Consider the following 52,589-nt stretch of genomic DNA (forward strand, 5'->3'; position numbering starts at 1 on the left):
CTTACGCTATGTCCTACACTTTCCCCATTCAACTTACTGAAAAAGCATAACTGATGCGACGCCAGTTCCGGGTTTTTTTTCGTAATTTGAATACGGAAGGCGGTCTGGCGGAAGCTAGATATTTTACTTTATAACTTGTAAAATATGGATATTTTTTTTGACACAAACACATCGCTTTGCTTCAGAAGGCCTTTATTAATCCCCCGGAGCCGTGTGGAATATGTGATGGATGAATGCACTTTCATACTCATACTCGTTGATCCCGCTCACTGCCATTATAAAGCTCGGATGCGTCAGGATATTTATTAATATTTCTCAGATTGTGTTCATCAGAATGAAGAAAGTCATATACACCTTGGATGGCCTGAGGGTGAACAAATCTTGAGGTAATTTTTATTTGAAAGTGAACTAATCCTTTAACCTTAGACGATTAACAATTGCTACTCTGAAAAAGTCAAACATATATAATCAGTGTTGGGGAAAGTTACTGTTAAAAGTAATACATTACAATATTGCGTTACTCCCTAAAAAGGTAACTAATTGTTATTAGGGGTTATGCGCAATTTAACTTCTGTATTCTATAAAACAGATCGGATCGCTTCCGGTTTAGATCTTTTGTATGTGCTTCATGAAAATTTAGCTGTTTTATTCAAGGAGTGAGCAAAGATGAGCATAACTGATGACTCTCGCATATGCAGATTGATCTAAAAACTTTTTTCATTTTTCTTCTTCACACTAACGTTTAGACATTTAATAGAATAAAACACCTATAACAATGTGAACTAGGTAGATTCGCTGGTTACCATAAAAGCCAATAGATATGCCGTCAGTTCAAACTGCTGTTATCTGACAAGCGGATGCAATGAGACCAGGGGCACGTTCAAGCTCAAACCGGTGCGCAACGTTTTGCTACGGTTTCCGGGTTGAACGACATGTTTCCTGGAAACGGTGTGCAACGGGTTTGAGACAAGTTTTCTCTTGTTTGGTGGGTGCGTCAAAAATGTCAGCCCAATCAGCAACAGCATGTATATAAACCACGCGGTATTAAAGAGACAGCTCGCACAATGGGTATGAATGTAACATAAAAGTACTATACATATTTATATATTTTGCTAATGTATTTTGGAGTGACACTTTCATAAACTTTTCTGTTCTCCTCTGATTATATTATGGTAAATATTACAATATCATAGCACAACAATAGTGATAATCAATAATGATAAGCCTAATACTCACAATAACAATAATAAGGTCATAGATCATTACATAGTCTCAGAGGTAAGAAGTGGATTATCCTTCATCTGAAATGTTTTCAGATGAATGTCTTTTCATCCTGAAATGCGAGGCAAATGTTGGATCACAATAATTAGAAACTACAGTTTTCACAAATCCCTTCACTCGATTGGGATGTTCTCTTTTATTCTGGACGGCAAGGGCAGTGACTGTAACATCAAGCGTATTTTGCAGTATTAAGCACGTATTTATACCGATTTCATCAGGCTCCGAAAATTCTTCAAAAAGAACACAAAGAATGGCCTTCTCAGCTGCCGTAGTTGCAACTCATGCGTCATCAGAACAGGGTGTTCAACGCACCACCGTTTCCGTTTAAAAAACGTTTTGCAACGTTTTGTCAGGGCTGAACGCAGCCCAGTTTTCCGGTTTGGTCATGTGACGTTCGACATATACACTATTGCGTCATGTTACTTTTGCAATACTTTTTCTCATCTGGTCTGAGCTCAGTCAAAGCTTTTCAAATATAAATCATTATTGGTTTATCAAAGTGTATCTGGGTAAAGTAAAGACTCGGCTTGGAAGATAGATTGTTTTTAGACTCTCTGATTAATAACATTTTGTTATTTATATCAAAAAAGCTATAGTGTAGTTTTAAGAAACTACCATAAAAACAACTTTTAAATAAAATACATTAACAAAAACAACAAACTATTCTTACCTGATTCTGTTTGGTTACTCACAGCACTGGCACTTGTATTAAGTGATATTAATTAATATATTAATATTTAATTTTGAGCTGATTTCGTTGTACATTGTAATTTACCTTTTCTCTTAACGAATGCTTTAAGATATTATTCAGGTAAAATTATAAGACATTAGCCACCTTGATTTATTCCAACCTCATGATTTTTTCCCCCCACTTTTTATCACAAAGCAAGTTTAAAAAAAAAAAAAAAAAAGTTAAAAATAAATATAAATCTTAGACATAAAGATGCAGCCAGTTTGACAAAAGAAATCACTTTATCACAGCAATCTGTGCGGTATAGATTCTGCTAAGGCATACAGCTTTCTGAATGGTTCTCATTTATGATGTTGCTGTGTATTGTGTGTTACTTTGGTTGTCCTGGAAACATTCACAATAGAATACTGTGCCCCTTCAAAAGGTTATAACCAGGTTTAACCTTGTGACATAAAATTCAATAACATTTTTTGACAAGACTATCTGCTAGACAATAACTTTGTCTTAAAGATGCTGGTCAAAGAAGATAGCATGTAATTTAAGTGCGGGCTATTGCATGTATTGGTGGACAGTGAAATGGCTGTAAATCTGTATCATTGTACCATGCGGTTCATGGGTTCCCCCTGAATCAATAAAGTGCTATCTTATCTAATCTTATCCTATGATAACCTTATGTTCTGCAAGGGTTAAATTCAGCTTTGAACAGGAAAAAAAAAGTCTGACATGTTTTCTGCATGCTATTTCCATTATAAAATTTTAATGGTGGTAAATTGAGAATTTAGTGGTGGTGATCCAATATTGATGCTCAGATTGCTCCTGTTCATTTGGTGGGTATTAATCTATCAAATAAATTTGACTTGACAGATACATTTTAGTATACGTGTGCCTTTCTGTCCATAGAAAAGCAATGATAAACAAATTAGGCTAACATGGATATGGACATACAATTCAATCTCTTTCTCTCAGAACTAATTGCATTTCATTCTTTGCTTAGACATATATTCTGCCATCTTTTGGTAGATTCTATACAGGCGACACGTCAAAAGATAATAGAACCCATTATAATCAGTGTTATTGTCTACACTGGATGCGGCGCGCCGTGACAGATTCCCGACAGTAAACGGATTCCCCATTCTATTTCTGACGTAGTCCAAGTGCTTTGCAACGGTCGTTCTGTCACGTTCAGTGTAGACAGCTTTTAGAAAAGAAAAAAAAAGTCACGTCTGGTGTAGACACGGTGTAAAAAAGATAGTTCTTTAAAGGTTCTTTACACGCAGTAACAGTTCTATTTAGAACTGTATGGTCCTGAACCCTTTATATGCTGAAATGGTTCTTTGTGTTTAGGGTTCTTTTTTCCCGCCTTTTTGTTTTTCAAATCTGTAACTGTCAAAGCCACCTCATTACGGATTTTCTGGAGCTCAGCCATCCAATTACACAGACTGTCAACACACTCTCAACAGGTAAATGATTTCTTTTTTAAAATGTCTATAAATTTTAGCTTAAATTGTAACTGGTTTCCTACCAATTATGTCTTTTTCTTTTTCTTTTTAGTTTAACAGAACATGTAAGTGTGACCAGCTCTGTTCAGTTAAGGATACTCCTCTCCTCTTCTCCACTAAGTAACAGAGATATTGAATTTATGATCCATATTGTTAGATTTTTTTATTATTATTACTTGGGTTTATGCATAAACATACCCAGTAACAAAAAAACAAAAAAGCATTAAAGGTATCCCATGACTTTTTATCACTTTTCCTTTGTAAAGGGCCTTCATAAACACAACTATCTTTACATAAACAAAATGGAAGAGACAGAGGGGTACTGTTTAGAACTATTTTTCTTTAGAGTGTACCTACTCATTAATTGATCTTTGACTTACTACATCTAAATGGCATTTGACAAGCCCTCTGAATTTTAGTGTTGGTTCTGTTGCTGCATTATTGTATATATTAAAGTTACATAAATACTATTTTTGTTGCATGAACTACCAACCTCATAATAGTCCAAAGAGCTCAACATATCCAATCTGTATGGTTTTCAGTGTGCAGAGCAACACAAGTGTGTGTGTGATGTTTTGCTGTACATTGAATACAAACAGTGTTGTCAACCAAATCGAGTGCACTCTATTCCTGCAGTTCAAAGAGATTTACATATCATATAGATATTTTCTACTGACTTCCTCATCATAAAGGGCTTTCTGAAGATGTCCTTTAATCTTGTATATCTCTATTACATCTTTTATTGCCAATGTGCACATACACATTCTTACTATCAAAGTATGATCAAAATAGCAAATAATGTCCCTAAACATATAGGCCTACATAGATTTAAATACAGTCACCCACATACAGTAAACTACACACCATGTATAAAAAACAACAGAACTGTCATTTAAGATCTCAAAAAGAGCATGTCTGCTTGAATGCAGCTGAAGTGAATTCAAGTAAAGAAGGTTCTGAATTAGTTTGACCCAAAGGTGTGAGTAGGTTGACTGAATACCGCATAGCTCATCCTGTTCGGAGCCTAGAGGCATATCAAAGAGAAAAAAGGTGGCTAGTATATCCGTTAGATTTATTGAAAGCATTTTTGAGCAAAAGAAAGCACTTAAAATCATCACGGCAAATTAAGGTTTTTCATAGCAGTCAAAAATGATGGATTTTCCATTAGAAAAAATTGGGGCATGTTCTGAAGGTAACAGAAGAATCTTGGAATCCACTTTAAACACACACACACACACACATGCTTGTATATGTGGTTTACGGGGACTCTCCATAGACGTCATGGTTTTTATACTGTACAAACTGTATATTATAAAATGGATAGTTCCGGCTCTTGATTCTGATTGGTTGAGCTGCGTTCGAAGCCGTTGTAAAATTCCCGTAAACATACAGCTGACCGCATTACATAAGTATCACTGTGCCACTGAGTGTGTATGTTGCAGCGTCTGTCTTAGAAATCACTCTTAGCAACGTAAACATATGTTTGTTCTTTAATGATATTGTTCATTGAAGCTTACTGCATTATGTAGAAGAGTATTGTGAGAGAGATATTGAGTGACTGAGTGTGTTACCTGCATTCAGATATAGCATTTTCCTTTAGGTCAGTCCTATGTTCATAATAAATAATCCGTTTGAATGTCTGCTGCGATCTTGTCCTTTTAACATTTAAAGGGTTTTCTCGTGCCCTGCTGACACTGACAGCGCTAGTCAAAGCATTTGGCATTTGCGTCTTGTTCCGTGTTCACAACAAGTTTCAATATAAAAGTCTTTGCGACTGAGTGATTCGCTCATAAAGACAATGTTTGTCGCCATCTAATGGCGTAATAAATATAACTTCTGTTGCTGTTCATGGTCAGGGACTATTTTTTTTCCAGCGGAAGGAAGGCTTTTAATGATTTTATATAATGAAAGTTGCACTGATACATTTTTTTTTTTTTTTTTTACTTTAATATTTGTATTGTGTGGTAACCGTTTTATAAAAGCAATAAGCCCAGCTAAGCCGTGGTTTACAGTGAATTTATAACAGCTAAGAGGGTTTTAGGCAACGCACCTTAGCTGTTATAAATTCACTGTAAACCATGGCTTCTTGGGGCTTATTGCTTTATTCTATCCCCCTACACTAACCCTACCCCTAAACCTACCCATCACAGAAAACTGTCTGCATTTTTTGAATTTCAAAAAGTTTGATATGTTTTTTTTTTAAGCTATTTGGTTTACGAGGACACAGGAAGTGTCCTCATAAACCATGTTTATGTTGTAATACCCATGTCATTATACACATTTGTGTCCTCATAAACCATGTAGCCTATACAAGAACACACACACACACACATATACTATCACCGTTTCAGCCCACATCGGTTCAAACAACAGCACTCTTTTTCCTCAACATTAATTTACACAGTTTAGAGATAACTTCTAAACGACATAGAACACACATAACCCTGTTGAAAAAAACAGCATATGCTGCTTATGCTTTTGAAGCATGGAAGCTGGTTTGAGCTGGTTTATGCTGGTCCTTAGCTGGTAATGATCTGGTTTAAGCTGGTCAAGTGCTGGTGGTCCTGAGCTGGAGCTAGTTGCTTGGGACCAGCTTAAACCAGCTCAAACCAGCTTCCATGCTTCAAAACATACCTAACCAGCATATATGCTGTTTTTTTCAACAGGGAAGGGAATATTATATAAACGTTCAAGACACATAACTAAGAAAACTTAGTTACAGACGTTTAAACAAAATGTTACAACACTCTCATACTGACTTAAGCCTGCATTTAAAATATTGAGTTGATATTGGGTACACGGATGCGCACACAACTATACATTATCAGTTGCCTCCTTCCCTTCTTGTCCACTGAATCCACTTTAAAACGAGTCAGGCATAAATAATCAAAGGCAAAATCTGTTTGCCGATAAAACCCCTTACAGAAACAACCACTGAGAAGGATGAAAGCCCGGCAGCTAGCAGCCCGGTCATCTCATTGGATGTTTGGTTGCGTCCTCACAGCAAAGATCCACCATCCGAGCAACTCAGTCAAGGCACAGGCAGTAATGGCTGTAAAAGACACCTGTTATGGCTGATCGATTTTACAAAAATTGTTGATTGTTTACAGCGATTGTTTTACCAGGGATTTCTGTTCATCATGAAGTTAAAGACCAGTCTGGATGCGGTGCGCGTGCATTGAGGACGCTGGAAAGGTGCGTCTTTCTACATTTCTTCACTTGACAACACTGAATGCTTAAATGAAGTATTTCTTAAAGTAACATTTATATAAAGTACATTTTTTACATTGCTAGTATTATCGTCTCAGTATTATGATCATTATGATCGTTTTGATTTCATGTTGCTTCTTTTTTACGCGTCGTGCATAATTTAAGGGGAGTGTGTGGATTGATCTTTTTTAAGTTTAATCATTAATAATGACATTCTGAGACATCTCAAATAAAAGAATGAACGGGCTATAAGAATGTATTCACTGCCCCTGTGTTTCCACATAATAGGCTATGCGTTTCCATGGATTTACATTTGAAGTGAGTTCAGCAAAATTGGGACATCAGGTAGAACGGGACAAATAAGTGTTATGACACCTTTATTATGATAATAAATCATTATATTATTATGGGCTAATATGAACAATGCCATACAAGGTTAGAGTTGCTGTAACCTACTGTATGTTACTGTTACCCTTCTGATTGCAGCTGGTTTTACATGTTTTTTCTAACTGGACCAAGCTGGTCATTCTGGTCAACAGCTAGTCCCAGATAGAAGATCTAGATGACCTGGTTTATCTTGACAAAGCTGGTTAGAGCTAGAAGAGAACCTTGGACTGGTAATCAAACAGCTGGTATGTTCTACAAATCATTTGCTGAAATGAGATGGCATTGATTGTTTTTAGTAGGGAAAGGGAAAATACACACACAATGGATATAAAAAGTCTACACACCCCTGTTAAAACAGCTTTGTGATGTAAAGTATATCAGAACTTTTGCACCTTTAATGTAAAAAATTACAACCTCTGCAACACCACTGAAAACCAAAGTGACACATTTAAGAGAAAAGAGATAAAAATAAAAACTTAAAATTAAAACTAAAAGTGTGCAGTGCATACTCTTTTATAACTGGGTAAGTGGCTATGTTCAGAGTGGTGTCTGAAAGTTAAAAAATGCTGCCTTCAGAGGATGCATTCCAAGGTATCAAGGCATGTCCGAATCCAATGCCAGCTTTCTGTCTCCTGAGATACCTTCATCTGATTGATTTTTGAAGGCAGCATAGATGTATCCTTCACTGCCTTTGATATCCCACAATCCTGGGCTTTCCATTCTGTGACAGTTGAGCTAAATAATAAAGATGGCATCTGAAAGTTGTGGTTGGTGTTGGTCAGTTTGTGTGTAAATGTATGTCTCTGACCAACATTTTCCACTTCTGATGTCATTTCTAGTGATAAATTACTATAGTACCTATAGTATCACCAAAGCTCGCTCTATTTTGCTGTAGTTCATTAACCATTATGCTGCCTCAGAAATATGTCCGAAATCAGTTTTGTGAGGTACCTTCGTGCACAAACGCTGCCTACAAAGTCATTGCCTGATAAGGCGGCAAGGCAACAAGTCAGCTGCACGTTTTCGGTTGCAGCCCAGGATTAATCAGTCCGACTAATATAGTCTGATAAGACCAAGATTGAACTTTTCGGACAAAATTGTAAAAGGTGTGTTTAGCACAAAACAACATCAGCAAAAGAACACCATGCCCACAGTGAAGCATGGTGGTGGTTTTAATGAAGGTGGAGGGAATCATGAATAGCTCCAAGTACCAGTCAATTTTGAAACAGAACCTTTTGGCATCTGCTGAAAATGAAGAGAACTTTCAACAAAAGAATGTCTTCAGCAAAGAAATATGAATGGCCTAGCCATGGAGAGCCCAGACCTGAATCCTATAGAAAATCTGTGAGGGGACCTGAAGAGGGCTGTGCAAAGGAGATGTCCTTGCAATTTAACAGATCTGGAACATTTTTGCAAAGAAGAATGGCAATGTATTTCCAAATCAAGATGTGCCAAGCTGAAAGACTCCTATCCAAACCAATGCTATCTCACGACCAATTTGTATGTATTTTACGAGGTGGCTAATTCGTAAGAATTCATACGACCTCACTCGTACGACCTCACTTATACGAATTCATACGATTTGTCTAAACCCCAGTGACGGGTAGTTTTAGGGGCGGGGTTAGGGGCTCTTCATTTGTACGAATTCATACAAATTAGCCATCTAGTAAAATACGTACGAATTGCCGTGTGATCGGAAGTTTTTTTTTTCTCTCTGAAATGTGTCACTAGTTTTCAGCACTGAAAAAAACAATAAGTAGAATTTACAAAATTTTTATTTTGCACAAATATTTTTTAAGTAAATTTCATACAATGGAAATTAAGTAAATCTACTTAACTAAGCTGAGTAAAATTAACAAAGTGAACAAGTACATATAACTTGGCTTGTTAAATTATATAGTGTATGTTTTACTTAAAAATCTGATGTAATTAATATAATTAAGTAAAACCATTTGCTCTTTTAAATACATATTACTTGTTTTATGCAGTGCTGGTAAATATTTTAAATTAAATGTTACTCTTATAATGTGACAAAATAATACTGAGACAATGTGCAGTTAAGAGACATTTATTAAGAAGGAATAACAATCCAAGAAATAACAAGCATTTTCAGAAACCTATAATGCTTAAGATCACTTTAAATGTTTAAGCAGCATGAGCAACGATAAACATCCACGTTCAATGACACATTAAACATATTAAAACTCTAAAATTAGGAGTTCTATGCATCGATCAGACAGCTTCTTAATCTCGGTATCAAAACATTTTGAAACACTTTCTAATTTAAGAAAAAGGCAACCCAACTTATTGTTGATTATTTTGACAAAATCTTGTTCTTCCTCAACAACAGGTTCACATAAATTACTTTCATCAACAATCAATTCAGTATCTTCAGGTGTTCATATCAAAATGCTGAATCAATATAAAAATCAACTGTACCCCTGTGTGGACTTAAAGGGATAGTTCACCCAAAAATGAAAATTCTGTCATTAATTACTCACCCTCATGCCATTCCACTCCCGTAAGACCTTTGTTCATCTTCAGAACAGAGTATACTTTTTGTGCACAAAAACAAAACAAAAATAACGACTTTATTCGACAATATCTTCTGTTCTGTGTCATTCTGCTATGTTCTTTACGTCCAGTGCTTCCAGGTTCTACGTCAGAACCAATTAACTTTACGTTTTACATATAAACGTTAGCCGTATATATGTAAAACGTAAAGTTTAAAAATATATGGCTAACGTTTTACGAAGCTAACTCTTCATTAAGAACACTCTAAACTTCAAATGTACAGAATTAAGTGATGACAATACAATCATTGAATTAAATTACGTTTGCTGAATAAATTAAGTAAAAAAATCCATAACATAATGCCGTTTTCACTGTTGCTTACCTGTCGAAAGCAGATAGAATGGAGTTTGGAGAAGCCCTCCATGATTGCGGGTTTTCTTCTTTCCGCGCATGCACACATTCCTTGCTGCAAGACGTACGTTTTACACGATTTTTTAAATTTGCTTCAAGTACTTTATTAATTCGTGTAAATATGCAAGAGAATCACAAGTCAAATTTACTTGTCTGTTGGATGTCTAATATTTGCAAGTAAAAATTAAGTATGTATTTATATTTTACTTAATATTCTAGAGTTTTCATTTTTACAAGATTATTCTTAGCAAAAGATGCATGATTTTTCCTGTTTTATTTACTTAGCCATAAAATCATTTTTTTACAGTAAGTGCATTGCATAATTTTTATATTAAAGGTGAAGTTATGTTATGGTTTATATTTGTTTCATTTTTTTACAATTATGTTTTAACAGGGGTGTGTAGACATTTCATATCCAGTGTGTGTGTGTGTGTGTGTGTAGCAATGTTTCAAGTGTGAAAATATAGCAAAAGTAACACAGAAACTATGAAACTAGACTTATGACAATGTCCCTGAAACAACCAGGCCTCCACTTTAAGCTTTAATTTCGTGATGAGTGATTTTTTGCTAAGAAAAGAACAGGAGAAATGCCAGGCAAGTGTTTTAGAGCTGGCAAAAGCTGCGAGAAGAGTGCCAGTTTAGGTACTATAGTAATTTATGAGACGCAATGTGCAGAAGTGAAATGCATTGTTGTCCTTATCCACACAGGAACCGCAGCCAAAGCACAAGAAACTCATTTAAGTCTTCTCCAAGGCCAATATTAACAAAATATAGACTTCTGGTAATCCATACTCTGGACTCATGAGACCAAATCAATCATTTTGAATCTAACAGCATCCAAAATATATTGCAATGCAAGGGGAAGGAATACAGTGAGAAGTGCCTGGTGCCCCCAGGAAAGGTCGGTGGTAGTGACATATCCACCTTATTTTTCAGGTAAAAGCGGGCTCAGCCATTTGTAAATTAAATGTGTCTGGCTTCTGGTGTCATTCACTTCCAGTTATTTTTAGCTGTACTATTTTAATGTATTGTCTTAATTATAAACACACTAAATCTGCTAAATCCCAGTGTCAGCCCATTCAGAAATACTGCTTCATTGGCAGAAACCACTAAATGCCGCTTCCCTTTGTCAGCAAAAGCCTCTAAGTCCACAGAAGAACAAATCGGAAGATGCAAATCAGATCATGTGATTTCAAGATGAATGACGATGTGCGTATGAGCCGGATTTCAATTGCCGAGCTGCAAGTTTTTATCATGTTTTGTCCATCGTTACAGAGGCAGTGACTTCCGCAAGTAGCAAGTAAACATAACAGCGTTCCTTTTGCTGCTGTAAAACTGACAGAAATGGACGATGTCAGAGGTTTTTGCAAAAAAAAAAACAACAACACATGGACTGGTTTTGCAGCATAAGATTAAAGAAATTTATTAAATACCAATGAATTGACAAAAGTGACATTTTTGAAAATAAGGCATTTCAATAGGCTGACTGACTAATAACCTTTTAATTGCCATTAAAGTGAAATTACTGAACCTAAACATAGGAGCCTGGTAAAAAATGCTCATTTAAATGAAAACGTCAGACGTTAAAGAAATTAACCTTTTTATATAAATATAGTATCCTATACGCTGTTGCTATGAAGCAATGTAAATAATGTATTAAACTATACAGTTACATTTAATGGAAAAAAATGTTCATGGAAAAGCTAACATCCTTGTTCGGGATTATTCAAATAAGTTTGGAATTGAGGAAATAACAATAATTATAATAATAAAAAAAGTATTTCTGTAGAACATACTGCTTGCAACCTCAACCTATATATTTCTAGTCTGCATTTATTGTGCAAATCTGTTTGACACAGGTCTCTATCAATCACGCTGAAGGTGCAATCTAAGAGGTAGCAGTTTATGTTGACTTCAAGAAGGGCTCAATTAACCTCATTTAATCATTTCACCCTTAGATTCCCATGATGGCTCTGACCTGCCTTTGCGAGTCTATGAATGGATCAGACCAGCCTTATGTGTTCTGCAACAGCTCTACATTCAACTTTACCGGCGATGAGAGTGGGCGCTGTTACCTTCAGACCGTGGATGAAGTTCTGTTTAGTCTTCTAGGCCCTAGACGATCTCCTTTCTTCTTCCCCGTAACCATTACGTACATCCTCATCTTCATCACAGGGGTCTTGGGAAACCTCCTCACTTGCACTGTGATCACTAAAGACAGGAAGATGCGAACACCCAGCAACCTATATCTCTTTAGCCTGGCCATCTCAGACCTGCTGGTGCTGCTCTTTGGGATGCCGCTGGAAATCTACGAGCTGTGGCAGAACTACCCTTTCCCCTTTGGCGAAGGCATCTGCTGCTTCAAGATCTTCTTATTTGAGACGGTTTGTTTTGCTTCTGTGCTCAACGTTACAGTGCTGAGCGTGGAGCGCTACATAGCTGTTATTCACCCGCTCAAAACCCGTTACGCCATAACCAACAAGCACGCTCAAAGGGTCATCGCCAGTGTTTGGGCTCTGTCCCTGCTCTGTGCCATCCCAAACACTTTACTTCACGGCCTGCAGTACCAGTACCTGCCAGAGAGGGTTCTGGAGTCAGCTACCTGCAACCTGCTCAAGCCCAAATGGATGTACAACTTGGTGATCCAGGTCACCACTGTGCTCTTTTACTTTGTCCCCATGATGATGATCAGTGTGCTGTATCTGATGATTGGTCTGACACTGGGCAGGGGACAGAAGCAGAGAAAGGACAAGCAGGGCAACCACAGCAATGGCAGCTGGAAAATCCATCTGGACAGTAGACGGAAAAGGCAGGTCATCAAGATGCACTGTGAGTGATTGTCTGATATTTACAGTAAAAACATCAAATTACAACACTATACAATGCAGTTGTAGAAAATGCAGTTTTCTTTTATATACAGTATCTCACAGAAGTGAGTACACCCCTCACATTTTTTAAATATTTTATTATATCTTTGCATGTGACAGCACTGAAGAAATGACACTTTGCTACAATGTAAAGTAGTGAGTGTACAGCTTGTGTAACAGTGTAAATTTGCTGTCCCCTCAAAAAACACTCAGCCACTAATGTCTAAACCTCTGGCCACAAAAGTGAGTACACCCCTAAGTGAAAATGTCCAAATTGGGCCCAATTAGCCATTTTCTCTCCCCGATGTCATGTGACTCGTTAGTGTTGCAAGGTCTCAGGTGTGAATGGGGAGCAGGTGTGTTAAATTTGGTGTCATTGCTCTCACTCTCTCATACTGGTCACTGGAAGTTCAACATGGCACCTCATGGCAAAGAACTCTCTGAGGATCTGAAAAAAAGAATTGTTGCTCTACATAAAGATGGCGTAGGCTATAAGAAGATTGCCAAGACCCTGAAATTGAGATGCAGCACAGTGGCCAAGACCATACAGAGGTTTAACAGGACAGGTTCCACTCAGAACAGGCCTCGCCATGGTCGACCAAAGAAGTTGAGTGCACATGCTCAGCGTCATATCCAGAGGTTGTGTTTGGGAAATAGACGTATGAGTGCTGCCAGCATTGCTGCAGAGGTTGAAGGGGTGGGGGGTCAGCCTGTCAGTGCTCAGACCATACGCCGCACACTGCATCAAATTGGTCTGCATGGCTGTCGTCCCAGAAGGAAGCCTATTCTAAAGATGATGCACAAGAAAGTCCGCAAACAGTTTGCTGAAGACAAGCAGACTAAGGACATGGATTACTGGAACCATGTCAAGCGTGTGTGCTGGCAACCAGGTGAGGAGTACAAAGACAAGTGTGTCTTGCCTACCGTCAAGCATGGTGGTGGGAGTGTCATGGTCTGGGGCTGCATGAGTGCTGCCGGCACATGTACTGTGACATACTGAAGCAGAGCATTATCCCCTCCCTTTGGAGACTGGGCCGCAGGGCAGTATTCCAACATGATAATGACCCCAAACACACCTCCAAGACGACCACTGCCTTGCTAAAGAAGCTGAGGGTACCTAAACCCTATTGAGCATCTGTGGGGCATCCTCAAACGGAAGGTGGAGGAGCGCAAGGTCTCTAACATCCACCAGCTCCGTGATATTATCATGGAGGAGTGGAAGAGGACTCCAGTGGCAACCTGTGAAGCTCTGGTGAACTCCATGCCCAAGAGGGTTAAGGCAGTGCTGAAAAATAATGGTGGCCACACAAAATATTGACACTTTGGGCCCAATTTGGACATTTTCACTTAGGGGTGTACTCACTTTTGTGGCCAGCGGTTTAGACATTAATGGCTGTGTGTTGAGTTATTTTGAGGGACAGCAAATTTACACTATTATACAAGCTGTACACTCGCTACTTTACATTGTAGCAAAGTGTCATTTCTTCAGTGTTGTCACATGAAAAGATATAATAAAATATTTACAAAAATGCGAGGGGTGTACTCATACTGCACTACTATAGTGTTTATTAATGTTTTAAATTAGCTTTTATTATTACATTTTCTGTTTTTATTTATTTATTTATTTAAATTTATTTTAGTAATTTTGTTTTGTTATATTATTTAGGTTTAATTTATATTAATTTCAGTTTTACTTCAGTTACAAAGGCAACATTTCTAATTGTTATTTAATTAAAGTTTTTCATTGAATAATGATATTTTATTTTGTTATAACCTTATTTCAAGTAAAACAAATATATATATATATTTTTAATTTATTTTATTATATTATTTTATTTTACATAAAATTCTATAATTCCACCATTATTTCACAAACATGATAATGCTTTAGACTAGAGCCATATAAAAATAAATATATAGATAAAGATTAAAAGAGATTAAAGTCTTCCATGTACATGTTTTATTTTTTTTTTTTCTTCAAAAGTACTGTTAATATAATTATGCGTAAAACTTTATTCTAATAATGTGTAGGCCACAACATTTATATTTAAGATATGCACATACTTTGTCATTTCCAATTAAAGTCTTATTTTCTTTTGTTTACTTTTGCACAAATCCAAATTAGTAGCATCCCTAATCCACTGGCATGGCAAATCCAAATCCCACTGTAAAGCCTTATTTAGATGCCTGAAAACATCCAGCTGGACAGTCTTAATTTTTGGAGCGGTAAAATCTCTAGCCAAACAGTTGTTTAAAGCCAACTACCCCCCCCCCCCCAAAAAAAAGGGCCACACAATGTTTCATATCTTCTGTATGCCTTTCTTTAATCCCAATGATGCTATTCTCAGACCATCTGCCACTTCTTAGCAGATGTTACCGTCATATAGTGGCTCACAAAGTAAAGTGAACCTACATAAGGGACCTAGACGCATGACACATTTACTTGTATTTATAGAGCATGTTTCTATACAATTACACTGTAATGGCACAAATTACTCACCATTAATGCTATTCACTTATAGACTCATATAAGCTAAAAGCTCATTCTAGGGTTTATTGTGTGTTTGCAAGATGCTTAAAGGGATAGTTCACCCAAAACTGAAAATACTGTCATCATTTACTTTCCCTCAAGTTGTTCCAAACCTGTATGAATTTATTTCTTCTGCTAAACACAAAAGAATGTATTTTGAAGAATATGGGTAACCAAACAGTTGATGGGCCCCATTGACTTCCATAGTATGGAAAAAATTACTATGGGAGTCAATGGAGCCCATCAACTGTTTGGTTACTGACATTCTTCAAAAGTTTAGTGAGTTTTCAAAAATCGGATTTTTCCGGAATCGGATTGGATTCATTCTGATTGATGAAAATTAGTGCATATAAACATACCTATTCTGAAACGCAACAGCACGCAGTCATCTTAGGTTGCTAAACTAAAAAGCTTGCGTAGGCTAAATAATTATCTGACTGCAACTGACCAATCAGAATGAAGTATTCTAGAAAGGGACTGAGATGCCAGTGGAGGTCTGGGAATGATGCCTAGAGAGTAGTCTTTGGGTCTGAGGGCTTACTTTCACAGTTGATTGTAACATTGATTTACTTGATTTCTTCTCTCTCCTCCTATAGTTGTGGTAGTATTAGTGTTTGCCATCTGCTGGGCTCCATTCCACATCGACCGACTCTTGTGGAGCTTCATCACGGGTTGGACGGATCACATGCATAAAATTTTCGAATATGTGCACATAATCTCGGGTGTGCTTTTCTACCTCAGCTCCGCCGTTAACCCCATCATCTACAACCTACTCTCCAGCCGTTTCCGTGAACGGTTTCAAGTGCTGATGTGCAGTCACCTGTCGACAAACTCTTCTCGTAATGACTCCACACCTTTCTATGTATTTCCCAAAGACCCCCCTACTGATCTCCAAGAGCAGGAGCGTGGGCGGCCCACTTCCTTTTGTCATTATCACCAGCAGTTGGGGACGGGGGAATGAATGCTTTCATCTGAGAAAACATGCTCTGTGATCTCATATAGGCATCTTTGGTACCCCTCACTAAAAACAGAAATATATAATGATGTGAAACATGTCAATTACAATACTGTAAATAATAAGCAATTCCTTAAAACCACATGTAAATGGATATACTGGTTTGGACTGATATGGACTAAAAGTGAAAAATCTGAAAAAAACAAAACAAAAAACGCTGTACAATTTTGCAAAAATGCCATTTATCAAGTCATTCATGGTCAATATTACAGTTCTTGTGAACATTAGTAAAAAAAACGGGAGACAAAACTCGCTGCTATGCATCTGTTTAGAGATGAAATGGGACATCTCTGTATCAAACGTTCTTTATAATTCAGATTGTGTGAAAGCATAAATATTCCTGTTTCTTTATTCAAAGCTTTTTCATTCAAATTAGGCTTTATGCATTTAGATGATCTATTTATGTAGATCGTATAGACGTTATGCTTCAGAGAAACAAGCGTGCAGCCATCTTTTGAAATTTGTGTTTGAACTTCCGTTCTTGCGGTAGCTCTGTATATTTACATCGGCGTCGAAGAGTTTAGCTGGTGAAGTGGATTTACTTATTGTAGAGGTATAACAAAAGTTATCATTAGCATTGTAATGTTTGAAGTGGATGTCATAACAAATGCCAGTAGACCGGGAAGATTTTAAAACGCGCGGTTCATTCATAAATCCGTAAGATCTTACCTTCATGCTGTGGAAATATAAACCAGAAGACAGAACACAACGAGCGCAGTGCTTAAAAGGGGCGGGGCTAAGGTCCTATAGACATCTATCTATCTATCTATCTATGTGCATGTGCATGTGGATGGACATCTGTCCTGCACATCTTAAAAAAAGAAACTGTCTGACAATGTCCGTTCCAAACGAGTGCTGTCAGTCTTGTTGAGAATGAGTTGTTAGTTGTTTTTTTTTGTTTTTTTGTTTTGTGTGTGTGTGTGTGTGTGTGTCTTGGGGACATGAACAAAAGGAAACATGCACAATGTTCCCTGGATCCATTTTCCTCCAGCAGAAAAGAAGTAGCAGCATACTTGTGCCAGAAGGGAGTCATTAAAAATACACAGTGAAAGAAGAACAATAAGAGCTGCATGGCACGTTAACCTTTTCAGACTATTATGGAAAAGTGTGAATTTTATGTTTCAATTAACTGCAGGTGCTTATCAGAATGCTGTGTGCAGGAATTCTGGCTTAAATGCTGCTATTATGTAGTTTTATTGTCATTTAGAAATGTTTTTGTCAAAAGTGCTTCATTAGACTTATATCATGATATCATGAGAAATAGAATATTTTTTGTATCTGTGGATTGTAGCTCTTAAATACATTGGAGAACTGTGGCTTTACTTTCAAATGAAGCAAATATTGCTCATTATTACTTGCTTCTTTTCTATTTTAGTGAACTTTCCTGTTGACAGTTTAATCTAGCAGCTTCATCTTGCTGTGACATATATGAGAGATGAATGTGAAACTGTCTCAGGGGGAGATTTTGTTACCTGTAATTTATGGAACATGAGAGAGAGAGAAGAAATAGGACTAGGCTTAACACCAAATTCATATATGATACAAAAATCATTTGCAAGTCTAGACATAAACCAGTTTTGCACTCTTTAAAAAAGGTTTTGAATAGGTTATCTGTTATAAATTCAATTTCAGAGAATAAGTTATTCAAAACCATCTGTTTTACCCCATACCACAAAATTAGGTTTTAATTGCAGAAACCCAGGGTTTATTTTGGTATGTTAAGCATTATGTATTAATCAGATTTTTTCTTGTTTTGTGTTTGTAAATAAATTGTATTCAATTGCCACTGTATAAACTATAGATCAAGCAAAAAAATTGACAAAAACAAACTCATTTGCCTTCTCATAATTCCATTCTTATCTCTCATAAAGTGAATATAATGTGCATATAGTATTATTATAATAAGTACAAAGTCTAAAAGTTAGAGCATTATAAGAATTTATAATGATTGTGAAAATGTTGGCTTTACCACAGAATGACTGTCATGCTCAATAATTTTTTCAATCATCACCTCATCACGCTCAATCATCACCTTTTGATGATTTACTAATCTATGCATTAATATCCCTGCATAGAACGGGACAAGGCTTATTTTGCATAAAAGACTATTTAAGCATTGGAAACTGAATTTATTTCTGCATATTCAGTTGCAATTGCATGGAAAATTAATATGTGACAGTGATTTAGTGAGACCAATTTAGCAAGGTCCCCAAAAGAGCCTATTGTTTATATATGTTATTTTGCTTGTAAGTAGATGATTTATAATGTTAGATCCAGAAAATAGCATTAATAATTTATGTACAAAGCTAACTGTACAAAAGGTTTTTATATACCTGTCAAAAGTTTGGACACATTACACTTTTTTTTTTAAAGGTTTTGAAAGAAGTTTGAAAAAATGGTAATGTTTCCAAACTTTTGATAGGTACTGTACAATGGCAAGTTATATAATAAGGAAGAACATGAAAATATAAGGACATCTTTATGTACAAGGACATGATCATATGTGCAAAAATAGGTTATGCTGAAATTTCCTCATAGGTTAAACAAGCTATTACAAGAAAAACAATGACAGTGGTAACTATCCTCTGTTATCATTTGACCCAATCACGCGTATATAAAGCCCCAATGTCTCAGATCACAGTTTTTCGGGAAAAAGTTTCATCCTTAGTTAGAGAACGTGGGTCTGCGGGATATTCGAATCACATTATATGTGTTGAGCCCTGGAGCGTCGAATCCGGGAGACACACCCTTCTTATCAAAAACATAAAAGTTAAAAAGCTGCCCATCTTGTGCTTCCAGGGACACGGATGCGGTGTTGACACGCAGCACGCAGGGATATTCTTTCTCGAACACAACCCTGAAGACTCGGTCCACTAAGTAATTCAATTTTATGGTCCGGTACCGCTCAGGGATGAGATCCTCAATTTGGGGTCCAAACTGCTGCATGATCAAGACACCATCTGGCCCCGCTTTAATCTCGTAAAACGTGATGTTGCCGTAAGTGTAAAAGCCCACGTAGGGGGCAGGATTGGGGGGAGGAATAAGAAACCGCTTGGCCTCCCTGAAGGCCCTCTCCATGGCGGGAATGATATACGAGTAGGCCTTTGACACTATATCCTGGTTCTGCGGCCGTGTGCCCGCCATTAGCACCACCAAGCCTAGCTTAAGCCGAGGCACCAGAGAGAATGTAGCGGAATAGCCATCTAGATCACCATCCTTGCGTAGCACCTCATATCCCATCTGTTCATTCACTTCCCATGGCGTTCCAGTACGATTTGCGAAGTAGTCTTTGTTGCAGCGGAACAGAGGGGTTAGCATAATTTTTAAGGTGTCAGGCTCCAATAGCTTGCGGTGATAGGCTCCCAGCAACATCATAGATAATTTAGCCATGTCAGCAGCCGTCGAATACATCTGGCCAGAGGGGCGGTACCACCCCAAGTCATAAAGAGGTGCCATTTGGCCACTGGCGTACACACCGACAGCCATTTGATTTTGGATACCAGGGCTGATGTCAAACCCTGTGTCCTCCATTCCCAACCTGCCCAGAATGTTATCCGTGACCCATCGCTGATAATTGATACCCACAACTCTCTCAGAGAGGACATGGGCGAGCAAAGAGAAGGCCAAATTGCTGTAGTGACATCTAACAGAGAAAAGTGAAAAGAAGAGTGTGTTATGTCTTCTTTTTTACCTCAAAGGCAAGTTATTAGGAGACAACACAAAAGTTATTATCGTTGTTGTCATGGTCCATAACCTTTCCACAAAAAAAAAAAAAAGCAATTGAGAGGTACACAAAATGAGGTTCGTTTAAAGTAGCTGACAGGAACAAATACGGTTACATAAGGAAGCTAAATTAATGTGGCGGAACTTACTTGGTCCCTGGATCTGCGACAAGCACATCATCTTGCAGGAGGTTGATTGCAGCCTTGGTCTTCCCTTTCCACAGCAAGTTAGTTCCACGGAGTCTTCGGGGTAGACCTGCAAAAAATACAGCATGGAGAATAATGCTTAATTGTGTTGTTTTTTTTGTTTTGTTTTTTATGTCTTGTATGTAATGTAATTAATCTTAATAAAAGCAATTTGCTTCAATCATCTGAACATTTTCAGGTAAGGAAAACTCATCTTTTCTTAAAGGGGTCAAAAAACTTTCAGAACACAAAACTTTCTCCACAGAAAGTTGAAAAAAAATCATGTATTGAAACTAATTGGCAAAAATAGTTCATCCTGTACACTGTGTGCATAATTATTATGCAAGTGGATTTTTCCAGGCACATTTTACCAATTCCAAACCACATCAATCTTAATAACTACTATTAATTTTTTATTTAATAATTTATAAGTGATATATAATTGTTCATGAAAGTTTTCTTTTAAAAAGAGCCAAAAAGAGATTTAACTCAGGCTGAAAAGTCAAAAATTATTAAATGCTCATGAGAAGGACGCAATACTAATGCAATGCTAGAAATTGCAAAGTTGAAGCATGACCATTGGACAGCAAAATGCTCATTGTGTCAGCAGGGTCACACAAAAACAGGTGGAGAAGAAAAGACACGATAACTGCAAAAGAATTAAGAATTTAGGTGAAGAATTAAGTGTAAAACCACCAGGAACCCTTTAGTCTCCAACGCCACCATTTTCCAGAACTGCAACCTACCTGGAGTCTCCGGAAGTGCAAGGTGTCAGGATCTCAGAGACTTAGGTTAGCTAAAGAATCCTAAAAAATGACCCCACTTAATTAGAATCACAAGCTGAAGTTTTGTGAAAGACATGAAGACTGTTTTGAAGGAGCTCATTTATAGTCCATCTATGCAAAATGGACTTCAGGGTAGGAGATGGACTAAAAATGAACTCCCAAAACTTAATGCCAGATTCTGGAAGATAAATTCTTCAAACAGTGGTACAAGAGGATGTGGTGCTGGTCCTTCAAGAGTCATTCTCAATCTGTCTGTCTATTAAAAAAAAAGTCTTCATGTATTTCACAAAACTCCAGCTTTTGATTTTTATTAAGTGGGGGTCATTTTTTAGGATTCTTTAGCTAACCTAAGTCTCTGAGATCCTGACACCTTGCACTTCTGGAGACTCCAGGTAGGTTGCAGTTCTGAAAAATGGTGGCGCTGGAGACTAAAGGGTTTCACACTTAATTCTTCACCTAAATTCTTAATTATTTTGCAGTTATAGTGTCTTTTCTTCTCCACATGTTTTTGTCTGACCCTGCTGACCCAATGAGCATTTTGCTGTCCAATGGTCATGCCTTAACTTTGCAATTTCTTGTATTGCATCCTTCTCATGAGCATTTAATAATTTTTGACTTTTCAGTCTGAGTTAAAGGGATAGTTCACCCAAAAATGAAAATATGATGAATTCAACTTACCCCCAGGGCATCCAAGATGTAGGTGACTTTGTTTCTTCATTAGAACACAATTGATGATTTTTAACTCCAAGCGTTGCGGTCTGTCCGTCGTATAATGCATGTCAATGGGAACTCCATCTATAAGAGTCAAAAAAACACGCACAGACAAATCCAAATTAAACCCTGCGGCTCGTGACGACACATTGATGTCCTAAGACATGAAACGATCGGTTTGTGTGAGAAACTGAACAGTATTTATATAATTTTTTACCTCTAAAACACCACTATGTCCAACTGCCTTGCGCATCCGGTTGGTGAGGTCTGAACGCACTCTGACAATGGAAGTGATGTCTCACACTCATTGAAGTATAACCGCGAGACATCACTTCCGTCATCAGAACGCGTTTTCAGACCTCACCAACCGGATGAGCAAGTTGGACATAGTGGTGTTTTAGAGGTGAAAAATTATATAAATACTGTTCTCGCACAAACCGATCGTTTCGTGTCTTAGGACATCAATGTGTCGTCACGAGCCGCAGGGTTTAATTTGGATTTGTCTGTGCATGTTTTTTTGACTCTTATAGATGGAGTTCCCATTGACAAGCATTATACGAATGACAGACCGCAACGGTTGGAGGTAAAAATCATCATTTGTGTTCTACTGAAGAAACAAAGTCACCTACATCTTGGATGCCCTGGGGGTAAGCAGATAAACATCAAATTTTCATTTTTGGGTGAATTATCCCTTTAAATGAACAGTATTTCAAAACTGAAGTATACCAAACACATGGTGGAAAAAAACAACAACTTTGGCACACACACAAAAAACCAACAACAAAACAAAATTAGAAAAAGGTCATAAAATCTTTGGCATAAAAAGCCTTTTTAGTTGATCATTAAATATGTCTTGTCTAAATTGAAAATTAAAAAAAAAAAAATGTAATTAACCTTTTTAATTGCCTGCATTTATTTCTGTTGTGTATTCTTGTCACATTTCTGCAGTAACTACTGTTAAATTCCTGTGCTGAAAAGAATTTAAATTTATATCAGCTTTTCATCTTTACCAGCCTGTGTACTTTTAACGAAAACAGTAATCACACACATCAAGTAGGTGAAGGCGTATTTGGCTGGTTGCTACAGGTAAATTACTTTCATTTCTGTGAAACTGCAATAAATGAGACTCAATTCTGAGCTCTTGAGTTTGTTCTGCTAAATTGTCCCATGTTTACCACCAGCAATTGAGGCCAAACATGAGCCCACCACTGAGTTCAAAGAAACATTCATTTGGACCTTCTGCTATGGGTATTAAATGCTGTGATCAGACACTCGTTATTCCAACTCTCTTGTGCAACCATGGAATTGCTTCTTGACACAAGATTGGAAGCTGGAAACTTACCAGAAAGCTGGCTGGCCATTCTCCTTAATGTTACCGAGGATGATCTGATTTGAACCTCACCACTGTCAAGGAAGATCAGCCCATCAGTGACGTATTTCAGCTCAGAGTCTCTGCTTTTTCCCAGGGGGTTTTTAATGGTGAAGTTGTCCACATACTTCTCCAGGGGGTCATCCAAGGAGCCCACCTTGCCATCTTCCCACAATCGATACAGCATCAGAGTGGGAAAAATCTTGGATACACTGGCAATCCTACAGAACGGTTGATCACACAGAAGATTCTTTATTCAAATGTGCCCAAAATAAGATTTTTATTATTTATGAAAATAGTCAAGCTATGAGAAAACATCAGCTTTTGCATTGGTGCGGGAAGCAATGACATTTATTTATTAATCACAAAAATGCAAACAAATGGTTAGATGTCAAGTGAAGTATTGCTACTTTGAACGTTGAAGGATGTCATCAAAAAAACAAAACAAAACAAAAAAAACTTAACTGTATTTCTAGCCGTCAAGAAAAGGAAGGGTAAACCTGTCCTGACTCACTGGAGGTGGAGGTATATTTCAATAAAAATGTCATAATTCCAAAAGATTTTGCAATCATATTATGCCTTGCTGGCTTTACTCACAGTTCCTGACATGTTTAGTTTTTTTGCATTGTGTGCCATTGATTGACTGGCCAACCCAGAGTGCGTCAGAACTTGATACTGAGACTGGCCTTGAGTAGTTTATGAGCTCAATCTCAGCCTTTTGAACTATGAAACTTAAATCTCTTAACAGTATGCCCTCATAAATCCAACATACTTCTCATCCATGTGAGTAAAACACAGTTCAAAACTCCTCGCAACTCAAAGATGGATTATATAGTATTTGTGAACAACCTTGACTCTGAAAATGTCATAAAACCATTCTACAATCCATTACAACAGATTGAGTTTTGTAGTTGAGTTGTGTGCAAGATGATCTTCACAGCTAGAACTGGAGAGAAACAGCTCAGTAGCTTTAACAGGACTTAGAAAAGATTACTTCTTAGAAATCAGAGGAAGTGCTTATATATTTTTAAGATCTGATGAAACCAGCAGCCTCATCATTAGTATTCAAGACCATACCATGCAATTGCCAAGCCTCAGGACCTTTAGAAATAATCTTTGGCCTAAACACAGCACAGCAATACAGTCTATGGATAGGTTTTATGAACAAAAAAGAAATATGATGTGACAGAAAATATAGGTATATGCCTTTGCCTTTGTACATAAACTGTATAAATCTGGTCTTGGTGGTTCAGATAGAAAAAAGGTCTATTATTATGATCCATGGAGTAGATATAAGTTCCTTTTGAATATATAATGCGTACTGTAGTAGCATGATACTGATTGGCAGAACACGCCCAGTCCTTAGTCAGTTTGAAACAAAAACATAATCCTGGAAATAGGCATGCAGATCATAATTAACGCATGAATAATTCATTATGCAAGTATTTCCCTAATTGTGCACAAAGAATTCATTGGGTTTTCTCATGGATTACTCTCCTTCTCCTATACCAGGTCTATAGCGCTTTGAAAAAACATGTCTTCAGAAGAAAATCAAGGATATGAAATATTCAAAAGGACCAAAATGTTACATTCCTTGCTTTATTCTGCGAAAAGGAAAACATAATGCTGGTATTCATTTGGTTCTTTTTCAAAGTCAGAATGAGAATGAGCTTTAATGCCAAGTGTGTTTGCACACGCAAGGAATCTGTTTTGGTGAAAGGAGCTTTCAGTGCAGAAAAAAAGTACAGAGGTACATAGGGATAAAGCAGTAAAAATGAATATAACACAAAAGTGGATATGTGCCTACATCATTAGTATCATTAGTATTAGTAAAACACAACACAAAATCAATTCATTTGTATTACTGACACAAACATTGATTGAGTTCATGGCTTTCAATGGAGGAAACAATATTGCTTTTGTCCACTTTGAAATTGCAACAACATTAAGCTGTTGTGCTTGAAATGACAGCTTCACTCACAAATTAGAAGTGAGCAACTTGGAATTAGTTTCAGACCGATTAAATCAATCTATGCATATAATTGGTCTCTAAATGCGTGCTTCTTCAGTAAAAAGAACAGCGGAGTTCTTAGGCAACGATGCTTGAATGATTGCAGCTATATGGGTCTAAATCAAGGACCCTCAAGAGCAGGGGAAAAAAAGCACACAGACTCTTAATTGGTAATTATGATAATGTCACCACTCTCCGTGCCAGACTCCTTCATATGAGGATGATCCGTGTGCTATGCAGAGGAAAGTTTATCACATCTCCTGTCAACCATGAGCAAGTATTTTGAATGCAATGTCTAAACAATGTATAAAATAAGTAATACATAAACATGTATTTTTAAAAATATATAACACATAAATATATATTCCATGAAATATATTATTTAATGACATATGATGTACCTGTAAATGGTGTATTCATTTGGTGGTGCAGAGTTGGGATCACTACCATTTCTCTTGCCGAAGTTCCCTGTCCACAGCACTGTGTCATTGTAAGTAACAATAGCCGATAATGAGGGCAGACTGATGGGGTTGATGTTATTGCGCAGCAGTGCGTCAACCTAGACGAATGACAATACATTATTAAATTAATTTATACGGCAGAAATGATTTGTTGAAATACACAACCATTCAAAAGTTTGGGGTCAGTAAGGTTTTTTTAAAGGGTTAGTTGACCCAAAAATGCAATGACAATTCCTCTCTCAAGATCCATTAATGTACTAAAAACATATTTAAATCAGTTCATGTGAGAACAGTTGTTTAATATTAATATTATAAAGTGACGAGAATATTTTTGGTGCACTAAAAAAACAAAATAACGACTTATATAGTGATGGCCGATTTCAAAACACTGCTTCAGGAAGCTTCGGAGCGTTATGAATCAGCGTGTCGAATCATGATTCGGATCGTGTGTCAAACCGCCAAACTGCTGAAATCACGTGACTCTGGCGCTTCGAACCGCTGATTCATAACGCTCCGAATCTTCCTGAAGCAGTGTTTTGAAATCGGCCATCACTATATAAGTCGTTATTTTGTTTTTTTGGCGCACCAAAAATATTCTCGTCGCTTTATAATATTAATATTGAACCACTGTACTCACAGGAACTGATTTAAATATGTTTTTAGTACATTAATAACAGTCATTACTCCAGTCTTCAGTAACATGGTCCTTCAGAAATCTTATTTAATATGCTAATTTGCTGCCGAATAAACATTTCTTATTATTATCAATGTTGAAAACAGTTGCGCTTCTTAATATTTTTGTGGAAATTGTGATACTTTTTTTTTTCCAAGATCCTTTAATGAATTGAAAGTTCAGAAGAAATGTTTTTTTTTTTTTAAATAGTAATCTTTTGTAACATTATAAATGTCTTTACTGTCACGTTTGATCATTGCATATTCCCTGCTGAATAAAACCAAAACAAAAATCTTACTGAACCCAAACTTTTGAACGGTACTATATATTCTCAGTATTGACAAGTATAAGCAATTCCCTGAAATCTCACTTTGGCTATTAAAATAATGCTCTGTTAGCATGCTGACCAGACCGACACAACAGATTCAGCTCAACCAATGGCATTAGACTGAGGCGGGAATTTCTGTTTGACTGACCAATGACAGATGGGGGAAGTCTGTCAGGAAACCTGTTTGTAAACAGTCACTATTTTTGCGATTTTATTTAGTGGCGTTAGTGGCACAGAAATTACATACGTCAACTTTAAATAAATCATCACTCTTAATGATGCCAGCTAAATTGCTGAATATTTTGTAATCTTGAATAAAATGAATATTTTGTAATCATGTTTTCTTTTTCCTCTTAAGTATTGTGTGAAACTACTCAAGGATGATTGTGTGGCTCTCTCTGTTTAATGCATACATTACCACAGCTGGCATTATAATTTCCTTTCATGCAACAGATTTTTAAGGTGCCAGTAAATTATATTTACCGCCGCTCTCAAGAGTAATGAAAGCGTTCCATGCTGTTAATGGTCACCAGTACAGACTGAGGAACAGCATATATAAGCTGTGCTACCTCCAGTCAAGTGTTTTGCTCTAATGGCGTTTAAAGAGCGAGGGGACATTTTGAAATTATGACATAATAAATATACAGTAAGTGGACTTGAGTTTTTGAATAAGGAGAAAGTAAATTAGCAGATCAGGCATGTATCTTAATCCTACTCAGGACAAAATCATTGCACAAAAAGATGAAAAATAATGATTAAGATGTGATGTTTGAGCAGTGTAGGGTTTAGTGTTCAATCTTCTCATGCTTACTTTCTCAAGTGCCTCCTTCAAAGTGGGGATGGGGTGTTCCAGAGGTGTGGGCTCTGGGAAGCGAGGGCACATTCTCACAGATTTGGATCTTTCCCCGGCATTTTCATCTTAAAAATGGACACATAGTTATACAAATATATAAAGAGAGAGAAAGTGAACTGTTAAATGTTCTCTTTTATTTTTATGTTGTATTTCCAGTTTTCTGTAATAGTTTGTAGTCACTTTGTAGTCCTTTTGTGTTATTGGTTCCCTTGATTGTATGTCCAGGTGTTTCTTGTTTCCCTTGTTAGCTTCCCTGTGTATAAATACCTCAGTGTTTCCTTTGTTCAGTGTTTGGTGTTGTCCATTCTGTGGATGTATAGCGTACGTTGTTTCAGTTCTGTTTTACCTGTCTTGCCCTGCTGTGTCTGTATTTACTTTGCATGGATTTTGTTATTTTGTTAATAAACTTCTATGTTGCACTTGGATCCTACTCTCCATCTTTTCTGAAGACACACTGGCTGTGTCTCAATCAGCTCCCTAGTTCAGTAGTCATGGCACTGATCAGGGAATCGGCCATTTTGAGGGCTGTATCAACCGCAAAATCCTTCCAGGGCACTGAAACATTCGCTCCCTAAAAATCCCACAATGCACCGTGAAAACAAGGGGCATTGATGCTGACAAATTTAATTTTTATAGTAATTTATTTTTAATTTATTTAGACAAAATACAAAGAATTTTAACATTAGCCCTTCATAGAAAGGAGCTGAAAAGAATGACAATGACTTTATTTCGATACCAGTATTATTTTATTTAAAAATAAATATATATATATTTTTTTATTAATATTTTGAATTAGCCATTCAGTTTTATATATTCAGCTTTTAGTTTAATTTTTAGTATTTTTAATATTACTATTCAGGTTTAATTTATTTTTATTTCAGTTTTAGTTTTAGTTCAGTTTTACTTTTCCAGTTAGTAATTTTAGTGTTTCAACTTAAACTTTCAAATTTTTGTTTTGTTTACATTTTCACATTATATTAACATTTTATTTTTTTTATTTCAGCATTATTTCAATCAACAAAATGTTTTTAATAGCTTTAGTTTTAGTTAACAATAATAACCATGTCTGATGCACACTGGACCATTGATAACCCAGCGCACATAACGCCTGATTAAACTGGGGTGTGGTTTAGTGAATTCACCTCATTACGTAATGACCTGTGGTCTGTAGATTTTAGCAGTACAAAACTGCTTTAAATATGTAGCTCCACTGCACTTTCACCTAGAAAAGAAGACAGTCTTCCGTCTTTAGCATTCTAAATCAATCCTCACTCACAGAGACAGCAGGTAATAGGATCTACTAATCACACCTTGTGCAACCTTTAAGACACCACGTCTGACACCAAACCAGACATTTTTTATAGTTATAAATATTTAGTAGGAAGTATTTATAAAAATGTGAAAGAGATTTCTTTTGCATTCTATCTTATTTAGTTGAAAAGTTTAAAAGTGCAACTGAAGGCTTTCACAGAGAAGAAGTCTTGAGCATGACCTGTGTACAGCTCACTCACCTGTCACTAATTTGGGCAGCTGGTACTGCCAAATGAAGCAACCAGTCATGATGATGGACAGCAGCAAGAAAAAGACCAGGCCCAGTTGGGTCCATTTCACCTTCATCTTGCTGGTTTTGGTTAAACCGTCTAAGGCAAGTGCTGGCGTTGGCTTTAAAAATGAATAGAAAAATTAATTAGTTAAAGCTAGGAGATATATATATATATATATATATATATATTTTTTTTATGTATGTAACATTTTATTTATTTTTTTGTCTTCTCCAGGGCTGCATTTATTTGATTAAAAATACAGTAAAACAGTTATATTGTAAAATGATGATAATTCTATTTTATTACAATTCTATTTTAATATATTTAAAAATGTAATTTGTTCCTGTGATGGCAAAGCTGAATTTTCAGCACAATTACTCCAGTCTTCAGTGTCACATGAATCTTTCTTCATGACGCTGATTTGGGGCTCAAGAAACATTTCTTCTTATTATCAATGTTGAAAACAGTTTTGCTGCTTAATATTTTTGTGGAAACCATGATACACTACTATTTAAAAGTTAAGTAAGAACCAACAAAGATGCATTAAATTGATTCAAGCTAAAGACAGTTATAATGTTACAAAAGATTTCTATTTAAAATAAATGCTGTTCTTTTAAACTTTGTATTAATCAAAGAACTCAGAAAAACATCTATCACAGTTTACACAAAAATATAAAGCAGCAAAAAAATGGTCAACATTGATGATAATAATAATACGAATTATATATGAAATACAATATCTGAGAGGTAAATCAGTATATTAGAATGATTTCTGAAGGATCATGTGACATTGAATACTGGAGTAATGGTTGCTGAAAATTCAGCTTTGCCATCACAGGAATTAATTACATTTTAAAATATATTCAAGTAGACAGTCATTTTAAAATGCTTCACAAAGCTGTGAAACATGGATTTAAAAAGGAATATGCATTTTCCCAATGCAATCAATCAAAATTCCACAATAAATGAGAAAATTAAGCACAGTGTGCATCTGGGGCTCCTCCATTCTTCATGCTGTGAGTCATTCAAAATGTTATAAATTATGACTGCAAGATAAAAAAGCCAAACAATCAAAATTAAATTGACAAAGTTTGCCAAGGAGAACAAATTATGATGTAAAACCTGCAAGCAGTTGCTGACCAAGTCTCTTTACAACATGAATAATAAATAGGACACTCACCACACGTAAAGCTCCATTTGTTCCATTGTGCCTATATATATAGTTCTGCTTCAACTAGTTGTCCCTATCCAAAAGTGTGAAGATTTTGTATAGAATTCCTGCTCTTCTAAAGTGGAAAACCCCATTCCATGGAAATTACAACCAAGGTAGCAATGGGTAAACACAGACCTGACTCCTGCCATCTCCACACTGACTGTGGCATAATCCTGGCTGCCAGATTCCCTTTGACAATTCAATTTCCTCTCCCACCACAGCGCCTGACCTGACATTGTAATCCCAAGATTTACCCCTCTAAACCCCATCAGACCAGGGCGGTTCTTTATCTTAATCCCTGCAAATCAATTCACTTGGCTGCTGTTTCCCACTTTCAGCAATTGTGTGGTGTTCCCTGTTCCAAACTACCAGACTTCCCACGTAGGTAGAGTCAAACTTCAAATCTCGTGAGAATTTTTTTGTGTCTCAAGAATACAGATGACAAGACATCTTGCAAGAGCATTTAATGCCATAAAGTTAACCTTCGTCAAGGAGACATGCCCGAGGGGACCGTAGCATAGGTTATATAAGGGACACAAGGATATACGGTTTGAATGCACAACATTCGGGTCATATATCATCTACATTTAGCACTAGTCAAGTGACTCAGTCATCTTGTGGCAGATATTCTCGAACACAAATTTTATCAGGCCATTAGCAGGTGCTAAATCTACACTACTGCACTCCACTCATCTAAAGACCCTGACATGTGACTCTTATAGCAGCCTGTGATTGGACCATGACCTGGAGGTAGAGCTAAACATTGGGATTAACAGGAGCAGCAGGGCTTGCCAGCAGAATGAAAGAAACCACCATCACTTATAAATCCTCAACTGTGAGTATAGCACTGATATTTGCAATAAATAAATACATAAAAATCTACTGTTGTCTTATGGGAAATTTCTCTTAACAATAAAATGAGATGAAAAAAAAAAATTCTTTAATTTAAAGTTACAAAAATACTACATTTGTCCATACCTTGGCTGCTTGGTCAGGTCAATGCACGTAACATATTTTTATTGCAGGATTAACGATTTATATTACTAAGTGGTGTAACATATCATTTGCATTGTTAAATAAAACAGAAAAGTAAGTAAATTAAAGTGATCTGGTTGTTATATTCGTGTCATGTGAGTTCAATGGCGCAGCCAAAGTGTCTATTTACAACATATGAGTGAGGTCATATAATTTGTATAATTTAGCCACCTCGTAAAATACTTACGAATTTGTGTGAGATTGTGTTGGCTGAACTGACTGACAGCGACAGTGATTATAAAGGAAGCACTCTTTATTCACTGTCTAACTTCATTTGCAATCTGAAGAAAAGTTTTTGTTTTTCATGAGACTTTCTGACTTTTCCTACATCAGAACAAAAAATGACAAAAACAGAAAAAACTGATATTATATTATATATATTATATGTATATTATAATATATTAGTGATTGTTGATCACTATTCTGCTGGCTATAGTAGTAATTTAATGTCTTTTTAAATTTAAAATAAAAGTTTTTGTTTTTCATCAAGTGTTAGTTTTCCTACATCATGAAACTTTTAGTTTTACAAATAAGGACAATCTTTTTTTTTTTGGTCATCATATTAAAACATTTAAATTGGAAAATAATCAGACTTTTGAGCTTTGAAGTGCTGGAAAAAGTTGTGTGAAGTACTTGAAAGTGGGACTGTCACGTCGAGGGAGTAAGATTGGATGACGTCATCAATACCTTGGCTTTGGTGAATTGACGCCACTGCATTTGTCCTATGAGAAATTTGTCTTAAAATAAAAAAATATAAAACAAAACAAAAATGCTTTTTTTTTTCAAGGTTACAAAAATTATTACAATTTACAACCTTTGTCCTATGGGCAATTTCTCAATAAATCAAAATCAAATGTTTTTTTGTTTTTTTTAAATAAAATAAAATAAAATAAAATAAAATAAAATAAAATACATGCTTTCAGCCAAAGCTACAAAAACACTACATTTGTCCTATGAGAAATTTCTCTTAACAATAAAACAATAAAATAAAATAAAATGTTTTATCCAACATTACAAAAAATTACAACCTTTGATAAAACCTTTGATGTCTGTTCTGGCACTGTCATGTACTAATGTCAAGCATGAAAATTCATTTCTGAGGAATAATGAGAGAAACTTGATCCCACCTGTGTAGCCTAACCAGCATCACAGCTAGTGAGTTTGAGTGAATCAAAAGGGATTGCTAATGGGATGACAGTGAAATACTGTGAGCCTCACACGCACACTCGCATGAAAATGTAAGCACAGATGGTCATGAACTAAACAATGATGCATCAAAGGATTAGTACATAGCTTGTGACTCAACAAGAGAAGCCATAATCTAATTGTTTAGTCTTTGCTGTTTACTTTTTAGAGAAGTATATGTGTTTGTATTCGGCCATGCACAATTTCTCTGCAGATTAAAATATGTGTGGGCTGTGAAACTGAAATCTGCATGGAGATTACCTGGGGCTGGACTCCGTCCACAGATGTCTCCTTCAGGACCACCTTGCTCCCCGTCTCTCCCATGTTTACTCTACCAAAGTGGAAAATACAAGACAATTCACTGGTTCTGTCAAATTACATGGAAACAGAGGCATAGATCTCATTTCAGCTTAGGGTGGGAGAACAAACAGGAGGTTTTCTGTATAGGCCAATGATATGATGCTCATTTTTTTTTTGTCCTATCTATTCGAAAAATACATAAAAATACAGTTTATTCATACAATGGCATGGATACACCTCTTCTATGATGAGCACGTTAATTTCTAAATTAAAAATCATTTTGATATTTTTTGGGGGTCATGTGGTTTAACTAACATGTAGAAACATGTAGGCAAAACAAATGGAAATGAACAACTAATCAATCAACCAACAAACAAAGTTTGTTAAATGTCATGCAGTGCAATTTGAGAGTGAATATAGTACTGACATTTACAAAAAAAAACATTACTACCTTTGTCCCATGGGCAATTTCTCTAAAATAAAATAAAATAAAATAAAATAAAATAAAAAATAGTGTCCACAAAGGATGGGGAAGACACACATTTATATTAATAGTGCACTTTCCTATAAATAGTTTGCACGTGCTCCTCACTCACGTCTAGGTGTTATTCAGCTGAAAGCCTGTTATTTTTTCACCATTCTTTCTATTATCGGCAACTGCCACCTGTGAATAAATGCTTCTCTAGTGGGTCTTCTACTGTGTTCTACTCTGTTAAGGCTGCACAAGAAAGACATGCAGTATATCATCTCATCTATACGTGGCTCATATCTTTTGAACCTGGACAGTCAAACGTGCCTTTTAGCCCTCAAGGATTCGCCACATCGCTCTTATATGGGCTAGTCTATTGAGCTCAGGGAACAATAGCACATATCTGATGAGCTTTCACATCATGAGAGTTATATGTGAATGTCAGCTATTAAATAGTCTCACACTCAGGGTCCAGAGGGCTCAACATGCCCACCGAAGGCCTGTTCTTTTCTCACATTCATATAAATTCAGGGTGAAATCTGAACAAAACCTGTTGTTCTGCAGATGAGTCATTGTCCTGAGAGGATAGCGTTTGGTCTAGCACATAAAAAAAGGACATTTTTCAGTGAATCACTGTTGTTCACAAGCTGAATCACGCAACACAACATGCACTGAAATATTACTTAACATTTAACGGTAAACATGCTATTTTCAAAGACACACAGCAATTAAAAAGGATGTGCTTCATCGCAAATCCATTTCCAATTAAAACCCAATGCTACTGACACTGGCATTAGAATGACACGATTTCATAAACTGATACTGCATAGTAAATGGACCAGTGTTATTTTAGTCCCTAAGAGCTCATTATCTGTCTGTATGGCTCACAAAATGCCTTGTCACTGATGCATGGAAATTTTTGTCCTTTTTCAAAGAGGATGAATTCAATATGACACGAGGCTGGACAATAGCCTCACTATAACATGGTGGTCACAACAAGAGAGGTCTAAATTTAAGATCATTACAAACATTTTGTGAAAATAGGCACACCTGGAAGAGTTTGATGACATGCTAATAATAAAATACAAGTGTCTTTCACATGGATGCTCCCCTTATGTAAATCTGCACTGGGAAATGGGAATTCATATGCATCCTTTGTTTGGCTGAAACACAAAGTGCATGTACAATTGTTTTAAAGTATTAAAAGCAATATTAATGGCTATATGTGCAGAATATCATACTATATTGCTCCAGTATTGCATACATTTTTGTGTAAAATAACTAAATGAGCTATTACTTGCCAAAATAAGCAGTATACAACAGAGCATACTGCATATTTAATATTCTGCACTTAATATTTCTTAGTTAAACCACTGTGGCAATAAAGTAATATCAACTAATTTTTAACCTCTACCTTGACTTGACTGCTGTAAGCTTGTATTCTATTCCAAACAGTATTACTTCATTTAAACGAAGTAATAATGACACACACCATTTCCCTCCTTGCTTGGCCATTTCGGATTATGCATTTGTAAATGCCTTTATGCAATTCTCTATGTAGAGCAAAGTTTCAGTGATGATGTGATTTGTGTTCCCTGTTCTTTCTTTCCATACAGATAAATCTGATGATCCAAATTTCACTGCGACTGATAATTTGAGCACCAGGGAAGCCTGTGCATGTGAAATATGAATACAAACTCGCCTCTTCATATCATTTTTTTTCATAAACGGCCATTATTTTGGCACTGTTCCTGCAGGCTGGCTCACAATATTGTATTAATGCAGTCACAGAGCAACCAGCTTAATATATACAGCACTGGCTCATATAAGAGGCCATCTGCCAGCTTCTCACTTCTCACTTCCCTCATGGCCCACAGGCAGAATTTTGACAATTCTGGGATTCAAATGCATAAACCATGCAATACTTTTATAGGCAAAAACGTTACCCTTTTCAACAGAAAAAACATATACTTTATAGAAAGAATGAAGATTTGCGAAAGTGAATGCAAATAAACCATTTTCAATGACAAATGCAATACTTCAATGCAAAATTGATCCAGTTAGCAAGCATTCTACATAAACTCAGGGTATTAGTGAGATTAAATATGATTTGCTGTTTCCTACTGGCTTCAGTAATGCTGGTCCACTTCTTCTACAGTATCTGTATCACGTTTTGTCCTGTCATTTACAATTTTAAACTGAAAAATAAGTGTATACAAAAAAAATACTTTTTATAAGTTAGAATATTCACTATTGCTACAATTCAATGTAAAAATCTCTAAATACACATTAAAATAAGTATGATCTGTCCTTATTTTATAAAGAAAATATTTTGGTCACACTCAACATCAATATCTGTTATTTTTTTCCACTCTGGAAATGAACTACTATTGAAAATGGTACTTATGTCCATTGCATTAGCATAATTGTGTATAGGACAACTGACGTCCTCACATTTTCTTCTATTGTAGCTGCGTAAAACAAACTGCAATAAATATATTTATTTTAACATGAACTTACCCCTAAGTGAGGTTTAGGAACACTCTTCTTCGTAGACGACGAAGGAATATTCACACTCCACGCTCTCTCGTGTTCAGCTAGCTTACTGTGAAGTCACGACAGATGTTGGTATCATGGCCATGGATAAATCCAGCTTGCATCAGACCCAAGATTCTGGATTATCTGCCATCTGCAACATCTGCCAACAATGGAGAACAGGCAGCATAAAGATTGAGCTGTAGTGTTACACAGTAAAAGATGTCACTATATGGCCTAACAGGCAATACTGCTTCGTTAGGATTTGGACACTTAAGCCACAATTAAAATGTGTTAAATGCATTGCATTAGATGACAAAATTTCAAACCAAGACACAATCTATTTGTATCTAAAGCAATTACACTGTATTAACAAGGTTCTCATTTATCCAAGTCACTGAAAAATATTGTGTACAGTTCATTCACTGGGTCCCCCTTTTGCTGCCAAAACAGCCCTGACCCGTTGAGGCATGGACTCCACTAGACTCCTGAAGGTGTGCTGTGGTATCTGGCCAGCATTAACTTCTTGAGCAATTTGAGCTACAGTAGCTCGTCTGTTGGACCACTTTTGATAGATACTGACCCCTGCAGACCGGGAATACCCCAAAAGAGCTGCAGTTTTGGAGATGCTCTGACGCAGTCGCCTAGCCATCACAATTTGGCCCTTGTCAAGTTTCACATATATGGAAATGTATTATGTGATATATCGCATTATATTTTGCAGTATATTCCCATATATTTTTGTTATGTCAGAGTAACATGTTCAGCAGTGATTGTTTTAGAACCTTATGGCTGGCAATTCTTGAGACAGAACAAGCTCTGGTGTGTGTATAGACGTCCATTAAACTTTTGATTAATGTTTACATGCTTGCAGTCCTAGTGAGTCATGCTCATTATAGCCCACAGGGGATCAACAGTGACATCTGGAGACGAACTAATATTATTCAGAGATATGATTTAGACCCATGAGTGCAATTCGACTGGTTACGACAAAGCTGAAAGCAAGTGACAGCAAAAAACTCATTCAGTCTGAAACCACTTTCCAAGTAAGCTTCCTTTGGCAGGAGAGCAAAATCATTTACAATTTACAATAAGCTCTCTGCAGGTAGAGATATGAAACCCTAGATTTATACAAAATGCAGCCTAACATGTACACACAATATCTAGAGCAACAATGTAGTCTTCTGCTCAGTTTGAGCACAGTGTATAAAAGGAAATGCATTCTTTTCTTTGTAAACAGAAAATAGTAAAGACAAGAAAAATAAGGACTATTGAGAACCTGCAAGTGCATCCCAGCTTGATATGATGAGATTTTTTTTTTTTTTTTTTTTTTATAGCACAAGAGACCTTCAAAAAGCATTTAAGCTCCCTCTTTCTACACACTTGAATCATGACAATACATACAACAAGATATTCAAGTTCACCTAGGAATTTTCAAGGGTCACACAATCACTTTAACCTGCTGTTATAAACAGAAAGATCACCTAAATAGAGACTTTGATGCATAACTTGATTCGAAGGCTTTGTGAAAATGAACTTCCACATTATTACAAACTGGGAAAAGCTATCAAGACAATAACCATGCACATTATCCAAGGGGTGTCACATAGTTCTCGTTCTCCTGTATCCCTCATGTTATGATTGTTCAATTCAATCATGATTTTCATCCCCAAGTCACATGGATGGGTTTATGCATTCCTATGACTGTCCTCATTGATTTAATCGTCTTGCCAGGGAAGCATTGCTGAAAATATTAAGAGTGCTAGTGAATGATTTGACCGTCTGCCATTCGCTCTGGGCTTTATTTTCTGCTCCTGGTTCATTTTACAGGTGGACAGAGACGAAAACAAATTATAATGAATATTGCATGCTCGTGTGAAAATGGCAATCAATCTTTGGACACAGTTACACAAAGATTGTCAGCTGGGCTCTATTGACATGTAATGATGAGCAAATGCATTATTTGCAGCCAGCTATAATGAACTAAAAGAGAAGCTGGACTAATGGTCTGGTATTGTTAAAAGAAGAACTTTTCAAACCAAATAATAATGTTTTTTGCAAGTAATTAGGAGATTAATTACAATGTAAGCACAAGTTCATAGGCTTCTGGATTCTAAAAAGCTCAAGAGATTGGTGAAAAGGCTTTATACCTTAGCATAAAAACATGGTCCTTTAACGACTGGAATTAAAGAGGCAACTGGGGGGCTGTCAGATTTAGAGCAGCAATGAGGGAAAAAGAAAGGGAATTGAACAAAACCATGAGAACAAAAATGTAATATTCAAACCTCTTGTGAAATATAAAGGCATAAAATGAAGTATAGTGTGGATGTGCTTTGAGGTGTATGAAATACATAAATGAGCCTACATGCAGTTGGGTAGAAGAATCAGGTTATCCCAAGTTAAGGCTGAACATTTTCAGTATAGGCTATTAAGGTTACATAAGGTTGCCATGTCAATGATGCACATTTATGGGATATGTCAGCCTCAGAGAGCACACTTGACCACCTACAGCCCTTTCTATGACCATCTTATTCTTATAAAAATGGTTCCCACAGCTTAGCCTTGGCCTGGCCTTGGTTGGTTCGTTGAAAGGTTTTTATTTATTTATTTATCTATCTATTTACTTATTTCTCTCCACTACTTCCTTAACATCTTATGGAGTTTTGTCTTTGCCACTTCACCCTTTGCTTGCTCACTGTGAGCTCCTATGGCTTAAGACATTATTTCATGATTTTAAAGCTGCTTTGAAATGACAGATTGTTAAAAGCACCATACAAATGATGAAAAAAATGACTTGTTCTGTTTTTTTTTTTTTTTTTTTTTACTGCTAACTTATTAGCCTGCTATAAAGTCATGAATGTGAATACATACTGTACATTCTATCCCTCTACACTACCCCTGCTCCTAAACCTACCCATCACAGAAAACATTCTGCATTTTTACATTTTTAATAAAACATGTTTAGTATGTTTTTAAAGCTATTTTAAATATGAGGACTGATGTCCTCCTCATAAATCACAGACACACACACACACACACACACACACACACACACACACACACACAATTGATTAGTCTTCCCATTAAAGCCATCATTTTGTTAATAGACTGACTGAGGGTATGTTTACACGACAACGATGTACAGAAAACGGAAAGGATTTTTTCTTTGTGCAGATGACAACGTTATCAAAACGATCCCACTTTGACACAAATCCGCTGAAAACGCTGTATTACGCATGTCAGGTCAGTAGTTGCCAATGTCACTTTGTAAATAAACACTATGCGCCTGCGCACATACGCATTCAGTTTCTTTTACAGAGCACACGCGCCAAACTCATATGCCTGTAAACTTAATACGTAATACGTCAAGTTTTCACAGATTTGCGTTTTTGTAGTTTACACAGAGACAATAACGGTATCGTTCTCAAAATTTGTGTTTAAACGGCCCCTAATTCGCGAACGCGGAACACGCACAAAACAAGAAGGCAAGAGAGACATGGGTGTTTATATTAATTAGACAATACATTTGACTTGCATTAAAGAGCGATATTAAATAATTAATGTTATATTGCAACGTTCATTATTTAAGTTCGGTTAGGCAGTCTTACATCCAATGTTCAACCAAATCAAACTTCCAGAATTTCAGCCAGTAACTGTTGGCAGAGAGTCCAATAGGACCTAAAATAAGTCTGTTGCACAATTCCTGTGACTTCTCTGATAAAAAAAATAAATAAATAAAAATAAAAACTTGAAATAAATGTAAAAAAAAAAAAAAAAAGTTACCGTCAGTAGTTTTCCGGACACTGACGAATCTACTTCGTTGATTTCCATTTGAACAGGTGTGTTTGTTGAGCGTTACAAGATGGCGACCCTTGACGTACCTGGAGCAGATTCATGGCAAAGTGAAGAAAGTTGTGTTAGGTACGTAGTACGTAGCATGTTTGACAGACAGAAATTCTACTACAGTCCAGAAAAAATTGGCAGTAGGCTATATTAAAGTCACCAAGCAGAGTGTATATTGAGGTAGAGTACAGGGCATAAAGAAGATCGACCATTTAACTGAAATCAGAGGGCCTATATAAATGAACAAGTAGCCATACATTTGTGTGTAGCTTTGTGCAAAACGTTGTGATCAAATGTATCACCAGCAGATGGCGTACGTAATATAGATATTGTAATACAAAGTGGGCTCAAAATAGAAAAGCTGGTTATGTGCTGCCCCTTAGAGGGAACATTCTGCATCACCCTTCAGTATTACACCAAATGATAGTTCTCATGGCCATTTTGAACTTGGTTTTGACACACCCAAATTACCTCTAATGTAACCCTCCTTTTTCATTTTTCACAAAATTGCTTTAAATAACCTGTGTGCAATTGTGGTTTCACATGATCTAAGAGAAAATACACCTGTGTTTGGGAGTATCCCTACTTAATGTGTGAAAATTCAAAGAAACAGCCACAGAAAATTGCAAGCAAAAAAAAAAAAAAACCTCAAGTCAAGGTTGTTTAAAAATATGGGTCTAGGCAAAGATTATTAGACATGTCAAAGTTAAATGAATTTGAGAATATTTGCAATGAGTGCTAAACCTGGCTTTTCTCCAAAACAGGCTTAAAGAAACATACTAAAGGAGGCCAACACAAGCCTATGGGAACCCTAAAAGAACTACACTCCAGAGATGGGAGGAAGTAGACAAGAGACAACGGTACCATGAATGTTTCATAAATCTACTTTTTTTAGGGTGGAAACGAAACAGAGAAGACTGACCGATGACTTCATGTTTTCCTACTGTATTTGTGTTTATCGTCCCATATACAGTTGCTTTTTAACTGCTTTTTACCCCATGTAGTATCCTTTTTCCCATGTGTCAGGTTCCAAAATGTTTTATTTTTATTCAACAAGGATGCGTTAAATTTATCAAAAGTGTCAGTTAAGACATTTATAATGTTACAAAAACCTTTCAAGGAATCCTGAAAAAAAAAAAAAAAACAGCACAATTTCAACATTGATAATAAGAAATGTTTTTAAGGACCAAATCAGCATATTAGAATAATTTCTGAAGGATCATGTGACACCTAAAACTGGAGTAATGATGCTGAAAATTCAGTTTTGCCATCAACAGAATGAGTTATTATATATTAAAATAAAGTCATTTATAGTTATAATAATATATCATAGTATTACTGTTTTTACTGTACCATTCTTTTTCTCCATCTTTTAAAAACATTTAAAAATCGTACTGACCTCAAACTTGTGAATGGTAGTGTACTGCTGCTGAAACCCAGAGAAACAGTTGCTTTTGAACCATTCTCTTTAGGGAATTCTGCGGTTTAATACGCATTATAAAGCAGATGTCGTGATATTATTGAAAATACATAATTAATGAATAGCCCTTGTGTAAGCAGTCAAACAGAGCCAAGGGTCAGAGACTGACTAGGACAGTTCATGCCCTGAAGTGACCAGGGAAAGTCTAGACATTAATCCAACGTAGCATGTTTGATTTAAGAAAATGCCCAAAACCATTTTGTTGCAATGAAAACAGAAAAATATGTGACTCGTTGATGCCATACGATATTTACAAAAGCTATGCTAAATATTTCAAGATTTTCACGATATCATATGTTGTTTAGAATCTAAACAGAATATATGCTACAGTATCAGTGTATATAAAGTATGAAATGAACATAAATTTATCTGAGGTAAGTATGTTATGGTATGCAGAGCACATAATCACGACGAGTTGAACAAAAATAAGTGTATTTTGTCTGTGGTGATTATCAGCCATTGGGGTTATAGCAGAATGTCTCATAGTATTTATTTTCAAGTGTTTTTTTGGAGAGCATTTTGGGTCGATGTGCCATGTTTGAACATCCCTGAGGGTGACCTATCCACCAGAGAATGCATGCAGAGTCAGCCTCTTCTCAAATGAACGCCGTGTGGTTTTTCACCAATGTCACTTCTCCAGTCAACAAAATGCATGCCTGACATTTTCCCCTTTAGTCCTAAAGAACTTGCCGTTCGGATGAAAACAGAGCCGGCTGCTTTGCACCGCCTTGCAGCTGTGTTCCAAATGTTTAAAGCACCAGGACTTGGCCGGAGTTGTCATCTGCCGTGATGCACATAAATTTTTCCGTCACTAATCAATTATTTACAATCAAGATGTAACTTTAGGGCGAAGGTGAGCGAATAAAACATTGACATTTTGTGAAATTATTATTTGTATTGCATTTTTTGCACTAGATATTCTATCACTTCAGAATTCTTTAATCATTGGGACTTGTTGTAGTTTCGTGTGAGTGGTTTAGTGTTGTGTGAGAATGCCTAAACATTTGCCGTAATCCTTTTTAGAACTACTGAAGCAGAAGAAAACACTCAAAACACCATTGCCACTTGTCTCTCAATAGTGCACAATGTTTTCACCCATGTTGGCCTCCCGCCTCATGCCTCAGTAGGTTGTTGTGAATGCCGGGTTTGTCGCCCGCAGTGTCTGCTGTCTGCTGCCACAGATTCTAAAATAATGAGAGGGCCTCTGCCTCTCGCTTTTCGTTCTTGGGGCAAACAGAACAGACCACCTTTGCTTTTGAGTGTTCCTCACGCTGATTGCCTGCGCCTCCTGTTTTCATCCGGTCGCCTTGACCTCCAACCCGTTTTCAGCCCTCCGTCAGGAGTGTGGCATTTTGACACAGTGTGCCCTGTAGGAATCCACAAAGCAGCATGACCCAATACGTCTAGGTCAGATGACGGCCACCATGCCTCCTCTGAATGTGTGTGTGCGTATGTTTGAGAGCAAGAGAGAAGTAGCAGAGAACAGACTCTGTGTGTCTGTTTTCGTGTAACGTCCATCGTACTATTTGTATGGCGTACAAAAGGGTGGAAATTCCATCTGTTGTGAGTGCCTCTTCAGGCTTCATGCCTATTTCGCTGCTGACGGTTGTGCAGATCCATTTACTGATTTTACTCAGAGTGTCCTCAAACCCTTTTATACACGCTGTGTAGTGCGCTGAAGCAAAGCAAAGCAAGACTGAAGAAAACTAACCTACTGACAATTTAAACTTTGGGAATGTCTTGAGCATTGTTCTCATTTACAACAATGTGAGAATGAATATGATGGTGGTTAGGTAGAGATTATTATTATTATTATTATTATTATTATAAAATGTAATATAAAGTAATAACTACTGACATTTGCATTGTCATGCATTATAAAAAATTTTTTTGTTTAATTTTTTTAATTGATTTTTTTTTTATTTGCTAATGCTTGAGACATTGTTAATGCAAGTAATATATAATTATTATTATTATTGTAAACACTACAAGAAGATTTCATTTAACATCAGTTAACTACATTAGTTAACAAACTAACAATGAACAATACTTCTACAGCATTTATTAATCTTATACATTTTTAAGATCAAAAGTTGTATCTGTTAACATTAGTTAATGAACGTGAATATGAACATTTTGATTAAGTAACATTAAAAAGGTTAATAAATGCTGTGAAATGTATCTATTCATTGTTAGTTCATGTTAGTTAATGCATTATTAATGCAAATGCAAAGTATTACCATTATGATTATATAAATATAAAAAATAATAAAACTACTAGCATTTACAATATCTCAGGCATTAGCATATAAAAATATAATATTTTCATGTTTAATATTTTTGTATAATTTATTTTTGCATGAGACATTGCTAATGCCAGTATTATTATAATTGTTACTATTATTATTATTAATCATCATCTTTGACATAAAAAGCATTTATTGTTTCATCTTATCAATAGAATGTACATTATTATTTTTTTTACACTTTTTTTGGGTTATTCCTGTCATGCAGTTTTTTTTTTTAATCTATTTTACGTTTAAATATTAATTATTCATTTAAGGAAGTGTTTTTTATAAAAAACATTTTTATTTATAACATCATTATTTATGCAGTGAAAACATACTGTATGTTTAATTTTGAAATATTTGATAGTCTTAATATTATCATTGCTATGTGTGTAATTTTTAGGCTAGAAAATCTGAATGCCTGAAGTATTCCTTAAACAATTGTCTTTTTTTTAATATGTTAGTGCATAGCTCTTGGAGACACGGCAAAATCCATAAGTAGTAAAATCATTTAAAATGTACAGTTGTGCTAAAACTAATTAATATAACTTCATTTTTTAAATTGTATATATTTATGTAGACATATTTGAGTCATGAAAATGTATTGCACAGTAGGAATGACATCTTGAACACATAAATCTTAAGCGCTAAGTGCACAGATTCTTTCCTGACTTGGGGGGGAAAAAAAATTACACCTAAGGAATACATTTGACAAATGTTTAAAATAACGCTCACATGAAATGAAGAGTCAGTGGCATGGAAAAGCTGTTTTATTCTACGTAATGCGGGCCGCAACACCAGAGTGGCAGCTCTTTCTGCTCGCTCTTTTCAGATAGTGTAACCGGGCAGAGCAGCTAGAGGGAGTAAGAGTATCAACAGGGGCCAACTAATATCCCAGAGTTCATAAGGCCAGCTCTTACCAGTCAGTGACCCCTGAATCGCACCCATTATCCAGTATGGCATTGGGCCAGTGGGAGGGCATCATCAGGGCGGCCTCCTCTTTTGCAGAGAACAATGCCTACAGCAAACATTACAGTTACATACATGCACTCACGTACAGGCGTGCAAGCATGCACACTGTAGCGGAAGCGTGGATATTCCCTAATGCATATATGCACTCTTGCACTCATGGTTTTTTCCAAGGACATTTGCATCAATGCACACGATCTTGCACACATGTTGATTAAACACATATGGAGCAGAATTTTCTTAGGAATGGCCAGCATACCTAATTGAAGTAGACAGAAAATAATAGACATTAAAAATTTCAGTACAGATTCAAAGGGAGTTACAGTAGGCTGTTCTGATAGCTTTTCAAAGCCAAGTGAGTGTGAATCAAAACATGGTCGGGGTGAATTAGTTCATCTCTGTTTCTTATTTATAAAACTCTTTGAAATGCCAGCTCTCACTATCCTAGGGTTATATAACATTTTTTGAACCAAGGACCCGTCGTAACCCCTATAAAGAATTTATAAATATTTTGTAATGTACCGATACTTTATTTTTTTCATCCAATATATTCTTTATTCTGTAGTTTCATATTGTATCATTGTCCAGGAAAATATTTAATAGTTAAAAAAAAAAAATAGTACTAGTAGTAATAATGATATTTTAATATTAATAGTTTATTATTATTATTATTATTATCTGTAGACATGCAAAACACTCACCACCACCTCTAAGAACAACTATGTGGGTGTGTCCCGTTTGAGCTGACCTGTGATTAGTTTGGCAGGAACTATTAGAGTGATTAAGGCTAAGGTTTAAGGATGGGCTTTGATCAGTGCTCTGAATAAAAAGGGCAGCGGCTGCTTCCAGGAACGGGGGATTGACCAATTGTGCGTCCAAGAGAACTACTGTGTGTTATGCTGTTATCTGCTGACCTGTGCATTTGTCCGCAGGGCAATGGAGGCAACAGACTGAACAACAATGTTAAGATAAAGTTTACATAGGGTTTTTTTTTCAGTGGTTTTGAATATTTTAGACCCTTACTGCATCCTTACTACACCATGTTGAATATTGAATTTTACCCTCTGAACAAAAATTCCAGTATCTTCCTTTTTTTGTTATTGTTCCTGAATCAATAACTGAACACTATACGACTATTTTGGAAAGGCAAGGGTAAGCAAATTTCTATACAGTGCTATACAATGACTTTTTTATTATATAATTTGTGTATTTCTCTTTATTTATGAATTTCAAATTGAACTTTAAATGTTCAATTTTGTTTACTTGTATAGCACTTTTCAAGCAATCTAGCACAAAAGACATCATATAATGTATAATAATGATTTGGATTAAAGTATGTAATAATGATGTGGATTTTTTTTTAAAAATTTTTTTAATCATATAGAATAATACAGAATATATAGTTGTGGAAAAAAATATTCACAGCTATATATTATTCCCATTCAGAAATGAATTATTTCCACTGAGCAAAATATGTTATCCACTTGATATTTGCTCTTTTCCAATGTATGAGTAAAAAAAAAAACAAGATTTGTGCCAACTCATTTTTTATTAGATTTTTTTCATGTCCACTGCAATGGATGAATGAAACAATGAAAAAGTGTTCATATTTTAACCATACTTATGAACTAGTTTTTAAATATATGCAGTATGTGAATTAGTTTTGAAGAACATTCAAGTGTGTATATGAGTACTTGCTGGTTGATTTGAATATATGAATATATGATAAATAAATATATGTTAATATGATAATATAAAAACATGATTGTGTGTTGTCGTATCAAGGCAGCTGTGTGTGTGTGTGTGTGTGTGTGTGTGTGTGTGTGTGTGTGTGTTAGGGATGCACCGATCATGATTTTTCATGGCCGATTCCAATTTTTTTTTACAAGTAAATTGGCTGATTCTGATACTGGTTGCTGATTTTTTTTTTTTTCTTCTTTAAGCAAATGTATTTGTTGTTTATTTGCTCTATAACAGGCTAAACTGGTCTTAAACAAAAAATATCTGTAGCCATTTGAAATTAGAGGCATTAGAGACTGAATTTAATCATGATCCAAACAAAGATGCTATACACATGTAGCATGAGCATTTTGTGTGTGTGTGTAATTTCACAATTTAAAGCAAAAACAGAACGTTCTGACTTTAAATTTGTGAAATTATGCTACATAAGACACACCTGCACAAAACATAAACCGCAGACAGGCTGAATAAAAATGCATATTCACTCTCTGCCAAAAACAACACTTATCCCTACAAAGCTAATGTTCTTACTGTGCTATGCCTAATAGTTTTAAGTCTCGCTCTGTGTGCTTACAAGCACTAACATCATTTCACAGAGTGTGGTGGCAGTGTTTCCCTAGAATTTCTCAAACATTCATGAGCTTCCATAACAGATTTTGCGTGTCAGAGTTGCCCTTACAAGCTTATCTCGGGCTAGCTTTCCCTAGATAGATAGACAGATAGATAAAAAATGGAAGAAAGAGAGGGGAAAAAGGATGTGTGAATGAATAATTCACTTCTTTAACAGCATCACAAGGGATTTTTGCCTGTTAGAGAACTCTTGACTCCAATTAGGAAATTAGACAAGGATAACGACAAATAATGCCATCCTCAATGTCATGTATTCACTGGCCACACTGAGAATAATTACAGATATTGTAGTGATGTGTAGCCATGCTTTGAATTTAGATCACTCCTGTGGTTGACCTTCAGCAAGTGTTGCTAATTTGCATGTTGTCCTCTGTTTCCTCCTAATGATATACTGATGCATTATGCTTGGGGAAACTGTTGTTGTTGTGTCATTCTGCTCCCTATTTCATGATGACGTGAATCGGTATGTATTGTACATGAATTTGGAGATTAGCAATGGCCTTGATCCATTAAACTAGTGACACTGATGATTCAATTACCTGTGACACAATAATAAAGTACAATGGAAATAAGGGGAACCTGCAGTTCTTACTGAGAGCCATTTCTACCTCATTTAACTCTTAATTTTAGTATTGTTTGTTGGTGTAACCTTATGCATTTAAGTTGATTAAGTGATTTAAATTTGATAAAATCAATTGTTCAGCTGAGTTATGAGAAATGCACTTTTAAGCACGTACATACACTCTTCAAAACTTTAGGGTCGGTTATTTTTAAGTTATTTTTAGGAAGTTAATTTTAAGAAGCTCACCAAGGTTGCATTTATTTGATCAATGTAATTAAACAGTTATACTGTGAAATATTAAAAAAAAATTATTTTAATATAAATTAAAATGTAATTATTTGTGATGGCAAAGCTGAATTTTCAGTAACAATCACATGATCCTTCAGAGATCATTCTAATATTTCTGTTTTAAAACAGTTGTGCTGCTTAATATTTTTGTGAAAACCATGATATGTTTTTTCCAGGATTCCTTGATGATTATAAAGTTTGTAAGAACAGCATTTATAGAATTTTTTAAATAGAATTTATGCAACATTGCAAAAGTCTTTACTTACACTTTTGATAAGTTTAATGCGTCTTTGCTGAATAAAAGTATGCATAAATTAACAGAAAAATAAAACAAATATTTGTTCTTTCCATTATTTATTTAATTTTTAAAAATGATATTTAATGTCTAAATATCTTTTTTAACAAATAAAAAATTACAGTTTCACTTTTATGCATGTAAAGGATAAAAGCGTAAGTAAGAGAGTCTTAGGGCCCTATCATAGGCGCAAGTGTTTTTTTGCTAGTTTCAGTCCGACGCAGTTATCATTCTCATGTCCTGTGCCACGTTATTTAAATAGCAAATGCATTTGCGCCCATTTGTGCGCCCATGGGCGTGCTGGTCTGAAAACAAGGTGTGTTCAGGCGCATTGTTGGTGCGTTACTATTTTGAGGCAACTGAAATAGACTGCGCCATTGACCAACTGAAACCTGGTCTAAAGTCAATGGCACAATATTTGTTTTGTTATTTAAAGAGCGTGTTAGTAATATTCGCCAATATGAGGGTGCACAACGCGCGTACACTCTGCTTATTACACACACAGGGACACGCAGCAGCACGCAAACATGCCAAATATTAAAAATAAAAGGATTACAATGTAAAAAATTATTATTGTGTGCATAAAGATAAAAATGCTTTGGTGGAATTTGGCTTTTCCCATAGATGCTCGCGCACTTTAACCTCGCGCAGATCTGTTTCTTCGCTAGAGAAGCATTCAGTTTTTCGGCTTGCAAATTCGAATTCGCCATGGGAATGGGAGATGAGACTCTGATTGGTTTATTACACGTTATGCCCAAACCTCACCCATTACTCATTAAGAGAATAGGGACAACCCTTTTAGACCATGCGCCGGGTGCGCCAACCATTTTTTCCCATCCTTAAACTAGCAAAAGTGGATTCGGACACTCCTTAAGTGCACTTGTGCCATGTGCTTTAGACCATGCGTTTAGATTGTTAAAATAGGGCCCTTAAAGACAGAAAAATAAGGCTTTAATTACATACATTTACATTTGCGTTTTGGACTTTTCTTAGGAGAGAACATTTTGGTGCACTAAAACTATTGACTATAGGACAGCCCTACAATATGGTCTTCCTATGAAGTCCAATCATTACCAAACTTGGAACTGATTAAGACACTTCCTGCGGCAGTTGTGGAGCTGCTTGTCATTTTAGTGACTCAACCTCAACAAAAATGTTTTGCTGTCTCTAGTTTACCCATTGACGATAGCATACGATGTTTACCCTGCAATTCGTTCGATTCAGCCATACAATCAAGCTAGAGCAGATAAAAGTCCACGTATCCAAAGGGCAAAATACTAGATCCATGGTTTTATTTTAATGGCAACTCATTACACATCATCAGTCTCTGAAGTTACACAGGGAGGACCCTGCAGGATGACAAGGCAAAACTCCCGCTGATAGGTTGCGTGCGTCTGCCGTTGGCCCCACCATAAGCAGGCACGCCGTTCAAGGCGCATTAGGCCAAGACAGATTGAGTCCAGGCAATGACCCAGAGCAGGAGGGTAGCATTGTATGGCGGGTGTTCTCAACCCTTAACTGGCCCTTAGAAACGTTCATGCACACAGTTCTTGTCCCCTCCTTTCAGTCTCCATCGTGTTCCCCCCGCCTGACTCTCTCTCCCAGATCGCTGGCTGTCTGTCCTCTCGCAACCCATGATACGGGGGAAGTGTTCATGTTCCAGATATTAAATTACTCATGAAATATTTGCTTGTGCTCCAGGCTTTGCTGCTGCCCGCTCAGAAAACTTCACTTAGCCCTTTTCCGGTTTCTCAGAGTGCTGGCGTGTGGCACCTCTCCTCAGAAAGTCAATTTTTCCCATTTGGAGCAGTGGCATTAGAGGAGCGCTTCGGCTCACATTAGCATCAAACCTCAAAATCTTGCCACCTTGCCCTCTACACCCTCATTTTTTTCTTTTTCCTTCCTGTTCTCAAATTCTAATCACTGACACCTTCACACTTCAGATAAGATGCTTCCCTAAAACAAGACACTCGGGAGGTGACCTCTGCGTGATTCTGAAATGAAATCCTTCATGCTCCCGTGCACATGAAAGCACCAGAGAGTTCCATCTCTGCTCGGTGAACCTGAACAATTCTTTAAAGACCCAGCGCATGAGAGCTGTGAGAGGGAACACATTTGGTTTCTACCGCCTTAATTTCATTAGTGCCCTCAAACCCAAACTCTGCATTTCTGTCAGATTGTGTATGCCCCAGTGGTGGATGAAGAGGCGAGAAAAGCTATAAGCATTAAAACGTCTTTCTGAGTAATTTGCAGGACCGTAAATAAATCAGAACATTTCTGATTTATATGAATATCTTTTTGGCAATAATATTTTGTAATATATAAAATAAATAATATATATATATATATATATATATATATACACACACACACACACAGTTCAAAAGTTTGGGGTCAGTAGGATTTTTGGATGTTTTGTCTCATGCTCACCAAGTCTGCAATTAAAATTTACTATTAAAAATAGTTTTAATATACTTTAAAAATGTACTTTATTCCTGAGGTGGCAAAGCTGAATTTTCAGCATCATTAGTCCAGCCTTCAGTGTCACGTGATCCTTCAGAAATCATAATATGCTGATGTGCTGTTTCTTATTATTATCAATATTAAAAAAAGTTGTGCTTCTTAACCTGATTTTTTTCCACAGAATTCTTTGATGAATAGAAAATTCAAGAGAGCAGCATTTATTTGAGAAATGTTTTGTAAAAATGTAAAAGCCTTTACTGTCACTTTTAATCAATTAAATGCATCATTGCTGAATAAAATTATTAATTTCTTTAACCAAAGCTTACTGACCCTAAACTTTAAAACAATAGTGTATATCAATCAATATTTGATTTAATTGTGCATTCTCATTTGCTCTAATCTTACATTTTAGATTACATTTGCCTTTGTCATCTAACAATCACTTTCCTGAGTCTGTTCAAGGTCATTTTTAGCAAATCTCGAATTGAATATTCCTTTTCATATATAATCATTATGATGTTGTGATGCCTAAATTCACTTGTAGCATTTACAACCATTGATTTTCATACCTTTTTTTTGTGTGTGTATTTATTATAAGTTATTTATCGATTAATGGGTATAACATGAAAATATTTATCAGCTTATCAGTATAAAAAAATATTTTTAACATTGTTACAACCCTAAATGAAAGTAATTTTTATGGTTGGATCAAGTAGAAATAGATACTTTAGGTAACTATTGCATTTTGATAATTTTACAGTAACTTGAATATACTCCATCGGCTAAATGCATAAATGTAATATTGATACAAAGTCTGAAATGCTTTGATTGCTATTAATGCATACTTGTAAGCAATCAAAACATACATAACATTGCATTTTTTCCCTTTAATGTTAGTGTTGTTAGTGAAAATATATCTGGACCCTTGCAGTAATAAAAGTATTACTGTATTTTGACTTGACATGGTGCTACTGACACCAAGGTCGTGGGTTAATTTCCCAAGGAAAACATTATGATTAAAATATAACTTGTATGCAGAGTTACATTTTGCAGAAACTTTTCCAGATGCATAAATGAAATGTAATTAGATCTTAACACGGTCAAATGTGAAGAAAACTTTGTCCTACAGCACTATTGTGGTGCCTGTGGAATGCATACAGGATGTTAAACAAGAAATGATACTCTATTGCTCTAACAAAAATTAGAAAATTGTAGGAAAATACACTGTAACATATGTCCTTGGCCAGCAAATTTTAAAATGGACCCTAAGTGTAGTTTAAACAGCTGTTTAACAGATTTTAAGGCATACTTAGAGAAGAAAACTAATTTGTGCAGATGGGATGCCAAAATGTTAAATATTTCTGAATTGACATCTCTCTAAATTTTGAGAGTTGATCGATGGTCTCCGGAGGCGACCACTTTGATCCTGTGTGAAAAATCAAATTACTGCTAATGACAAAATCAGATTAGTTTAGTTCTGCAGCTGCAAGCCTTTACCACCCATCTGAAAAATATGAGTTACTGTATCCCATGTCTGGTTTTGGATATTATTTCTGATTGCTTCCTCCCTGTCAGCACGGCAGAGAGGCTAAATGGGGTCTCGGTGCTCAGCGTTCTCTGCAGACCTCATCCGCTCGTGCTTGCCAACTTCCAAGTCTCGTCGAGACATTCGCATCTGTGCATTAAAAACTGCTGTGTGGCTGCCCTTTCTCTCTATGTTTCTGTATTTCCTTTTGACCCACGTTCACTGGAAAAGGTGACATTCCATTCACCCGTGATTATTACCAGCTCATTCATGAAATCTCCAACCAGAGGGCAGAGATAGGATGTGTAGCTGGACATTTCTTTAAGCTGGTGTTTTGAGCTCAGACTGCCCTCTTCATTTGAACTTCGTGTGTAGTGCGAGTGGACTCAACAGATGTATATTTCATTGCTCTGAAATGGAAAGCACAACTTCATTACATGAACCCTAGTCCTAATCGTTGACCTTTGCAGCTTATATGTGTGTCGCTTTCATTTGCTTTATAATTTAACATCTGCTCATTTCTAAGAGCACCATTTCTTTCTTGGTCTTTTTTCCTAGTGATTATTTTGGATTAGTGGACGCCTATTTATATAACCATGTAAGTCGTTGTGTTTAGTGAATGTTTAGTTAAGTGTGTGTGCGCATGGTGTGGTGACAACTAAGTGTTTCCACCAGTGTGTTTGACCCCCTTGGAAAAATAATTCTCTTTTTATAAACAAAT

General features: G+C 36.2%; 2 protein-coding genes across 7 annotated transcripts; one reads left to right on the plus strand and one right to left on the minus strand.

Annotated features, from left to right (window-relative positions):
• The first annotated feature begins 6,186 nt into the window (after positions 1 to 6,186).
• On the plus strand, positions 6,187 to 17,189 carry nmur3 (neuromedin U receptor 3). 2 transcript variants are annotated; one of them, XM_051912639.1, is made up of 3 exons: positions 6,187 to 6,666; positions 11,952 to 12,822; positions 15,987 to 17,189. In XM_051912639.1, the coding sequence occupies exons 1-3, from the start codon at positions 6,634 to 6,636 to the stop codon at positions 16,349 to 16,351; spliced, it is 1,269 nt and encodes a 422-aa protein (XP_051768599.1). In that variant the 5' UTR covers positions 6,187 to 6,633; the 3' UTR covers positions 16,352 to 17,189. The 2 variants fall into 2 exon arrangements, with proteins under 2 accessions (XP_051768599.1, XP_051768600.1); XM_051912640.1 differs by lacking the exon at positions 6,187 to 6,666 and adding an exon at positions 6,676 to 7,313.
• A 135-nt stretch (positions 17,190 to 17,324) lies between these two features.
• lactbl1b (lactamase, beta-like 1b) lies at positions 17,325 to 39,837 on the minus strand. 5 transcript variants are annotated; one of them, XM_051912633.1, is made up of 9 exons: positions 39,569 to 39,837; positions 35,771 to 35,948; positions 32,743 to 32,812; positions 29,016 to 29,166; positions 27,463 to 27,569; positions 25,591 to 25,748; positions 23,212 to 23,399; positions 20,278 to 20,383; positions 17,325 to 20,048 (listed from the first exon to the last, which is right to left on the minus strand). In XM_051912633.1, the coding sequence occupies exons 3-9, from the start codon at positions 32,803 to 32,805 to the stop codon at positions 19,070 to 19,072; spliced, it is 1,752 nt and encodes a 583-aa protein (XP_051768593.1). In that variant the 5' UTR covers positions 32,806 to 32,812; positions 35,771 to 35,948; positions 39,569 to 39,837; the 3' UTR covers positions 17,325 to 19,069. The 5 variants fall into 5 exon arrangements, with proteins under 5 accessions (XP_051768593.1, XP_051768591.1, XP_051768595.1 ...); XM_051912631.1 differs by having other exon boundaries at positions 23,152 to 23,399; positions 39,569 to 39,836; XM_051912635.1 differs by lacking the exon at positions 29,016 to 29,166 and having other exon boundaries at positions 23,152 to 23,399; positions 39,569 to 39,834.
• Positions 39,838 to 52,589: the final 12,752 nt, after the last annotated feature.

This window comes from Ctenopharyngodon idella, chromosome 11 (genome assembly GCF_019924925.1).
Source record: "Ctenopharyngodon idella isolate HZGC_01 chromosome 11, HZGC01, whole genome shotgun sequence".
NCBI lineage: Eukaryota > Metazoa > Chordata > Actinopteri > Cypriniformes > Xenocyprididae > Ctenopharyngodon > Ctenopharyngodon idella.

Coding starts and splice junctions, on each gene's coding strand:
- nmur3 (XM_051912639.1), top strand. CDS start 6,634: ATGCGGTGCGCGTGCATTGAGGACGCTGGAAAG. Junction 6,667..11,951: donor GCATTGAGGACGCTGGAAAG/GTGCGTCTTTCT, acceptor TTTCACCCTTAG/ATTCCCATGATGGCTCTGAC. Junction 12,823..15,986: donor GCAGGTCATCAAGATGCACT/GTGAGTGATTGT, acceptor CTCCTCCTATAG/TTGTGGTAGTATTAGTGTTT.
- lactbl1b (XM_051912631.1), bottom strand. CDS start 32,805: ATGGGAGAGACGGGGAGCAAGGTGGTCCTGAAGGAGACATCTGTGGAC. Junction 27,570..29,015: donor GCTGCCCAAATTAGTGACAG/GTGAGTGAGCTG, acceptor TCCATTTTTAAG/ATGAAAATGCCGGGGAAAGA. Junction 23,400..25,590: donor AATGAATACACCATTTACAG/GTACATCATATG, acceptor ACCGTTCTGTAG/GATTGCCAGTGTATCCAAGA.